The sequence below is a fragment of the Arachis ipaensis genome, chromosome B8, assembly GCF_059453495.1.
Source record: "Arachis ipaensis isolate K30076 ecotype BB chromosome B8, ASM5945349v1, whole genome shotgun sequence".
Classification (NCBI taxonomy): domain Eukaryota; kingdom Viridiplantae; phylum Streptophyta; class Magnoliopsida; order Fabales; family Fabaceae; genus Arachis; species Arachis ipaensis.
This window is the reverse complement of record NC_142443.1, coordinates 37,404,207-37,471,650: the sequence shown is the minus strand read 5'-3', so window position 1 is coordinate 37,471,650 and position 67,444 is coordinate 37,404,207. Positions and strand designations below refer to the sequence as shown.

The 67,444-nt window shown below is 33.2% G+C and overlaps 4 protein-coding genes and 3 pseudogenes across 6 annotated transcripts; 4 read left to right on the top strand and 3 right to left on the bottom strand.

Annotated features, from left to right (window-relative positions):
* Nucleotides 1-9,520: 9,520 nt before the first annotated feature.
* LOC148547722 (uncharacterized) lies at nt 9,521-10,828 on the bottom strand (annotated as a pseudogene).
* A 2,304-nt stretch (nt 10,829-13,132) lies between these two features.
* On the top strand, nt 13,133-14,298 carry LOC107612296 (uncharacterized). Its single transcript, XM_088495533.1, has 3 exons — nt 13,133-13,263; nt 13,447-13,648; nt 13,759-14,298. Exons 1-3 carry the CDS (start codon nt 13,133-13,135, stop codon nt 14,296-14,298), a joined length of 873 nt encoding a protein of 290 aa, XP_088351659.1.
* An 11,624-nt stretch (nt 14,299-25,922) lies between these two features.
* LOC148547721 (serine/threonine-protein phosphatase 7 long form homolog) lies at nt 25,923-29,454 on the top strand. The gene is made up of 5 exons (XM_088496438.1): nt 25,923-26,000; nt 27,103-27,818; nt 27,903-27,993; nt 28,113-29,136; nt 29,297-29,454. Exons 1-5 carry the CDS (start codon nt 25,923-25,925, stop codon nt 29,452-29,454), a joined length of 2,067 nt encoding a protein of 688 aa, XP_088352564.1.
* Nucleotides 29,455-30,413: 959 nt separating this feature from the next.
* On the bottom strand, nt 30,414-33,489 carry LOC148547720 (uncharacterized). Its single transcript, XM_088495532.1, has 5 exons — nt 32,901-33,489; nt 31,341-32,333; nt 31,022-31,239; nt 30,782-30,917; nt 30,414-30,673 (listed from the first exon to the last, which is right to left on the bottom strand). The coding sequence occupies exons 1-5, from the start codon at nt 33,487-33,489 to the stop codon at nt 30,414-30,416; spliced, it is 2,196 nt and encodes a 731-aa protein (XP_088351658.1).
* A 5,292-nt stretch (nt 33,490-38,781) lies between these two features.
* LOC107614509 (putative methyltransferase At1g29790) lies at nt 38,782-41,205 on the top strand (annotated as a pseudogene). The gene is made up of 3 exons (XR_015896200.1): nt 38,782-40,156; nt 40,906-40,986; nt 41,069-41,205. The product of XR_015896200.1 is annotated as a putative methyltransferase At1g29790 (transcript).
* Nucleotides 40,935-42,543, top strand: LOC107610902 (leucine-rich repeat receptor protein kinase HPCA1 pseudogene; annotated as a pseudogene). Its single transcript, XR_015895661.1, has 3 exons — nt 40,935-40,940; nt 41,044-41,304; nt 41,933-42,543. The product of XR_015895661.1 is annotated as a leucine-rich repeat receptor protein kinase HPCA1 pseudogene (transcript).
* Nucleotides 42,544-48,818: 6,275 nt separating this feature from the next.
* LOC107613228 (putative leucine-rich repeat receptor-like serine/threonine-protein kinase At3g14840) lies at nt 48,819-58,455 on the bottom strand. The gene is made up of 24 exons (XM_016315128.3): nt 58,172-58,455; nt 57,911-58,088; nt 57,110-57,181; nt 56,956-57,024; nt 56,112-56,183; nt 55,959-56,030; nt 54,758-54,829; nt 54,576-54,647; nt 54,392-54,463; nt 54,225-54,296; nt 54,021-54,092; nt 53,682-53,753; nt 53,013-53,075; nt 52,798-52,863; nt 52,674-52,709; nt 52,527-52,567; nt 51,893-52,269; nt 51,462-51,657; nt 51,205-51,366; nt 50,885-51,003; nt 50,563-50,773; nt 50,193-50,430; nt 49,925-50,075; nt 48,819-49,438 (listed from the first exon to the last, which is right to left on the bottom strand). The coding sequence occupies exons 1-24, from the start codon at nt 58,260-58,262 to the stop codon at nt 49,049-49,051; spliced, it is 3,036 nt and encodes a 1,011-aa protein (XP_016170614.1). The 5' UTR covers nt 58,263-58,455; the 3' UTR covers nt 48,819-49,048.
* Between the last annotated feature and the right edge of the window lie 8,989 nt (nt 58,456-67,444).

Below are 67,444 nucleotides of genomic sequence, written 5' to 3'. Positions count from 1 at the left end.
AGGATGTGGATTGAGAGTGAGGTGGTTGAGGACTATATTGAGAGTATGGTGCATGGAATGATGGTGGTTGAGTGGCATAGTCATGACAAGAACCACCATATCCATTGGGTTGATATGCACTATAGGAGGGGTTACAATCATAGTAACTTGGATGAGGAGGTTGCCATGATGGTTGCCCATATGGATGTGGCCCCCTTCTCAAGAATTCTTTCCTCCCATAATGTGAGCCATCATTAAAGTTTCCATTACCTACAACATAGTCATGACCATATCCAAAACCACAAGGATGAGAATTCATATAGAAAAGAGAAAATCAAAACAAAGAATATAAAAAAGCAAAGAAAAAGCAAACTCCTAAATACTAGCAAAACCTAGAAATAACCAAAAAGCAAGCTATTCACAATATTAACATATGTACAATAACCAACAATAAGCACACATTGCATTCCCCGACAATGGCGCCAAAAACTTGATAAGGGATAAATGTCGGTCTAGAATTTCTTAAAGGAATTTTGTTGCAGGCATAGTCTAAACCAACAATTAGCCTTCAATCAAAGTTTGAAAGGTTGTCACAATACAAATCAAAATAACCGGGAGTATTAATCTTGGGTCGTTCTCCCTAGGTATTGCAATCGAGTGCTCAATTATTGGCTATGAGGAAGATCGGGGGTGAGATAACAATTGACAAGAAATGTAAATAACAAGAAAGTAAATGGTAATTAACTAACAAAGGAAAGAAAATCAAATGGTAAAAAGATCTTGGCAAGGGTTGATGGTTAAGGATCACTATCCTTGTTACCAACCATAATATGATAATTACAAGGATCACTCTCACTTTGTCATCTCCAAAATTGGAGAAAAGTCAAGTGAGCTTAATTGATCCTAATCCATAAGTCCTAGTCACTCACTAATTAATTAGTAAAGAGTCAATGAAAACAAATTATCAATCACTTGGACATTAGTAACTCAAGGTCACCCAAGTTACCAACCCAAGCCAAGAATGGAAAAATCTAATCCATATCTAAAAGAAACTTTTCATCAAACACCTAGAGTGCAACAAAGTAAACTTCATACAATGCAAGAATTAATAAAAACCATAACTAACCCAAGAAAGAAATTAATAACAACAACGAAAGCAACCATCAAAAGACATGAAAACATAAAATTGCATAAAAAGGGAATTGAGATTAACAAAAGAGTTCATGAACTAAAATTGGTAACATAGAGGAATTAACAATAGAAGTAGATAAACTAGGATACTAGAACAATAAAAAGTGAAGAAAACTAAATTAAAACAAGATTGAAACCTAAGTCTAAAAAGAAATTAAACTAAGAAACCCTAAAATCTAGAGAGAAGAGAGAGCCTCTCTCTCTAGAATTCTCTAACTATCTAAAAAACTAGACTAATGAAATGTGTGTTCCCTCCTCCTTCACTCCCAGCCTATAATCTTTAGACTAGGATCGAAACTGGGATAGAAGGAGCTCTGAAATCGCCCCCAGTGTGTTCCCTTAAGTGAGGCACGTGCCGCTTGTCACGTGCATGCGTCAGCCATGCGTACGCGTGGGTCGACTGCTGCACCTGGTCACAGGTACGCGTCAGTCACGCATACGTGTCGGTACCAGCTTCTCAATTCCTCTATTTCTTGTGTTCCTTCCACTTTTGCATGCTTTCTTTCCATCCTCTAAGTCATTCCTGCCCTATAAACCCTGAAATCACTTAACACACGTATCACGGTATCGAATGGCAATAAGAGAGGATTAAGAATTAGCATTTTTAAGGCTAAAAAAACATGTTTTAAACCATGACACACAATTAGGAAGAAATCTTAAAAACATGCAATTTATATGAATAAGTGTGACAAAAGTTGACAAAATTCACTCAATTCAATCCAAAATAAACCATAAAATTGTGGTTTATCAATACTTTGTTGAGATTAGTGAAATCAACACACATGCTCCATTTACCATTGTATTTTTTTAACCATTACTATGTTGACCAGTCATGTTGTGAACCTGATTTCCTGTTGAAACCGGCCCTGATGAGCTTCTGTGTTTCTTCTAAGGACGCTTGCTTTTTCTCAAGGCCGAGGTTTTGTTTTTTTTAAGATATAGGTCGGGAAGATGGGTTGAGTGCCAAGTTGTGAGAGATGATTGAGGGATCAATCCCGGGAATATCAGCAGGGGTCCATACGAAAAGATCGGCATATTGTTGTAGGAATGATTGAATTGAACTTTTTTCCTTCTAGCTTAGAGTGTACTAACATAAGTAAACTTATTAGGATCATTAGTAAAATATACTTTTTGTAGTTCCACCATTGGTGTTGGTCACTCAAGGAACTCCGCTCTTGGGTCAAGGTCTGCAAGTGCTGGGAGTTCATCAGAATTATGGACATTGTTCACTATGGGTCAGTTTGGAAGTTTCAGACTGATGTTGTAACACTGACGAGCTTCACGATAGTCACTGTGGATAGTTGCAATAAGATCGTCCTGCCAAGGGAACTTAACACAGAGATGAATTGTAGAGATTATAGCGCCGAACTTATTTAAAAAAGGTCGGCCAAGTATTAAATTATAAGGGATAAAGCAATTGACAACTAAGTATTAAATGTCAGAAGTTTTAAATAATGGATGCTCATCGAGTGTGGTTTGGAACCACACAGATCTCAATACTAGGACACGTTCACCTGAGAATCCGACCAGGTCTCCAGTGGAGGGCTGGAGTATGTTATTGCTCAGCTTTATTTTTTGAAATGTAGAATATAACAGAACGTCTGCACTACTTCCTGGGTCTAGCAACACTTTGCGAACCAAAAGATCCCCCAGTTGGATAGAAATGACAACTGGGTCATCTAGATCTGTTGTGTTAGCATTGAAATTAGATGGTTAGAATGTCATTTATGGAAAATGAGGTGTGTGGGCTCCATTCATATTGCCTTCTACTGAGAGCATAGCTCCGTATGTGTGCTTTCTGGCCGAGCTTGTTGCTCCTGCACCTGCAAAACCTCCTGAAATACAGTTAATAATGCCTCGCGGTTGGTTAGGATGATTATGAGTTGCTTTGTCTTTATCTCGGGAAACTTCCCTGTGGATGTGTGGTCGGTAGAGGATGTGGCATGTTTTTGTATGTGTCCACTGATATATTTGTCTAGATGACCTTGCCGAGCTAGTCGCACTAACAGATCTTTAGCAATCATGGACTCATCAATAGTGTGTCCATGCTTTTGATGAAATGTGCAATATTTAGATTTATCCACATTCTTTGTGTCTTGATAATTTTCGGCCTTCCGGAGAGGTTTGATGAGCTTTGAATTTAGGATCTTGACGATCGATTTTTCTATCGGTAAAGAAATTTTATAAAAATAATCGCGTTGGTAGTATAGCTTCTAAACCAACAGAGAATCCTTTTGTACAAAAGTTTGGTTGTCACAAGTAACAAACCCAATAAAATTTATAACCGAAGTATTCAAACCTCGGGTCGTCTTCTCAAGGAATTGTAGGGAGGTATGATTTATTATTGGTTATGTAAAAAGGTATATTTTTGGGTTTTTGAAAAAAGGAGCAAGTAATTTAAATGACAATAAAAATAAATTAATAATAATAAAATCTCTTGGCAAGGTATAAGAAATTAAAGTCATATCCTAGTTATCCTTATCAGGTGTGATGAGAATTGGATTCTGCTCCCTCTGTAATTAACCCTTGCTAAACAAAAGAAAGTCAAGTGGACTAATTAATTTGATCCTCAAGTCCTAGTCAACTCCTATGGAAAGACTAGAGTTATTGGAGTACAAATTAACTAGCAGAGAATTCCAATTTCGATCGACAGCTGAGTTTGATAACTCAAGTGTTATTAATCACTTAACCAAAGCCAAAAGGGAAAAATATCTTAAATTAAATTAAAAGCATTCATAAATAAAATAAAGCAAAATCAAATCTGAAATACATCAAATAACATTAAATAGAATATTCAAATCTTGACATAAAAAGGTTCGTAAGCTAAATTGGAACATTAACAAGTAAAAGTATTAGAATAAATAAAAATAGAAGAGAAATATTAATTAAAGGAAAATATTGAACCTGGTATTGGAGTAATAAAAATAAAAGGAATCTTAATCCTAAAACCTAAGAGAGAGGAGAGAATCTTTCTCTCTAAAAACTACATCTCAACCTAAAAATTGTGAATATTGTATCTATCATTCGTTGCTATTTGATTCCTCCATTCTCTGGCTTATATTCTGTGTTTCTGACTTGGATTTGGGCCAAAAAAAGGGTCTAGAAATCGCTGGGGGCGTTTTCTGCAGATTCCTGTATGTGGCGTCTGTCACGCGTTCGCGTGGGTCACGTGTTCGCGTCATCTGGGAGTTTTCCTTGTCACGCATACGCGTCGGTCACGCGTACGCGTCATTTGTGTTCTGCTCAAGGCGCGCGTCCGCGTCATCCACGCGTTTGCGTCGATAGCTTTTCGTGCTAGGCACGCGTTCGCGTCGTCCATGCATTCGTGTCACTACCTTTTCTTCAAAACTCCATTTTTGTGCTTTCCTTCCATTTTTGTATGTTTCCTTTCTGTCCTCTAAGCCATTCCTGCCTTATGAGACCTGAAAATACTTAACACACAAGTCACGGCATCGAATGGTAATAAAAGGATAATTAAAATTAATATTTTTAAAGCATAGGAAACATGTTTTTCACATATATCACATAATAAGGAAGGAAAAGTAAAACCATGCAATTTACATGAATAAGTGGGTGAAGGATTGAATAAATCACTTAAATTGAGCACAAAATACATCATAAAATATGGGTTTATCAACCTCTCCACACTTAAACAATAGCATGTCCTCATGCTAAATCCAAGAGAAAGGGTAAAGTTAGAATGGTGGAATCTTATGCAATGCAATCTATTCTAAATGCAAGCTACCTACATGAATCATGCAATTTTAATTGATATCCACCTATATATATAAAGCTTACATGTGGTTAATTTGTTTCATATTTTCAAGGAATCATATATGCATAGCCAAACCTAGATCATGTTAAAGCACTTTCACAATTGAGTTGGGTAAAAATATTTCACAAACTTGCAAGACAATTAACAATTAAATCTGAATATATGGAGATGCGCTATTGAACCCTCACTGGATTTTGTGTTTACTCTCTAGTCACTCAGTGTTTATTAGGTTAATCACTCTATTCTTTTTCTATCCTTGCTTTCTAAAGCTTTGTTCTTCATCTAACCAATCAACAAATATTGAATACAGACATACAAAAATCATGAGATCTTTCTCAAGGTTGTAATGGAGTAAGGTAAGGGTAAGGGTATATATAAGGCTAAGTGAGCTAACAAAGTGAATCCTTGATTAGTCTAAAATCTCACCTAACATATAAATTAAGATGCTTTACCTAGCTACCCAAATTTTTCCATTTTATTACATACTCATGTACTAACTTTACCTTGATTTTCACCTTATGTGCATTGATTTCTTCAATAAGCTTATTATTGGGGTAATTTTGTCCCCTTATTTATTTAACTAAAAGGATTTTTTTGATACATAAACAGAACATATATCAATGCACATGGTGTTTTTAATTTAAATTTGTTTCATATGAGCATGCTCCCAAAATTCTTATTACTTTATTGAATTAATCCTTTCCTATCAACCCATGTTTCCATGTTTTCCCACACTTAGTGTGTATCACAATTTCTATCTTAAGCTAACCAAGGATTCAACTTGGAATTTTTAATTTGTTTTTCTGCTTAAGGCTAGTAATGTGGTCATAGAATAAGAGGGGATTTAAAAGGCTCAAGGGGGCTAACAAGGGTGATGTAAAAGGTAAGCTTATTTGGGATAAGTGAGGAAAAATTCAAATGATGGCCTCAATCATCTCTTGGTATGTATCTATATTCTATATTGGATAAATAGATTGAAACAAAGTAAAGATCACCAGAATAAAAAAGAAGGGCGAACACACAAGAATGAAATAATTATGGTTAAATAATATAACCATACAATTAAGCTCAAAAACTCACAGGTTGTGTATTTTTTGGCTCAAAAACCATATATCAGTTATGTATGTCATGCAAGTAGAAATCAAGAGTTCTCATTATTCTCAATGTGAATCTGAGGGTGGCTCTTAAAATCTTAGTGTTCTTCCTTGAAAAATGTTGTGTAAATTAACCAACATTTATTGCTATATATATACAGTGTGTGGATTGTTGTGATTCTGTTATACTAAAGTTTCTAGTTTACTTTTTTTTATTTTCGATTAATCCAAATTATCATATATTAAAAGGGTAAACTAAACTAATTAATCTATATGTTCTATATCACAACTTAATAACTAAAATTGCAACTAGACTAAACTAAATATCTAATATATAGACTAAAGTGCAAAATGCGGAAATACAGTAAAAATACAGCAAAAGAAAAGTGTGCAAGTACTGAAAGATAAAAATAAATCCAAAAATATAGAAAAATAAGCAAAATAGGATAAAAAGAGTCTGAAAAGTGGTTCACCAAAATAAAGTACGCCAGAGATGGCGACCTCCCCACACTTAAATAATAGCATCGTCCTCGATGCTCACTCAAGCTGGGTGTGAGAAGTGTCATCTCCGGAAGGATGGGCAGTGGGTGTCTCTATGGTGGTCTGAGGCTCTGTAGTCTAAGGTAGTGGCTGAGGATCTGCCTGCTGAAGTGGAGGCTCTGACTGTAGAGAAATCTCTGGGTCTGTGGGCTGTATCTGCTGTGGCTCCTCATGCTGTGGCGTAGCCTGCTCCGGTCCTGCCTGCTCAGCCTCTCTCTGTGCAGTCTCCTCGTGATCGTCTGCCTCTGCATCAGATGTCTCAGAAGAGGTGTCAGGCTCGGAGGGAATGTCGCCGCCGGATCGGATCATGAACTTTAAGTGCTCATAGCGTCACTTGCTGCGACGCTCCATACAATCCAGGCGTGCGAAGAGTCGGTGCACGAGATGATAAATGGGCTCGGGAGCAGCTGGAGGTGCTGTGGTGGTAGCTGGGGCAGTCGATGCTGAAGGGCAGCAGAGGATGTGGCTGCCTCACCGAAGGCAGTAAAGAATGGAGGTCTGTAGCCCAAAGCCTGAAACTTCCTGCTGTGAGGGATGATCTTCTTGCAGTCCGCGGCGGTTTGCTTTTCATTTGCCAGCTCCCAGGGCACCTCAGCTCGGCGGCCGAGCTGAGTGATCAAGTATGGAAAAGGAAGGGTGCCTCTGCTATGGACTCTGGCCATGTAATACCGGATAAAGCGGGACAGATATAAGTCCTTTCCCTCCATCACACACCAGATGAGGGTAATCATAGCAGCTGGGAGCTCTGTCTCATGAGTGCTTGGCATCACGTAGTTACTCAGAATTTGATGCCAAAGCCGAGCCTCATCATTCAGATAGATAAGCTTGATTCCCTTAGGCATCACTGTATTCTTTTCCATGACCCATGGGATAGTAGGATCAAGGGCTATTCTCTGCTTGACTGCATCCTAGTCAAATCTCATGAATCTCATATCCTCTTCAGCCTTTTGGTACCCATCCGGCTGATCTGACTTAGGCTGAAGCTGGAGGATATCCTCAATGGCTTCCTCAGTAACTAGAATTTGCTTCCCTCTGAGTTGGACTGCATCCAGGGTCGTTTTGAAATAGTTATAGTAGAATTCTCGGACCCAGGATGAGTTAACTTCAGTCAAGTTCCTTTCCAAGAAGAACCAGCCTCTCTGTTTTATCTGATCTGAGGTGTATTGTTGTAGTTCTTCTGGAAGTTTGAGTGTTCTTTCCAGGTATAGGTTCCTGGAAGTGGCAAAAACTGGATACTTTAGCTCACAGCATCTGTTTGCAAATTTGACTTGATCTGTGGCAGTGAGGAGCTGGTCGGCCTTTTCCTGCGGGGTAAAGTTCTTTTCCCGCTAGGAATCGTCGTGAAGGATATCCAGGATAGAGGTAGAAGATTCTCCTCTTTTCCGTTTGCCTGTAGTTGCCTTGCCTTTTCCCTTACTTTTGGGATCAGACATCCTGAAAAGTAGAAGTAGCAGGATATAATTGAAGAACTAAAGCAGGAAAATAAGTAAGCAAGTAGGTTTTTGTCAATGTAAGCATAAAGGCAAAAGAGCAATAGAAGCAGGAAATGAGTTAAATATATGTACATTTTGGATTGTATTCGAGTTAAAAGTCTGAGAGGAAAAATCACAATCTAAAATATAATAGAAGTGGAATTCAAGTTAATTAGGAAAAACAGTAATCATGCCTTGAGTTAGAAAGTTAAAGTAGTTAGGTAAAAGCCAAAAAGAGAAGTTAGAAAGTTAAACTGGTTAGGAGTTAAAAAGGAAGTTAGAGTGAGTGGCATGAGAATGGTTTCCTAGTTACCAAGAAATTCACAAACTTAAAGAACAATCAACTCATATTCAAGCAAGGATTGCAGTTTATTGATAAAGTAAGTGTAAAAGGAAAGTTAAGTGAACTAATTAATTTGATCCTCAAGTCCTAGTCAACTCCTATGCAAAGACTAGAGTTATTGGAGTACAAATTAACCAGCAGAGAATTCCAATTTCGATCGACAGCTGAGTTTGATAACTCAAGTGTTATTAATCACTTAACCAAAGCCAAAAGGGGAAAATATCTTAAATTAAATTAAAAGCATTCATAAATAAAATAAAGCAAAATCAAATCTGAAATACCTCAAATAACATTAAATAGAATATTCAAATCTTGACATAAAAAGGTTCGTAAGCTAAATTGGAATATTAACAAGTAAAAGCATTGTAATAAATAAAAATAGAAGAGAAATATTAATTAAAGGAAAATATTGAACCTGGTATTGGAGTAATAAAAATAAAAGGAATCCTAATCCTAAAACCTAAGAGAGAGGAGAGAACCTCTCTCTCTAAAAACTACATCTCAACCTAAAAATTGTGAATATTGTATCTATCATTTGTTGTTATTTGATTCCTCTATTCTCTGGTTTATATTCTGTGTTTCTGACTTGGATTTGGGCAAAAAAAAAGGGTCCAAAAATTGCTGGGGCATTTTCTGCAGATTCCTATACGTGGCGTCTGTCACGCGTTCGCGTCATCTAGGAGTTTTCCTTGTCACGCATACGCGTCGGTCACGCGTACGCGTCATTTGCGTTCTGCTCAAGGCGCGCGTCCGTCTCATCCACGCGTTCACGTCGATAGCTTTTTGTGCTAGGCACGCATTCGCATCGTCCATGCGTTCGCGTCGCTGCCTTTTCTTCAAAACTCCATTTTTGTGCTTTCCTTCCATTTTTGTATGTTTCCTTTCTGTCCTCTAAGCCATTCCTGCCTTATGAGACCTGAAAATACTTAACACACAAATCACAGCATCAAATGGTAATAAAGGGTAATTAAAATTAATATTTTTAAAGCATAGGAAACATATTTTTCACATATATCACATAATAAGGAAGGAAAAGTAAAACCATGCAATTTACATGAATAAGTGGGTAAAAGATTGAATAAATCACTTAAATTGAGCATAAAATACATCATAAAATATGGGTTTATCAAATCTCTTTGATGATGTCGTCCTTTTTTGTATTAAACTGAGTATATGAATCATAACGAGGAGTTAGCTTAAAAGTCTTCTTGCTGTCTCGAGTTTTGACGTCGTCTTTGTTAAGGTGAGGTTTTTCTGATTTCCGAGCTTGGCGGAGCTTCTCAATCTCCATCTGGCCCTTGGCTTTCTCACGGAACTCAGCGAGTGTTTTCGACTTAGCAACCATGATTGCTTCTTGAAATTTTCCTGGTCGAAGTCTGCTCTTGATGGCATGTAAATGCACTTTGGAATGAAGATCTGGTATTGTGATGGCGACCTTTGTAAAACGGGAGATATAGTCCTTCAAGATTTCGTTCTGACCTTGTTTGATTGTATTCAGGTAGTTAGAATCATGTAGGTAGATTGAAGAAGCAGCAAAGTGATCTTTAAAAAGTTTTGCGAGTTCCTAAAAACGAGAAATAGAATCTACAGGCAAAGAACAAAACCAATCAAGTACAGGACCGTCTAAAAAGGTAGGAAAACAACGACATAAAATAGGGTCGGATGCACCATTTACTATCATTATAGATCGGAACTTCTTGACATGCTTCTTTAGGTTGCCTAACCCATCATAAGGGGTTAAGGTCGGCAACAGAGTGAACCTTTTAGGCATTTGAAAGTTCATGATATCAGCGGTGAATGGCCCAACAACATTGTCAGATTTGTTCTCTTCGTCAGTGTGCCGAGCTTCCTCGTGTTGCTGAGTTTCGAAAACATGCGTTGGATCAGAATCATGTTCCTCATCTTCAATGCGTTCGTTGCGATCATCATTATTTTCGATCCAAGCATTGGTCAACTCGGCTATTTTGTTTGCCATTCTTTGATTTTCCTCCGCCATACGCTAATTTGGTTGTTGCAGCTCGGTCACCATCCAAAGAAGTTTGGAGAGTGTTGGTGGAGGTTAATCAGCTATGAATGGATAAGGTAATTTTGAGGTCAAGAAAAGGGGTAGTAGAATTTTATTTCTCGGGCCCCACGAGGGACGCCAATTGTTCTTGCGTGGTTGGACTAGGTATGGCTCGTCTACTTTGATAGCCGACTCCGAGCTTTCTCTCTTGAGTTTGAGCTTGTTGTCTGAGTGTCTGAGCTTTTGGTCCAGAGATTGTGCCTTGATGTAGAAAGAACAAAGGGGAAGAGTACCTGCAATTCTGCAAAAGGTACTCCGATACTTAAGTCAGTTCAATGTATTCAGAAAATCATGTCTTGATAAGAACGTCTTACCTTCTTTATATGCGAGGCCAGTTTTGACAGTTGCATTTTCAGAATTTATTTTCATTGAAGAAGATTGGTATCATATCAGAACGTTAGGATATTTGTTTTATGTATGAAGCCGAATTATAATCGTTGGAGCTAATCATAATGCGCGAGGCGGAGTTATAACGCTCTGGGCGAGCTATAACGCCTGAGATCGAGTTATAACGTTTGAGTTTGTAACAGCCATATCAAAATATTTGTGGAGAATGCCAAGAGTTGCACATCCTTTTATAGCTGTTGGAAATTTGTCTTACTGTATCTTGTTTACACTATAAACATTATAATTTAACACGTATCTCGTTTATAGTATAAACGAGATAAGCTTGCACATATCTCGTTTACAGATACACTGTAAATGAGATATACATGTGTCACGCGTGCGTACTGTCTTATCTCGTTCTGTAAATGAGATACGTACAAACTTATCACATTTACATTGTAAATGAGATAAATAATCCTACATATTTTCATAATAATTTTTAAAATCATTTATTTTAGTAAATAAAATATTTATTTAATTTATTTAAATAAAAAATCCAGGAATTCCAAGAAACTAGACATTATGTCACCAATAATTTGCTACCTTGCTTAGTTGCAAGTTACAATGATCGTATCGTAGAAGATTTTGGTAGAGCCAAAAATGCAAATTTAGAAACATTGAAATAAATATCAAGTTTGCACGTTAAAAACATGATATATATATATATATATAGTTAAGAAATTTTTGTATCGAATGTTTTTATCTTTAAAAAAATTGTATTGTATTGAGGTCTTTTAATTTTAAAAAAATAACACATATAAATATTTTTATTATACTTTTAAAAATTTACTTGTTTAAATAAAAATAACAAATTACGTTTATAAAATTAAAGAATTTCTATATAATAATATTTTAAAATAAATACAGTTTTAATTTTTAAGATTTTTTTAATTAATATTTTTAAGACATATAAATACATACATAAATACTTAGAAAAACAAAAGAAAAAAAATACACAAATTATTTAAAAAAATTCTACAGTATAAATAGATGTAAATATCTATCTATAGGTTTGGATATTATGTAGCTGTAATATTTAATTATCATATGGCCTAATTGGTTACTGTATTTTTAAAAAGGCAATGCTACGGTGATGAAAGGAATAATTTTCTTATTTGCTGAAGAAACATGGAGAAACAGCCTGATGAACACGTATTAAATGGTTCCGAAAAGAATGGCAATCCTGACTAGAAGCAGAAGTTGCAGAGTGTGACAGAGAAAAGAGAATTATAATATAAGTATTAGTTTGTTTTAATTATTATGATTAAATATTTCGGGTTTTCTATTTTGAGCCTAGTAATATTTTTTGCAGTTGGATTATTTTTGCAAAATAAATAGATTGGGTTAGTGTTGTAATTCTTCTCCCTCTCTGGGCTTAGTCCCCGTTTAATAATAATAATAATAATAATAATAATAATAATAATAATAATAATAATAATAATAATATGTGAAAAAAAGTGTTGAAAGAGTTAGGATAACCCAGACTCTCTGTCAGTGTTAGGAGGGCGAAGGCTGACGACAGGAGACACTAAAAGGCTTGAGAAATCGAAGGGTACGAAGAGGAAGCAACGGGAGCAGGGCTGATTAGTGTCAGTACCATTTCCCCAGGTAAGCTTTTCCAACAGATCACATGTATTTAGTACATTGAAGATTATGCTTGGTTGTATGTTTATGCAAATGTGTGTTTGAGTTGTGAGGTTGAAGAAAGGTTAAAATTAGAGTCGGAGGGTTTTTGTTTACAAAAGACGATGCGATGAAAAATAAGAAAATTAAATTAATGCCACATTTTCTTTATTTGTAAGTGTTATTAGGGATTTGTTGGTAATGCATATAGTTTTTCATGTGAGAAATTTTCTTGACTTAATGACGAGTGATATTAATTTTTTAGAAATAAAAACAGCTTTTTCTTGCTGCTGCATGTTTGATTGTAAAAATTTTTAGCCTAAGTTGATGAGGGGTACAAGTGTAGCGTGCTTTATGCATATGTTGAAATGAAGTGATATTTAGGGTAATTGCACTCAATTCGTAGAGATGCAAGTATATCATGTATTGGTTTTGGTAAGTATTGCAAAAGTGTGGATAAGTGAGTATAGTGTGATGTTTTTCATCAAATATTATGTTTTACGATTTAGGTATTGTATTCGGAATTAATCAATCACACTGGTTACGAGAATTTTTGTTGTTGTCTTTGTGATTAGTAAATTTTATTATTTATTTTGCTGCAATTGTCATTCCAGGGTACTCCTAGTCGAATTTATTGAATTCATAAATTGATTGAAAATTTGTATGGCTGAAACTGGAGATGAAATGTTGGATGAACAAGCCGGTGACTATGGAGATGTGTTGCAGTTGAGTAAGGAAGACATAATGAGTAAGGCATTCCAAAGCGATGAAGCAGCATATGAATTTTATCGGAGGTATTAACGCGTAGGTCTTCAAGACAAGTTCTGTGCCAGTTTTCAGACAACATCCCAATGCGAAGGTAATAACGCATACGTAAAGAATTTTCTTAAGTAAATGCACAATCTTCTTGATATAGTTCAAAATTTGGAGTTGGTCGTGCGAGATTACCAAAATAACGAATTACTTGCACAATTTAGATCACTTCATGGGTCTCCAGTTATGACAACTTGTTTGGATCCTCTTGAAAAGTATGCTGTAGATCTATATACACGGGAGACCTTTGTCGATACAAAGAAAGAAATAGTGGGTGTCGGTGCAGTTAATTTTTTAGCCAAGATTAGATGTTCAATAATAATGGTGTACACATTGGAGGAATACGACCAACTGGGTAGAGAGATTGTTGTGTTGTATAATAGAGTTTCGAGGAAATTAGAGTGTCGATGTCATTTTTGGAACCAAAAGGGAATTCCTGTCGTCACATATTTTTTGTCATGAAGCATGAGCATTAGATTGTGATTCCTGAGATGTTCATTTTGAAAAGGTGGCACAAGAATGCAAAGTCATTGGATAAATATGCCGACATAACAGAAGTTGGTAGTGAGAGGGATTTCTTGTTGCATCATGGAGAACTTCATGCAGCCGCACAGTGGATGCTATATGTGGGAGCTAGGAGCCCATCGTTGTTCTCACATGTGCTTAACGGAATCCATACACTCTTACCGGAACTCGATAGTGGCCATGAACATGTCCATCAGAAGAAAGAAAAAGATACGGTTGAGATATATGACCCTGATGTGGTGAAGACCAAGGGTGCCCCTCATGTTTTGAGGCAGGTCAGAAAGAAGAGGCGCTGCACCCATTGCAAGAAAACAAGGCACACAAAACGGCACTACAATGCGGATCGTGCTGTTATTTCAAAAGTTGAAGACAACAAAGCTTTTGAAGCAACAAATTTAGGGTCAGAGGGGTCATCGCCAACGAAAAAGGTGAAAACGCCGCTTCTCATTTCTTATTGTGGCAAATACATTCATGTGTTTCAAACATTGTGAGAAGTTATTCTTCATGATGATCGCAGCACCCTGATTACCGCGCAGGTCTAATTCGACAAGGGCAACATGGGTGAACCTAAAGCTAATAAATTGGCTATACAGGCAGAGTTAGAGGAATCGAGTTGCAAGATTAGAATAAAAGATAAAATAGATGCTACAACTGGTGTTGTGAGACTTTGGAATGCGAGAGGAACATAAGAAGTAACACGGATGAGTTACTATGGATTGTTAAGTTTGTCCTGGTAAAAAATATGAGTTTGGCACTCATGTTCTAGTGGCACCGAATAAGAAATTCTTAAACTAAATGTGGTGATACAATTTACTTTACTTTGTGCAGCTGATGAGTCTGATAATTGATATTAATGCACAAATAGGTTCGAGGCTCTCAGCATAACTAGTAGCTTGAGACGGATTTCAATAGAGAATTCAGTTTCAAATATTATAACTGTACTTTATACATTGCCTTATCTGAAGTTTAAGACTCTCCCTACTGAGTATGTGATTGGTTGGGTGGTTTACTACCTAATTTAGTGTCAATGAAACGTTATTTTCTCCAGAATCCGTGAAAAAAAAGAAAACAAATTAACTCATTTATATGAAAAATTATTGAGTCCGGGTATTTTCTATAGGAATACATATAATTGATGAAGAAGTATACCTATTAAACTTGATGTATTTTGTGTTTGATGAAACTATACTTATCATCTTTGGAGACATTGAACAATAATAATTGTAATGAAAACAACAACAACAACAACAACAACAACAACAACAACAATAATAATAATAGTGTTGGGCTAAGTAACCTCTGAACCACGTTCTGCATTATTTTTTTGTTTTCAAACGGCTGTAACATCTCTCGTGACAACCTCGATTTGGTTTGAGGTAGTAGAATCCAACTCATGTAACATAATTGGTGGTCCTTTGAATTTGGATTTGTAACCACGATCATCATTAACACTGTGATATTTTAACTGGCCTTGTTATCTTTGCCTTGTTATTTTTGCAGTCTTAAATTTAAGTGGTTTAATTTTCACAAAGCAAACATAGTGTTTAGGTTGTTAACAAAAATTGTGCAATAAATTTTATTAATGGTAAAAATGACTGGATCAAATAAAAAATCTGGAATATCATGGGTCATTTTTTCCTTGTCTCGGCGTATTATATCTAATATTAAACTTGTTCATTCATTCGGACCTAGGATGTCCCATGGTGAATCATGTATTTGGCATGACCAAGTGTAATGAAGAAAAGATAGTGTAACATTTCATTTAGAACATTAGCATATTGAGGAACATTCACAGTCTGTCATACAACAATATTCTTGTGTGCATACAACAGAAACCACTATCAACAGAGCGAAAACTTTTTCACCGGCAACTATGGACACAAAATTTCTGCAACCCAGGATTCAATTGATGCGTTTAACGCAAGAAAAGTGTTAAACCAACAACTATAGACACAAGACATATCTTCAACCTAGATTGCACGTCATGCATCTCGTACAAAAAATGGAACACCGAATCTATGAACGTAGGAAATTTCAGCATCCCATACTTCAGTTGATGCATTTGAAAGAGTGTTCCAACACAAAAAAATGTTGTTATACGTTGTACATGACGTTTGGGGACTAACTGGTCCTGTAGGGCTACAATTCCTCTTTCTTGGTTTAACTCCTTTCATGTATGAACAAATCATATTCCTATCCCAAAATTTGGCGGCCTTCTATTAAACTTCTTTCGAAATTAGGTTATGGTCACCCATAACCAAATGAATAGCAATTGTCATTCTAGTGGTATCATTGATCTCCTGAAATGGGAACGCACAAGGGTAACACTTATAGCATCCTTGTGATGAAATGAACTTGAACCTAAATCAAGTAGAAGACACAATCTAACCATGAACCATTTGAGTTGCTAACCTGTAGGTTATACAATGCCCACAAATCATATTGGATCATCCACTGTGCAACCCAAACCCCGCAGTCCATGCTGCAAACACGAACCAATTATAATGATTAAAGTAAGAATGGTAATATGGTACAAGTCAACGAAGTAACAACATACGAGTCCTCAGCCTGTTGAGAAATGTGTGGCTCATGGGTTCTGAATTTTGAAATACACTTCGAAACACTAGTCTTAGACTCATACACCGCCATGTCAGACAATAATAAGTCAAGTAACCAAGCTTATATTTTTAAGTGAGATATAATGTTCAGAAACAGGTTCTCAGATACAGTGACATAACTTGATGTTACATGATTTAGGGTGATGTTACCAACATTAAAGGTATCTACTTCTATAGTCATACTCTAAACAAATGAGATCAAAGAAAGAGTATACTTCTATTTGCTCAGTTTTTATCATTATAGTTGAACATAAAAAAAGGGTATATTAAATATTAAACACATCAAAATAATTATCATGTATTTGATAAAGCTTAAAAATTATCATGCTTGCTTGTTGAAAATTTGAATTTTATAATCAGAAAAAAGGTCATTCAAGAATCCCATAGCTAAAAGTAAGTTAGACTAAAGGGTTGGATGAGTAATGCGGTGAGATGAACTCACAACTTCCAAAATTTGGTCTATTCAGGCTTGTCTGTCGCAACTGAACTTCAATGAATCCAGATAAATCAAATTTTGATCCCACATGTCAACAATCATCATATACTAGTGTCGTCCCATGTGGAGAGGAACGTAAATCTACACCAACACGTACACAACCCATTTAGATAAAATTTTGTTATGACATCTTATTCGACTCATAAAGTTTTTAACATGGTCAATGCGCACCTTCAGTAGATTGTCAGCAAAACCCATGTACTTAGCAACGATGTAGTCCAGGGTTGACTTGCAATGACAGCCTCGGCTCAACGCTATTTGTTACAAAAAATTCATTGAGTGGTAAAGAGATTATGATGCATACTAATGAGCATGCAAAAATAGTACACATGTCGCTTAATTCCATTGAACCGCGGAACATACTCACTGCAAACATGGTAGGCAGGCACCACCTTTGTTTCTCAGCTTTATTTGATGATACCATTGCCACCACCAGGTTGATTACCTTGGTTTGGCAGCTTATCCACAAACAATTAAGGCATGACAATAAAAACAAACTTAACCAATGCATGAAATTCACAATCAAGGTACTAATGTCGTCGACAACCTCTTCTCCTGGGCGCAATGTCCAAAGGGCCTCCCGATTTCTGGTGCAATGGTCGTTCTCCACTAAGATTTTGCTGCGAAAATGACATACCTCGAATATAAGAACCGTCTTGGAGAAACTAGTTTCAACGTGCTCGTCATTGAGTGGATAGAACAGGAGAACCAAAGACATAATTGCTCACCTGGGTTGTAGGTCGTTAGCAAAAATGTATGCCTTAACAACGAGTTCGTAACTAACAAATTGCATCCCTGCTGGGGCCAGAATGATATGTCCAAACACTGCTTATCAAAAATTTAGAAAAACAAAATACATCTATGAAGTGTTTCACACATGTTGGAAACTTCATAAAATTTTTTACATAGTAGGAAATAAAAATGTTATTATAAAAGACCAAAAAGTTTTAAAATTCAAGAGAGGAGCCAATGGCTCCAAGATAATACTATTTTCTTTAGAACAAAAAATTAGTTCAAGGTATAACAGTTATTGATCCAACTACAACTCTCTTAAATAGATTCCAACAATTGTGAAAATTCCAAAAACTAGTCCATGCACCTATGTGACATAAATTGGGTTGAAAGAAAACCACATGTGGCCCACATATTATCCAACTGTAATGGTATTTTGGCACAGAAAAGATATCTTCAAAAAAATTGTAGAAAATGTAAAGGTTCCAAAAAATAATGCATGTAATTGTTGGACTTGATATGTTAAGAAAAACAACTACAGTCCGAATATAAACGTATTCCGCCCCAAAAAAGCTTTAGTCATCATTTGTTGGGATGACCCCAAAATTTTTTTTTGCCAAAAACAAATCATTCTTTCCAAAAACATAAGAAATGTGAGAAAGCAAACCCTAAACAAATAACAAAATGGCTGTCGAACCCCGCATGTAGTGCATTGTGTACCTTTGGAGTCTCCTCTAACCTAATCTCGACACTCCTGTGGGTGTAAAATGTCCATGGTGAGCCAGGACTAGTGGACCTTATATTCCTAATGTGGTCGTGCGAAAATTCCCTTTGATCCTTGAAAGAGAGCTTCCGCTGATATCAAATAGAAAAAAATATTCAAAAATATGACACACGGATAGCTTGAAAACCATTTAGGTGGGATGACTCCGCACCTTTAAAGTTACTTACGATGCTCGATGATGAGTATCCACTATTCCCTCATTTAGACAGCCCATCTGTGTTGGCGGTGGCTCCGACCTACAATAAACAACATCTTTGCGGTTGGGGGAGGACACTCTTGTTGCATCGGAGCTTCACTTGGGAACGTTCCTGTGTTATCTACCTCTTTCATTGGCCTTGCTTGTGCACCAGAGGGTTGATAAGCCACCATTCCTCCATCGGCATCCAAGTTTAGTTTCAGGTCAATTGTCAGTTTCTTATCACCAACCATAAGTACATTCAAAGATGTGAGAAGTTCCAGCACCCAACCGTGATGGGCCACAATAGCCGTTAGGGCCTATATTTGGTTTTCTTGTGTCATGAGGACGCCCATAACCATTTCATCTCCAGTTATCTGTTGCTGTACAAGACAGTAGGAAAGTTTGTCACAATAACTCTCTGTGACGAAATAAATCGATGATCTACAAAAAAATGAACTTTTGTTGAAATCCAACAACATAGCCATACCTTTATTTGATCATCCATACTGTTGATTGCATCGTCGACTGTGGTCACCCGCTCCAATGATTCCTCTTTTGTTGCTCTCATACGACGCTTTATTGTACTGTCCATGCTATCATCTTTCGGTAACTCCATGGTGTACAGTACAATTAACGTAATAGACGATGAGGATACAATTGTTGATGAAACAAGTGTGCTTGACAAGACTCCCTTTTATATTGCATTGCCAAAATATCACACACATGTAGAGTCTCACATGAGTGTATTCATTTTTTTTTGGACTTCGGCTTATGTCGCATCTAACAATACATAGTAATACACACTTCATTTGGTTTCATTGAGTTAGGATTTTTTTTGTGTTCTAGCTTAATGGACCAAAGTGAATAGTAACAAAAGATACCCACAAATTATAAACAAAATACAGTTTCCATTTCCAAATTTGCTAAACTATAAAAGGCCAAATCCAAATTTAACAACATTCATGATATTTAATTTGCAATGGCAAATACATGAAACAATTACAGAATTCTTAACCGTCAAATTTTTTGGCAAATTTAATTTGTAGGCCAATACACAACAAGGGTAAATGAGATCTTTCCTGAGTTTAACGTCAGATGTAACAAGGGGTTTGTTATGTAATTTTTAAACCACACATCAAATTTTTTCCATCATATCTTCACACTTCTTCAAATCCGATTGACAAGACAGGACACATAGCTCCTCCCTTCTTATCAAATAGGTAAATGAAACCCTATAGCACTGGCAGCAGACTTTACCTTACTTTATGCTTGGAAAATCAATTTAAATAAATAACACAACAATAATCGCCCTATGTGACTAGGAGTTTGGTTGCTATTACTTCTCAGATCATCAGTTCTATTGAATATTTTAATTATAACTAATTACACCCTATCGTACTAGTTATAGGCTAGATTTGACTGTCTACCTTATCAATAATTTAAATATATTAGACATAAGCATTGACACCCTATGTCTCTATGTTTGTAGCCAAGGTTGTCAAACTCGCGAGTCTAAGTAAACTCATGGAACTTGCCTAGACTCGACTCGCGAGTTAACTCATAGACTCGTACGAGTTCACCTGTTATTTATATATATACACATAATGTATATTTACTCAATTCTAACCCTTCAAAATTAATAATGTCAATCTTAGAACACATAATAAATTAAAATAATAGCATACATTATAACAAATACTTTAAAATACACATTCAAATCCTTTATAATTATTCTTATACAAATACACATAGAACACACAAAATTAAAAATTCTAAATCTGTAACACTAAATCTTTAATTGAACATTAAACAATATCAAATAATCAAATTAACTCTAATCAAAATAATTAATTACTAATTAGATATGATTGGATGAACCATCTCGCCATCTAACATAAACAATAAGCAATAGGCTAAAATTAGAAGCAATAAAATTTAAAAAGCATAAAACAAAAAAAACTAAATCAAGAAGCAAAGGCTGAAAGAAAGGGCAAAAGGCATACAAAAAATAGAGGATACAGAAGAAAAGAAGGGGCAAAGTCCCAACAACAGCAGATTGAAGACAAGGGTGCAGCAGGCAGCAGTGGTGAGGGTGCAGCAACAGCACGAAACGACGGCGACAAATAGTCATGGATTTCACGACGGTGCAAACCAGAGTAGAGATAGGATTGTAGGAGAAGTAGTCGAACTCGTGAACGGTGATAGCACGATGGAGTTGTGGATAGTGAAGATGTAAAGAATACAAAGCAGAGGACAACATAGGTAAAATTCACAAAGATAATGGCGCAAATCAGAGCAGAGGTAGCACACGCAAGCGAACAACAGTAGCTCGACGGGAAACAGCGACTGCGGAAGAACATGGAGAAAGTGAGACTTGAGAGAAACAACGCAGATGAGTGAGTTGGGAGTGAGTTTTCTTTCATTCTTTGGGAGTGTTATCGTAACCCTAATAAAATAAAAGTGTTTTTTTGGTTTCAAAATGATGCATTTTTGAGCAAAAATGAAGAAAAACACAAACTCGCTAACTCGGTCCTAGACTCACGAGTTTGTCTGAGTTTGACCGAGTCTAGCTGAGTCTATCCGAGTTTACTCAGGATAGAGTCTATGCCCGAGCCAACTCGATTCCATATCTAAACTTGTAAACTCGTACGAGTTTACGAGTTAACTCGAGAGTTTGACAACAATGTTTGTAGCAACATGCTTAACTTTACTTTCCCTATGAATAGTCAACTTAAATAAATTAAATTTGAATATAATTAATTTAAACACACGACATGCCTAAAATAAATCATTAACATTAACATATTCATAATCACTTCATCAAGTATCATTCCATGTTAGTCGAAAGCAAAGTAAACCCCACAGCAAAATCACCCTTGACCACGTAACATGAGTCAGCTTCAATGTTAACAGCAGGAAAACATTAACATAAACAAGAGTAATTACTAAATATGACCATAGTAAATCACCAAACTAACCCTAAACCGTCAACAGCGAAACCGAAAACTAAAGTCATCCCACAATTCAAGTCTCAAATAACTTGTTAAACATGTCAAGATTGGATCTAAGCTTTTGATTCTCCTATTCAAGATTTTGAATTTGCTGGTTAGCTGGTGTTGACAATTGTCGTTCCAGTTCTTCAACCCGATCTCTCAAACCTGCGACGGTCCTGTAGTTGTAGTCGTGGATGTCCTTTCCGATGAACGTTAACACCTTCCCCAACATTTTGAACGAGGCGTCTTGCCTCGCGTTCCCCTCGTCCGATGAGAACCCACCCTCGACGATCCAGTTAATATCGTGTTGTTGGCATTGTAGTGTCACCCAATAGCCATGAAGCAACTCTCCACTATCTGAAAAAAAAAAACTCTCACATGCTAAAGATAGGATAATCAATCTTCAGCTGACAACACACACGGATTAGGTACACCTCCATGTCTTTAACCAACACATTGATTCAGAATTGTTTTTGGAGCAAGATCCAGACCTAGACCACCATGACCATGATAAATACCCAAAATCTTTTATAATCATTAGCTATGGAAATCAATAAAATATAAAACACACAAATCATAACCATACCAACACTTGCCATTTACCTAGTGGTGTTTAAAAACAACGAACGGTTGTCTTCTGTGATGACTCTCCCACTGTTGGGCCTACTTGCATGGCGTTGAACTGTGTGGATAGAGAGAATGGTTGCTGCAATAGTGCCGTCTAAAGATTAACTGTAATCGAAAGCTTCGAAAGTAGAGGCGGCAGCAATGTTGGATCTATCACTCCAAACCAGGCTTTAGGCATGTTTTATGATGCGAAAACACTTGAACTTGGCATCTTTGAACCCATGAACTTGTTTTTTACAGTACTCCCATGACGTATAGATGCCAGGAACTTGTCTCCTCCGGACAGCATAAAACCGGTACTTTCCAATGTCCATGCCTACTGCTTTTCACAAAAGTTGGTAGGGATAACTCACTGTCTCAGAGGGCTTCTCTTTCTCTATCTGAAAGCCAAACACCCGATATAGAGCCACCTCAACTAAACCATACAGTCAAGCTCTCCTACTCAACAAATAAATTAAAAAAAAGTATTACCACAATCTATTTTATAATAACTGAACTTATTTTCTTTTATTATTATATATTATTAAAATATTAAGTTTCTTCGTATTAGTATCAACAATAACAATGACATGAGATTAACAATTGAATACATGATTTATTATTATTATTATTGACGTAAAAAATGAGCTCTTCAATAATAGTATGATATTTTGTTTATTAATTAAGTCCCTATAAGTAATATTTAATTCATTACTACCATGAATACCTTAATTTAAATAAAATATGTTACCGTCAAACATAATAATATAATATTTAAAATTAGACATGATAACTATTATTAAGTATTTTTCTTTATTATTAAGTATTAACACCAACTAAATAATATAAAACATAGAAATAAAATCATCACTCCAGACAAAAGATCTACGTTAAAAATTTAATTCTACTGTAACAAAAAAATAAAAAAATTATACAACTAGAATTTTATTCACACAGAAATCTATTTTCATTCCACTCATCTCTTTCTAGTCTCTACAAACAGTCAACATTGCAGGATTATGATGGATGCTGACACGGTGTGGACGTGGACACTGAATATTACTACGTGATTCAGTCGCCAAACTGTCTTCTCTTCACCCACAGTAACAACTCTGTAAATATTTCTTATTTTTTATTAATGGCATATTCTTTTTTTTTTTAGTTTAAGCTCCTATTTTTTCTATTTTGGTGGCATACTCTTATATAATAATAATATTTTTTTTATTTATGAACCAAAGCATGGATCATACCGGCCCAAAAGGCCCACCGAACCATTTAGTATTTTTCACAGTTGTGGAAATTGAACTGGAATGGCCGATTCGACCGTAAAATCGATGAACCGGACTTCCATCCGGTACGGTCTAAGCTGTGAACTGTTTAACGTTAAGACTCAGTCGAAGACGATTAAAATTGTCTAAAACCGATTCAACCAAACCGTTTAAGAGAAAATAGAAAATATCGACAAAGATGAGCCTCAAACTTTGGTCTTCTTCATGCCTGCTTGCTCTCCATGCCACTAAACTATGTTACTCCTTACTATTCTAACTATTAACTATTAGTTACATAATAAAAAAATACAATAATTTTTTTACATTTTATTTTTATTTTATATTCACTTTTATTTAAATTAATTATATTTTTTGTTATTCATAATTATTAATATAAATGAGATTAAATATGTATGAATAAATATCATATATTGTTATTAATTATAATATAGTTATGTTCTAATGATTATATTTTTTATTAATAATATCATTTTTAGATGTATACATATAGTACATAACGATATAATAAATATAAACTAATTTCGTAGTTATTAAAATAAAATAAAGTTACTTTAACATGAAAATAAAATTAAAAAAGCTTTATCATGGAAAAATAGTAGAATTTTGTATACTTGTTTAATAATAACGAAACTAAAACTTGTTAATTATAATTTGTTGAAATTTGATTCTTTTCTGAATGCTATAACGATTTAACTGGATTTGATAAAAAAGAACATAGGATATATAATTGTACTTTTATTATTATTTATGGTTAATAGGGTTTAAGATTTAGGGGAGCACATTAGCAGGTATGAAAAATAAGGTCAAAATAACAAATTTATACACTTCAAATTAAAACTTAAAAAAAAATTTCCAAATGCTTTTTAGTCTAAAATAAGAAAAATAAAGTAAAAATAATAAAAGTGACAAAATTATATTGTTTATTGCTTTTTTATTTTTAATTGCAAAATTTAAAAATAAATATAAAAATATTTATAAAAACTCTATCTAACCACTTCATAAATAGATATCTCATTTCTTCTTTTAAATTTTCAATTATCTCAAGAAGACAACTTATACTAAATCATATATTAGAATTGAAGATTAAATAAACGTAATTAACTCACATGACGTCTGACACAATACTGGCACAATTGCTTCGCATAAGAAATTGTCTCCTCTATCCAGAACGCCACCAACACACGTCAATATCAAGCTTCCGCCACCTCACTTCCTCACATGCGGCCGTGTCGTTTAACCCTCAAAGTAGAGGAGACAGAAAAGTATACATTTCAGGGTTAGAGATAAAGAGAATGTCATTACACATTTTGTAAAGAAGAAAAATGTCATCTTCTCTAAAAATATTTGACCTAACTCTACAAATATCCTAAACCTTTCAAACCATACATCTCTCAAACTCTAAAACCTAAATTTATTTGGCTTAACCCTGCAAACAATCTACATCCGAAAGCATAAATCAAAATCTTAAATTCTAAATCCTTCACCCTAAACCGCAAAACCCTAGACCATCCAAACATAAAATTTCTAAATCCTAAACCCTACAAATACTCTAAATAATTAATTATAAACCATAAATCCAAAGTCTCACACCCTAAATGCTAAACCCTCCAAACCTTAAACCTTTCCAACTCGTAACAGCCCCAAACAATTTTAATCATAGGGGCAAAAATACATTAAAATAAATTTTGTTTAACATCGCTATATCTATAATTTGAAATTACAATGATGAATAGCTAGAATGTTTTTTTTTTCATATATTTACAATAATTATGTATTAAGAGTTAAAATAAAAAAAATCAATAAAAATTTAATTAGAAAGTTTATTTCTTTTCGTCAATCTCAACTAACTTTTTTAAAATAAATTTTGTTTACAAGTTAAATCTTAAACCTTCTAAAAATAGAATTTTTACAATTAAAAAACAACATTGGTTAGTGTGGATAGTTAAAAGTTGGTTCTTTAACTATATTTTTCTGCTAATTAATAGACATATCATATTTCGCTTTTTAATTTACATATTGTTCCCTAGCTGGTGTATGAGTATGATATGGGGGTGGGAGGTGTGTAACCAAGTTGTGGTGTCAGGGCTGAAGCAACTCGGACCCTCCGAGTTCAAGCCACAAAACGCACGGTCCGAGTAGCGTGCATTTGGCTCAGGTTGGTGAGGAACTCGGACCCTCCGAGTTGGCTGAGCTTCACGGACCGTCCGATTTCCAGTGGACCAATCGCACGGTCCGAGTTGGTCTAACAATGGACACGCGTCGCTTCCCCGCTGATCCATAAACGGTGCCCCTAATAAACACACAAAGAAAAGCACCCTCTCTCACCATCCGAATACACACTTCACTCACTAACCTTTCACTCTCAGAGTCACCTTCTTCTTCCTTTCTCTGGGTTTTGCATGGTGGAGGAGCAACAACAATGCCAAAAAAATACAAAGTTAAAGATGTTGATCGATCTGAGCTTCATATTAGTCATTATTTCAATGATCCTGATTATGTAAGTATTTTTTTAAATTTTTTTAAATTTTTTAATTTTTTTATATTTATAATTATTAAAATATAAAATTTCAATATTATGATTATTGTTAGACATACAGTTGAAGAATATAAATAGAATGATTATGACTAATTTATGAATATTGGTTAGATTATTTTAAAATATTTTTAACAGATTATTAATTATATTTATCATGATTAGAAAATTTTTTATGATTATATTGTTGTTAGACATGCAGTTGAAGAACTTAAATGGAATGATTATGACTAATTTTTGAATGTTTGTTAGATTTGTTTAAAATTATTTTACAGATTATTAATTATATATATCATGATTAGGAAATTTGTTATGATTATGTTGTTGTTAGACGTGCAGTTGAAGAATATAAATAGAATAGTTATGACTAATTTTTGAATATTTGTTAGATTTTTTTTAAAATTTTTTTACAGATTATTAATTATATATATCATGATTAGGAAATTTTTTATGATTATGTTGTTGTTATGTTTTGTGTTTTCGACTGTAATAAGTAGTAGATAATGTAAATTTTTTTAAATTTTTTTATTTTTAGTATAATTATTATTTGTAAGCCAATGTTATTTAAATGTGTTTTTAAAAAATTAACTATAACTGTTATCGATTTTGGTTAAATGTTATTGTTATTGTGATAAAGTGTTAATGCTGAGTTGATTAGTAAGGTTATTTTAATTAAGCCATGTTAGATATTTTTTTATGAGAATATTTAAATATTTTTAATTCTAGTAATTATTATTAGCAAGTTAATTATTACCATTGTTAGAATATGAATGATGGCATATACTGATTGTTAATATTTTTTATTACAGAGGAAAATATTTTTAACAAAAGAGTAATTAACGTTCGATATTATTGTAGATGTTGTAATATTGTTGAGAATTATGATTAGAAATATATGTATTTGTAATGAGTTTCATTTGCAGTTATGAATAATTTTGAGGATTAATTAAATAAATTTAGAAGTTACAAGAATTAGTTATATAAGGATTCAGTAAAATGATTGATGATGGTATGTTAGTAATTCTTAATAATTTGACTAGTAATTTGTTATGTTTTTTTTTTGTAGAAATCAAGAATGTTGACATGTAACGATCCAGTTCCTCCGGATCGGTACAACGAAAGGGTGGAGGATCATTTGCGAATTACCGGGTTCTATCATGTGTCTCAGATTGGGATAGTGCAGTGTCAGAAAGCATTGGTAAATGCTCTAATTGAACGTTGGCACCCAGAGACACATACGTTTCACCTTTCCATTGGTGAATGTGTTGTGACACTTGAAGATGTAGCTCTGATTCTTGGTCTTCCCACAGATGGTCTTCCAGTCATAGGGATGACAATGAGCAGTTTTGAAGCGTTGGAGGCGGAGTGTTTGATTCAATTTGGAGTTGCACCGCGTAAGTCGGATTGTAGAGGTAGTTGCATAAAACTTACCTGGCTGCGGAATCTAAAAGAAAATTTAGAGTTGATTGAGGATATCAGTATACAGAGGTATGTGAGGTGCCATATTATGTTGCTGATCGGGACGATCTTGTTTGGGGTTAAGTCTGGGGCAGGAGTGCATTGGAAATTTCTACCCTTGCTACGTGATTTTGTTAGTATTGGTCAGTATAGTTGGGGAGCGGCATGCCTAGCACATCTCTACAGGGCATTATGCCAGGCATCCCGTTTTAACTGCAAGGAAATAGATGGTCCACTAACACTTCTACTCTGTTGGGCTTGGATCAGGCTGCCATATCTATCGCCGCTACCTAGGGAACCTCGAAGTTTTTCGCTAGCAAACAGGTAATAATTTGTTACAATGTACCCGTATCTTGATATTTAAGATTCAGTTAATGCTAGTTGAGGTAATTGAATATATCATATTAGGTGGCGGAACTGGGAGCGTGGTGACCGACGATATAGATATCTGAAGTTAGCTCACTTTAGGAAGGCATTTGACGAACTTCAGGAAGGGCAGGTGTGTTTTAATTAAAGTAGTATTAGTTTTCGGTTTAGGGTCTGAGACATAATTATACAGCATTGTTATTGTAATTGGCATTGTGGACTGTGATCATGAGGTTCCTTTATTTTTTCCAGTTTGTTTGGGTTGCTTATGCTGTGGATCGCGTGGATCCGAACATCATTCCTCCTGAAATCTACATGCAGTCGGTTATTTGGAGCGCTACAGTTCCGTTGGTATCATTTGAATGTATCGAGTGGCATGCTACCGATAGGTTTAGGCGACAGTTTGGTTTTGTTCAGGGACTACCTAGTCAGGAGCGGAATCTAGACAAGGCGCACGGAGAAATCCTGACTGGTCCCAAGAATCTTAATTGGGCCACGGAACTGAGTCATTCAAATTGGGTGATGCAATGGTCAAACAGGTATAACTACGTTCTATCTGAGCTTCCCATGCCTTCACATCATCTACTAAATAGTTACATGCATTGGTACCGATCAAAATATGGGGACCACTTGAACTTGTCAAATCTTGTGGGTCAAGATAATGATGAAGGTGATCAGGATATCGATGAAGGTGATCAGGATTTGGATGAGGATAATCAGGATACCGATGAGGGTAGTCAGGATATGGATGATGACAATGAAGGACAAGAGCCACATTCGCCGCATATATTACCTCCAAACCCGATTCCAGAAGAACAACCTCAGTCCTCAAGCCAGTATGTACCTCAGACACAGTTCCCCCCATCAGTTCCAATAAGTCAACAATATTGGGGAACCTCACTGTTTGAAACAGGAGAAGGAGGTTCTTTTAGCCAGTTGCTTGGGTTGATGTCTGCAGATCCTGGACTATCACAATATGGACATCAGCCTAAGTTCATGGCAGGTAGGTATTCATTGGATGCGAGGTATCTGGGCCATACCTCATCAGTTGCTTCTGGGGGGTTTGTGTCGGTTAACTCTAGTAAGAGTGACGGTGGACGCGGAGCTTTTTTTAGTCAGAACCCTAACCGTGTTTCCATGGGACTCATTGAGGAAAATGCTAACACACTCGAGAAAGAGACCGATGCGTATCTAGTAGATGACTCGGATGACGAGGAGGATCATGAGGATGATGAAATAGAGGAGTTCGATGAGGATGAGGAATCTCGTAATGATAGTATTATGTTTTGTATTTTACTTTACATGTTCGATTACTTATTTATTTTTTGTTCATAATTGGCATCTTTGTTTGACTTTTAGTAAATGATATGTGGTATATGTCTTGCTTTGATTACCTGATGTACTACATTTAATTGTTTTTTATAAATTGTATACAGGTCAGGCACGCACTCCGGATGAAACCTCCAAAGGTTACAATCTGAGGATTGATCCACCACGTCGTAGCGCTAGTCGCTACACTCCTTCTGTCTTCAAAAAGGCGGCCAAGAAATGCAAGAATTTTGTCAATGATGTGAAGTGGGCCATGAGAAAGTAGTTGTGGTGTAAATTATTTATTTAAGTATTAATCACCTGGACTGTGTTTAGACTAATTTGTATCTATTGGACATTTTGAATTACTGAGATGGACTATGGTAAGATTTATATTGTATGTTTAGAGTATTTATGCATTAAGGACCCTATTCAGGTATTATTGATCTTGACTACGTATTAAGGTTTCATAAAAAGCTGAGTATATTGCTATAGATATCATGTCAATATAACTCAGTTGGACAATTGAGATCATATTATAACAAGCTACAGGTATCGTATATGTACTGATGTGAAAATTGGATCGGACCGGCCGGTTCAATCAGGATACCTGTGAAACGGACTGGCCGGTTCAATCAGGATAGCTGTGAACCGAACCAGCCGGTTCAATTAGAAAAGCTGTGGATCCGGACCGGCCGGTTCAATTAGAAAACTTGTGAATCCGGACCGGCCGGTTCAATTAGAAAACCTGTGAATCGGACTGGCTGCTTCAATGAGAAAACCTGTGAACCGAACAAGCCAGTTCAATCAAGAAAACTATGAACCGGACCGGCCAGTTCAATTAGGAAAACTGTGAACCGGACCGGCCAGTGCAACCAGAAAGCCTGTGAAGCGGACCGGTCGGTTCAATCAGAAAAACTGATTGAACCGGACCGGCCGGTTCAACCAGAAAACCTGATTATCGGACCAATCGATTCAACCAGGAAAGCTGTGATGCGGATCTGCCGGTTCAACAAGTACGCAAATTATAATATATTTTTGTGATACGTATCAGTTTTATTTTTTAACACATACATCTGGTACACATTAAAATAAAAACAAATTAAAAATGTTATAAAATAAAAACTGTTTTAAAATAAAAACAAATTAAAAACGTTATACAATGTTACACATATCAGGTCAAGTTATCTCAAATGGACAACCCATGCCATACTAGTGCCGGTCTACACCTACCACAATGTGAACCTACTGAGCATCTCTGTCGGCATTTGTACCAGCTGACTGACGGCATCTACTACGACTGTGTCCCTCAGCTCCACATAGCGTACATCGCCTAGGACGACGTAACATTCGCGTGTCCATCTCATTCAAGAAGCGCGTCATCCTGGGGCGCCCTTTCGAGACACGTCTCAGATACGGATTCGGTACGAAGCGAGGACTGTTGTACGCAGGCCATGTCGTCGGGTTAACTAGTGGCCTAAATCTTGCTCGGTACACCCGCCGAACTTAGTCCATCTTATACACATCATGCACATACAGTTTCCAATCCAGTCGCTGGTTGGCGCAACATGCGAACACATGTCTGTAGGGGATCCGGTCCACCTGGAACTCACCACAGTCACATCGAAGGCCACGTAGATCGACTGCAAACTCCAGTCCACTTGGCATCTCACGCACCTCGAAGACCTCATTCTGCCGGTCAAAGCAACTGACCTGAATGTTTTCTGATGCAAGTTGGTTTGCATGCAACTTCGAGGTCACGACTTCGGAGAACACATGGCCAGCATTAATCCGCGCTTCTACCTCCGCTCTTTTTTTTTGGTGAAAAGCTCGTTCAGCCTGTAGAATGTTGCCTTGACAAGAGCAGTAATGGGAAGATTGCGTGCACCCTTCAACACTGAATTGATGCATTTCACTAGATTCGTTGTCATGTGACCCCATCGGTATCCACTATCAAACGCCAATGCGTACTGTTCATGAGGAATTCGGTTTAACCAGTTTGTATACGCTTCCCCCCGTTCCCATAATCGCTGGTAACGCACTTCATACTCCCACACCGTCCTCGAATATCCTAGAGGATAGCAACAAAAAAAAAAGAATAATTATAGATGTCGAAACAAATATTGAAGGTTATTTCTGTTAATAAGTTACTTAAATTTAGTAAATGGTTACCTATGTTGACGACCAATTTTTGGAGGTACGGTGCCTTGAATTTTTGCAGAAAATTCGACTCTATATGCCTGATGCAGAACATATGAAAAGCTCTAGGAGGTGACCAAGCTCCGTTACTCCGTTCCACAGCTGCATTGATGGATTCGTGTCGGTCGGATATTAGTCCCACACCATCCCGAGTGACAACATGTTGACGCAAGTTACTAAGAAAAAAGTGCCATGCATCAGAAGTCTCTCCCTCGACAATAGCAAACGCAATTGGGACGATATTGTTGTTGCCATCCTGTGAAACTGCGACTAGTAGACAACCCTTATACTTTCCGTACAAGTAAGTCCCGTCCACCTGGACAACTGGCTTACAATGTCTGAATGCCCTGATGCAGGGGTAATAACTCCAAAATACTCTATGCAGTACCCGAATATCACCGACCAAGTCATCACCTTGATATGCAGGCATAGTCTCAAAATGGACAACAGCTGATGGCTCTGTATGACACATGGCCTCAAACCATATAGGCAACGCTTCGTACGATGCCTCCCAACCTCCAAATATTTTTTCTACTGCCCTTTGCTTAGCCAACCATGCTTTCCGATAACTAACGGTGTAGTTGAACTTCGATTGCACTTCTGCTATAACCGATTTTACCTTTAAGGAGGGGTCAGCCTCAACCAATGGCTTTATTGCTTCTGCAATTGTGATGGAGTCCAGCTTCGAATGATCCTGTGAAATGGTGGCTCTGGTACAAGTGTGACTACCATTATACCTCCTTATAACCCAACAATACTTCCTGCTGATCAGACTAACCCTGATAAGCCAATCACACCCTGACCCATACTGTGTACACTTGGCATAAAATGTCAAAGGCTCAGACTCATACACTCGGTAGTCTACGCTTTGTCGTATGGTATACTCTTTTATCGCCTTAATAACAGCTTCCCGGGAACTAAACTCCATTCCAACAGCAAATTCACCATCTGCGACAGTAGGAACTTCTGCCAGGACAACCAGCATGGGAAAAAATTCAATAAATACATATATATTTCAAAACCGAGATAAATCAATATTCACTGCATCAAGTATGATATAAATCCAACCCTAACATCATGTTACTGTGTAACTTTTTTCACAAATACGGACATGAACGTCAGATGTAAAAAACCGGCCCAGACCGACCGGTTCGACCGTCAACCCCGATGAACCAAATACTAACCGGTCCGGTTCTCTAAGTGATATCTACAAACACACGTTAAGTTTCATTTTCATAATGTAGAGAATTTTATTATTATTTAAATAATAATAAAATATTAACTTCTATGTTCTATATTGGTTTAAAATAACGTTATATTTTTCAAATGTTAGTAAACACATATTTTGACTTTTATTTTTTTAACTTCTTACTATTTTTTAATTTTTTTTTTACATAGGATCGGGTCAACCGGTTCAATATCTAACACATACATGACATCAACGCATGCTAAAATAATGGTTAATAAATAATAATTCATTCATAAATAATTCAATAACTAAATAAAAAAAACTATTATTTTTTAATAACGTACCTGCAGTCATATATTTCGGAAACTCCGGAACATGCATGGCTTCCAAGTCTAGAACTCGCATGAATGAAGGCTCCCCAAATGGCATATCGTTTGCGAGTGCATCTGCCACCTCTGTCACATCTGGATCCATAGTTCTGTCACCATGATCTTCATCTCCATCTGCACCAACACATTCGTAGTTGCTTTCGAACTCTTCTTCACTGTCACTATTATAATCTTCCCGTAGAATGTTTCGGTCAGCCTCAGATTGTTCAAACTCAACATACAACTCGATGAACGAGATCTGGGCCCGGTTTTCAATATACATTGAAAACATCTCCTGCATGCTCGCTTCGTCCGTCACATATCTTGTTTGAAATTGGACGAACCCACCAAATACCGGTATGGGATATCTGTATAGAACACAGGATATTTTTTTTGCTCTCTCAGAATCAATCTTCTCACAGATCACACCTTTGAGTTCTTCAAAGGAAATGATAAAAGGAATAACAACATCTAGTGAATTTTCACAAATAAATTTTACTCCTTCAGACGTTTGTAATAAAATCTGACCAAAATAATACACCTTTAGTAGTACTTTGTCACTCATTTCTCCTAATCACCAAAAAAAAGAACATAACCTTAACTACTAACTTCTGTGATTTAGAACAAGTATGAAAGAGACCCAGAAATACGAAACAGAGGAAGCGGCGCTGAAGAAGGGGAAGAAGACGGGTAACCTAACACTAACTCGCTGCACACTTTTATATAGACTCTATACTCAACTCGGACCATTCGACTAGGTTAACTTCATTCAAAAATATATTAAACAACCAAATCGGACCATGCGTTTTCATAAACCGGTTCATGAAGAAGATTGCCATCCCTAGCCAAAACGGACGGTCCGACTCCAGTCTTCTTCAACTACATGCAACTCGGACCGTTCGAGTTGCTCTTCCAACTCAAGCATATCGGAGGGTCCGATTTATATGCACCAAAACTTTTTTCCTCCCCACCCCAAATCAGACCATGCGTTTTCGGGGAGAGAAATTCACTAACGAAGAACTCGGACGGTCCGAGTTCTTCTCCCAAAAGCTGCCAAAAATCTGCCCCACATACATGTCTAGCCCCCTTGATTCCATATCGATGAAAAGCGCACATATAGGCTCCATTTCCATAAAATTGAGCCTATCACAAGGTTGTCAAACTCGCGAGTCTAAGTAAACTCGTGGAACTTGCCTAGACTCGACTCGCGAGTTAACTCATAGACTCGTACGAGTTCACCTGTTATTTATATATATACACATAATGTATATTTACTCAATTCTAACCCTTCAAAATTAATAATGTCAATCTTAGAACACATAATAAATTAAAATAATAGCATACATTATAACAAATACTTTAAAATACACATTCAAATCCTTTATAATTATTCTTATACAAATACACATAGAACACACAAAATTAAAAATTCTAAATCTGTAACACTAAATCTTTAATTGAACATTAAACAATATCAAATAATCAAATTAACTCTAATCAAAATAATTAATTACTAATTAGATATGATTGGATGAACCATCTCGCCATCTAACATAAACAATAAGCAATAGGCTAAAATTAGAAGCAATAAAATTTAAAAAGCATAAAACAAAAAAAACTAAATCAAGAAGCAAAGGCTGAAAGAAAGGGCAAAAGGCATACAAAAAATAGAGGATACAGAAGAAAAGAAGGGGCAAAGTCCCAACAACAGCATATTGAAGACAAGGGTGCAGCAGGCAGCAGTGGTGAGGGTGCAGCAACAGCACGAAACGACGGCGACAAATAGTCATGGATTTCACGACGGTGCAAACCAGAGTAGAGATAGGATTGTAGGAGAAGTAGTCGAACTCGTGAACGGTGATAGCACGATGGAGTTGTGGATAGTGAAGATGTAAAGAATACAAAGCAGAGGACAACATAGGTAAAATTCACAAAGATAATGGCGCAAATCAGAGCAGAGGTAGCACACGCAAGCGAACAACAGTAGCTCGACGGGAAACAGCGACTGCGGAAGAACATGGAGAAAGTGAGACTTGAGAGAAACGACGCAGATGAGTGAGTTGGGAGTGAGTTTTCTTTCATTCTTTGGGAGTGTTATCGTAACCCTAATAAAATAAAAGTGTTTTTTTGGTTTCAAAATGATGCATTTTTGAGCAAAAATGAAGAAAAACACAAACTCGCTAACTCGGTCCTAGACTCACGAGTTTGTCTGAGTTTGACCGAGTCTAGCTGAGTCTATCCGAGTTTACTCAGGATAGAGTCTATGCCCGAGCCAACTCGATTCCATATCTAAACTTGTAAACTCGTACGAGTTTACGAGTTAACTCGAGAGTTTGACAACAATGGCCTATCATATTTTGTTTATCTCAACCAATTTTTGAAAAAAATCCTAGTAATTTCACTTATGTTTAGAAAATTAAATTTCAATTTCGAGATTAACTAGTTGGCTAGTTTTAAAAAAAGATAAAAATACACGTATTGTTGTTTCTATGTAAAGCTATAACTTAAAAATCGTTAAAAAATTTGATAAGTTTGATTAAATCATGATTTAACAGTTCTTAACTGTTAATTTCACATGATTAAAACTACTCTAAACTCCTCCCTTTTAATAAATATGTTATCACTACTTAGAATTTTGTCCAGAATCACTATAAATTCTATAATTTGGGAGGTTCAATAAGTGTTTATGATTATAGAGTTTAGAGTATTATGTTTCGATTTAGTCTAAATATTGTGTTATCCATATGATATGATGCTAATAACTTTATGGAGTAGAAAAAAATATGATATGGACTAAAATAATAATAATAATAATAATAATAATAATAATAATAATAATAATAACACAAAAACACTAGCAGCAAGTGCGTGCTAGGATATGAGGCCAGTGAGTTGGGTTGGGTAGGACAGGTAATAATCAATTTTGCTTTTATTTTTTAATTAATCTAACTTTATTTAAATAATTTATATTTATAGAAAATTTAATTTAAAATTTAAATGGATGTAATTTAAATTAACAATTTTATTAAATTTTGATAAACTAAGTTTTTAAATTAAAAAATAAGTATATTTTTATTATTTTTAAATTATAAAATTTTAAATAAAAATAAATTATTAACTTAATTTATATCTGCCTATATTAAAAATTTTAAATTACTTGAATAAAACTAGATTAATTCAACAAAATAAAAACATACCAATAGAATTCAAATAGTATGAAAATATATCTAATTGGAGTTGGGCTTTCCTGAGAGATATAGTGATGTTCCTTTATCTATATATTTCTGTTGTCATTGTTCTTTTCATATGTTCTATTGATTGTTTTGAGATGGTGTGCCTTAGTTTTTATTCTTTAATGGTATCTATATCTAATTGGAAAATTTCATTTTACATGTTTTTGTTTTTGTGTTGATTTAACTGATTCTTGCATGGAGTATGCAGCAAATTACCATTATTAGTTCTATAGTTAAATATTTTTATTATTCACAAGAAAAAAAAGGGGTTTGTTGGGGTGGAGGAATGTTTGAAACAAAATATTTTTTTCCCAGTAATATGAAGACATACAAGAGATTTATTATATTACAAAATGAAAGTTATATTCTTTTGTGCTTCCCAAATTGTATAGTAGTGATTATTTGAGGAAGTTTTCGTGCCAGTTTTGTGGAGATATTCTCTAATTCAATATTTGTAAACTTCTATTATACAACTACAGTAAATTTTTAGTTTTACACTTTTACTTCTTACTCAACTAAAGTAGTTTGTTGCAGTAATTATTTGAACATACTATGTTTTCACTGTGATTTTAATTATATCCTCTGGTGATAAGGAAATGAGGTTGTTGATGTTGCAGATTATTCGGACGTTAGAATAGGAGGCGCATTGCAATTATAAGATGAAAATTGTGTAGCTTATGCATGGAGGAGGATGAAAAGTTGACAATAATGAATAAAACAATAGAAAAGAAGTTGACGATCACAAAGCAAAAGGGAAAAATTTCTCACACTGTCTCAACACTTTTCCAGTTCTGAATAAAATTGGGTATTGATCCAGAGAATTGATTGTCACCTAGTCGACTGCATTACAAGATGGTTAGCAAGAAACAAAACTTAAAACTAGATACTAGATACTAGAATAACATATAGCCTAGGGAAACAAAATAGGCAGAAGAAAAAAATAAGGAAGCTCACATGTTCTTCAGTGTAGTGAGGTTAGCAAATGATGCAGGCAACTCTTCAGTAAAATTATTAGAAGTAAGAAGTCAAAAACCAATCAGTCAAAGAACAAACCATATATTTAAAACTTTAGAAGTAGAAACCAATCAGTAAAATAATAATAAAATGGTAACACATTGATTTTCTGAAATAATAATAGTAACAATTATAAAGGGCTTACAATGTTTCAATAAACTTTAATTTGCTCCCAACAATTTCCACTGGAACAGAAATGCTATGTTGGAAAACCAGAAACTTACAAACGTTTGAGAGTGGTTATATTTCCTAGTTCCTTTGGGATTGAACCTGTTACACGATTTCCATAAAGAGAACTGGCGAAAGGGAACATTAAAATTTAATATTAGAATCATGTTTCATAAGAAAAGCAAAAGACAATTAACAACTTCAAACTAAAACAACATGCACATGAAAATGATGAAATGAAGAAATTATTAGATTTACACCCTCTTAGTGTCCTACAAAATTGTACTAACTCATTTCTATATTTGACAAAGTTTAGATCATAAGCTAACTAATAGTAGACATTATCATGAAACATGAACCATGATTGAAATGTCAAGCACTGAATGAAATTAGTATAATCGAATCTGAGGGGCTAAGAGAGTGAAACATTTCACACTAAAAATAGCTATAATCATATGTTCTACACAGACCATGCTACGATGCATGGGATTGAACTTGGTAGATCATGCATCAAGGTAATCCAATGGTATAAATCTGCATCCTGCACCCTAACGCAAAATCACTCACACTATTCAATAGCTTAGTGCACAATGCACCAACTTCAACTTGGTGCATCTAAGACATTTTCATCTTCCTCATATAACGAAGAAAAATATGAGAGACCAAATTAAAGGAGAAAAAGAGAGAGAGAGAGAGAGAGAGAGAGAGAGAAATTACATGTTGACAAGATTCAAGGAACTCCATTGCTTTGGAATTGTGCCGTTAAGGTAGTTGAAGGTGAGATCACTATAACAACCAGTGAAAACTAAGTAAGTGAGAACCAAGATAGTGATAGAATTTGAAAGAGAAACAGAAAATGTGAGTGTGGAACTAACATTTCTTGTAGGTAAGGCAACCTTGCAAGCTGCGGCGGAAGAGTGCCAGAAGAATTTTGTGATTTTAGAACTCTGTATAGGCCATATATTTTTTCATCAATTGCCATACTCGCATGTCCCATCACACTTGTTAACATATTTATTTTTGAAAAGGATATTTTTTTATTGATTTTATACATTGAGAATGTAAAATAACAAACCATAATAGTAAACTTCAAGAAACGGACAATTTATTTTGCATAATTCTGTTTGATAATAATTATCATATGTATGTTACTTCACAAATATTTTGCTAAATAAACTAATAAACATGTGCCAAATATTATTGATGCATTTGGAAAGAAACCATTTTATAGTATATCTATTAAAATACAATTAAATCAATTTTCGTTAATGTACAATAATTTATTGGTCAGCAATAAATCATTAAATAAAATTTTAATCAGCCGTAGATAAGTCTTTGATCTATCGGAATTAGAGTACTGTGAAAAACCAATATATATTTGTGAAGCATCATTAGTTCCATGTTGATAATTTTATTTTTGTCTTTGCAATTCTTCCCCATCGTTTCTAAGCCTTTTGAGGGATGAAAGAAATGGGAATTGAAGCTGAAGAGCAAGCAGAGTATTCAAAAAAGCTTCAAGGTTATGATCATCAACATGGACATAGTCATAGTCACACCCTAAAACATAAGTTGAATCCCCTTGTGCTAGTAATAGTCACAAACCTTGTCAACATATACATTGTTACTGGCCCATTTAGCTCTTTGTATCATCATCCTCCTCATCATAATAATAACTTTAACTCAATCTTGCAAGAACTCAACGCCACAAAATCTCAACTTGCTGCTAGCCATTCACTTTTGTCTGAGCTTCACCGTAGGCTCGATTCAACTAACCTTCTTGTCCAAGCATTGTTCATTGATCTTACAACGCGCCAACAAGATAAGCAATATTCTAGAAACAATAATGGCGAAAGGTCTTCGAATGAAGAGCTTAATCTTGCACTTGCCTCTTACAAGCTCCCTTTCGAATACTCGCAATGGATAGGATCAGAGGAGATTCACTCTCCAATTGGTGCGGTGTGTTTGAGGTTCCAAGATGAGTTGAACCAATACATGTCATATGACATAGGAGGTGAATGCCTTGCAGATGAGGTGTTTGCACAAATGCTTGTGTCAAAAGGGTGTGAGCCACTCCCTAAAAGAAGGTGCCATCCCAAGTCTCCAAAAGATTTTGTTGAGCCAAATCAAGATTTGCAAGATAGCCTTTGGGAAATTCCACCAGATAGCAACATTGTTTGGGATCCTTATACTTGTAAGAGCCACAAGTGCCTCATTGAGAGGAAGAACAATAAAGGGTACTGTAAAGATTGCTTTGATCTGCAAGGAAGGGAAAAAGGTAGGTGGATCTTTGATGATGGTGGACTTGATGATAGACCAAGTTCTTGGGACGAAAAGATCCGACAGCACGATCCATATTGGACTTGACATTGATGGTGGAACAGGGACATTTGCTGCAAGGATGAAAGAAAGGAATGTGACAATCATCACAAGCACACTGGATTTGGACAGTCCATTCAGCCACTTCATTGCATCACATCAAGGGGATTGATTCCAATTCATCTCAGCATATCTCAGAGGCTTCCATTCTTTGAGAACACACTTGATATTGTTCATTCCATGGAATTCATAGGGAATTGGTTGCCAGAGACTATGCTTGAGTTTTTGCTATATGATGTGTATAGGGTGTTGAGGCCAGGGGGGATTTTCTGGCTTGAACATTTCTTCTGCTTTGGATCACAGGTTAATGGAACTTATTTGCCAATGTTTGATTTGGGTTCAACAGACTTAGATGGCACGCTGGTAGAAAGCTTGATCTTGATGGGATTCAGAAGAATGAATGGTACATTTCAGCATTGTTGGTAAAACCAGTGATTTGAGGTATGCATGAGAATATAATGCTTAAGATAAATTAGTGAACAAAGATTTGTGCGACAATTATCTTGTGAATTAGTGAAAATTTATGTTCATATCTTTTCTGTAGGCCAAAGACTCTTAATATACACAGTACCTTCTTTTTGGTAAACACAAAAAGTTTATGATTTTTGGCAATAGTCAAATTACTATAACTATAGTAAATATACAACTATTATATTGAAAATTTAAATTATATATTATCTATAAAAAAAATTAATTAGTAATCTTCTTGTGTAGTTAAACCTATTTTTTAATTATAGTTAATACTATTGTACACAGTTTGAAACACAGATCTTTAGGTCCAACAACTAGTACTTTTTTTTTTTTTTTTGAAAAGAGTAATTTTATACTAATTCAATGAGGAAATTAGCAAATTGCTATAGTATAAACATTCAATTATTATTCAGTGGCTTGTAAACAAAGTAAACCTTTATTAAAATTTGCATCCAAGCATGAAATTCTCGTGTTTAGCTGATTGAGATTTTCTTTATTCAATTTTTTTTCTCTTTTTTTTCCATAGGAAAAAATATTTAATTACAATGAAAAAGTTAAAAACTTAAAATATCTAAGGAAGATAATTCTATTACTGATAACTTAGTTAACTTGGCTAAGGAAGTTAATACCAGATTTTTATTATAAAGCAATATTAAAAAGTTATCATGAATATTTCAAATTTTATTCAATTGTGAATTTAAATTGTTATATATGAGTAGTTGGATTCTGCTTTGAAGAAGGGGAACAGATGCTGGTTTATGAGTTTGTTCCAAATGGAACCTTGAAGGATACTATCACAGGTTCTTTTACACATCAAGCTTGAACTTACTTCAGAAATTAGTTTTGTAATTTTATAGCATGCATATGATGTGATCTATGCAGGGAAATCAGGTATCAGATTTGGGTGGCATAGAAGGATAAAAGTAGCCCTTGGAGCTGCAAGGGGTTTCGCTTATCTTCACGAACACGCCGATCCTCCAATCATACACACGGACATCAAATCAAACAACATTTTGCTGGATGAGAAGCTTGATGCAAAAGTTGCTGAGTTTGGCCTATCCAAACCAATATTAGATTATGGGAAAGATCATGTCACCACTCAAGTTAAAGGAACAATGGTTAGTATTTGATGATTGATTTTTTTTTTTGAAAGACAAACAAGTTCAACACACTCGGTGGAGCATACAACAATAAAAAAACGAAGCAACTCCTATGTCATCTCCGATATAGCCATCAACAACATGAATTATTTTCACACCATTCTTTCGAACTACAAAACGATCTAGCAATGCATTCCACCACGACCGTTGTCTTATTCTGGAAAATGAATTCATTTTTACAAAGCCAGATATTCCATATAACTGAGAAGAACCCCACTAACCATGTGTTACGCTCGTCTTTTCTCACAGGCATCGTCCTCCAGCTCTCAAAATGTTCTCTTATGGACCCCGAGCAATCCACGCATACCAAACCTGCCAAGCAAACTCACAAATAACAAATAAGTGTTGGACAGATTCAACTTCCTTGTTGCACATCACACACATATTATCATTTTGAGCAATTATGCCGAAGTTACTCAAGCGATCCTTTGTATTAACTCGACCTACTAGCACAAATCAATTAAACAACTCAACTCTAGGGGTACCAATCGTTTCCAGATACCATTTGATGATTGATTGTATAGTGCTATAGTTTCTCAAACTTGTATCACAAGGTAATATAATTTTCATTCTAATTTTAATACAGGGATACTTGGATCCGGAATACTACATAAGTCAGCAGTTGACTGAGAAGAGTGATGTGTATAGGTTTGGAGTACTGATGCTAGAGCTGATAACCAGAAGAAAGCCGATAGAACGAGGGAAATACATTGTGAAAGTGGTCAGGAATTCAATTGACAAGACTAAGGACATGTATGGCCTGCATGAACTCATCGACCGAGCCATCAGAGATGGCTTGGCCCTGAATGGTTTCGACAAGTTTGTTGATCTTGCAATGATGTGCCTTGAAGAATCAGGAGCTGAGAGGCCTCCAATGAGTGATGTAGTGAAAGAGATTGAAATCATATTGCACTCAATTGGTTTGGACCCTGCTGCTGAATCTGAACCATCAACTTCATCAAGTTTTCAACATAATGAGGTAAGCTTAGAGAGTTTCCATCAACCTTATAGCAGTGGATCCTTGTATTCAAGCTCGGAATATATACAAAAAAAAAACAATGAGCATGAGCCTAGATAAGTCTTCTAAGATCCAGGGTAAGAGAAAAGTAGAAAAATCTTTGGATAATGAGTTTGTAAATGTTAGCTAAAAGGTGAAACATCATCAACATTTTAAGTCTCTTTTTCATTTTCTTCCTGTATATATATTTCTATAATTATGAATTATATTGGTGTTGTTAAGAACATACACAAGTACAAACTGTTATTATGCTAGGATTTTTTATTAAATAAATAAAATAAATATAATATATACAAATATGAGAATATTCATATGTTTATATATGTAAATATGATTGCTATTGATAATGAGTGGATAACTAAAAGATAGGTGGTGTTTGTAGTTCAGTTTGAATTAATTTAAAAGATTAGAAGCGTTTCAGGTGAGTCAGTGTCCTTTATTGGCAGACCAGTATACTATTGGCAGACTAGTATATTATTGAAATTTAATATAAAATAGTCTAAGAGCTTAGATTAAAGGATCGAGTATCGCTGTGAATTTAGAAGTAACTGGGTCCACAATGAGTTTGTGACCGGATTAGAAGGTATTGAGTGTGAATATTGTGGAGATGTCGTTAATGTCAATGATGCCTAAAGAAATGGTACATTTCCTTTAGCTGATTTGAAAGACATTGAGGCAATAAAAGAGCCAAGACGATGTTTTAGTTTCCTTATTTGTCTGGGCCTTTAAATTAAGTCTATTGAAATTTGTTGAATTTTTTTATAAATAAATAATTTAAATATTTTATTTATGAATATAAATAATTAATAATATATTTATTATTTTTTATTTTTTTATATATCTTGTTTACACGGTAAACAAATTAAAATTACTTATATTTCATTTACACTTAGATATATAAAAACTAAAAAAAAATACATAACGAGATATATGTATAATTAAAAAAATTACGATTAAAATAATATATATTGTATGATTTAGATTGATTTATAAAATAAAAAATGATACAATTTATTAATATTTAGATAAAATTAGATAAATTTACAAGTAAAATTTAATTTGATAAAAATATTTATATAAAAAAGTACAATTTAAATTAAACAAAATAAAATTTAAAAATAAATTGGTACCGTTGCGTAAGCTGATTTTGGAGTTCATCAATTATCGAACTCTTGACTTTTCGGATCTAAAGCTCTAATACCAGGTCATGATACCACTCATCCCAGAAGTTTACGCTAATGAAAAAAGGTAACACTAATAGTTATATCTCTAATACTCCATAAACTTCCATTGTACGTATCGTACAAATATTCCATTGGTTCCACATACTTTCCCTTTTAGAAAATATAAATTCAAGTAGTTTCTCGAGAGAAGTCAATAATGACTACTTTCCCACTCACAAATAGTTTTTATTCCATGTTATAACATATTTTTATATTTAAATAATTAATTTTTTTTAACAAAATTAAATAAGTGATTAATCTCTCCCACAAATCTACAAACCTATTATTTTTTCTAACATTTTCAATTTAAATTTAAAAATTAGTATTCATAAGAGTGCATAAAAAATTTTGATAAAAAATTTTAAATTTTTATATATACAAACCTTTTATTTTAGTTAAAAAAATTTAATTTTTTATGTACTCTTTTAAATGTTAATATTTTAAATTTGTATGTATTCTTTTAAAAGGAGTGTTAATTTTTTTATGTATTAATTTTTTATCTAACATTTCTAAATTTTTAAATTTTTGTATGTATTCTCTGGAGTATTAATTTTTAAATTTAAATTATTATATTTTAAATTTTATTTGTTACATGGTCATTTATCATATTGAGAATGTAAAAAAATAAAAGATTTATAAGTTTGTAAGAGTGATTAACTATTTAAGACCATCTAATTTTACAACAGATAGAAAATACTTAAAAATAGAGCAAAAAGAGTAGTTATTAATGACTTAAACTAAGTCAGTATCAATTTACAACTAATTTTTTAATTAAATTTATATTATATTTAAATTTTACTTGTAAATTTATTTAATTTGATTTAAATAATAATAAATTGTATCAATTTTTATTTTATAAATCGATCTAAATTATACTATAAATATTATTTTAATAATAATTTTTTTTATAATAATACATATATCTCACCATCGGAGTCGAGTGTTGTAAAATAACTAAGTAAATAAATAAGAAAGAGGTAACAAATACAAAATATAATTAGATAACTCTAGTAGTAATATTCACCACAATTTCTATCTCAATATAAAAGAGATGATTCATATATATATATATATATATATATATATATATATATATATATATATATATATATATATATATATGTAGTAACGTATGAAAGAAAGAAAGAGGAAAAGTTTTGTATATAGACAATATAAATAGAGAGAAAGAATTGTTATTGATGTTATTGTCTGAGGTTTAAGCCTCTATTTATACATGAGTGAAGCTTTGAATTTTCAAACTTCATTAATGCTCAATTTAACTTGGGAGTTTCACTCTTTCATAGGAAAATCAATCGCCCATGTATTGAATGGTCATCCACATCATCATATTTATCACAACACTCTCCCTTGGATGATGGCGTTGGGGTTTTTACCAGTAAAGAGATTCATAGAAACAGTTGCGTTGTAGATATAGTCTCTAAACCGACAAAAATCCCTTCGCACAAACGTTTTGGTTGTCACAAGTAACAAACCCCTTTAGAAATTGTTAACCGAGTATTCAAACCTCGGGTCGTCTTCTCAAGGAACTGCGAGGAAGTATGTTCTTATTATTGGCTATAAAGGTTGTAATCGGGGTTTAGAAGATGAGAAGCAAGTAATTTAAATGACAAGTAAAGTAAATGGCAATTAAAATAAATAAATACTGTAAAGCAGACTTTTGGCAAGGTAAGAGAAATTAGAGGTCCAACTTAGTTATCTCTCTCAACTATAATGAAAGTTGAATCTAAATTCCACTTGATCAACCTTTACTAAAGCAAAGGAAAGTCAAGGGACTAATTAAATTGACCTTTGAATCCTGTTTATTTTCTAAGAAAGGGTTGGGATTACTTAAGTTCAGCTCAATTAGCAAGATAACGATTATCAGTTATGTTGAGTCTAATGACTGTTGAGTTACTGAATTCTTAACCAGGACCAAAAAGGGAAAGAGTAAAATTGCTGGAATAATAAAAATGTCATTAGATGGGAAGCAATGGTAATTTAAATCAAAGAGAACAATCATAAACTGAAAATACCTCAATTATCATTAATTCAAATAACAGTCTGTAACATGGAAGAATTCATAGATTCAATTATAAAGGTAAATAGCCAATTCAGATACTGAAATAAATAAAGTGAAAGGGAAGTTTAAAACAAAGAAATATAAAACCTGGATTGAGAGTCACTCTTAAAACAAGAAGAAATCCTAAATCCTAAGAGAGAGAGAGAGAGAAGATCTCCCTCTCAACTAAATCTAAATCATTGAAAATAAAATATGCGAGCTCTCTTGAATGGGTGCATTCCCACACTTTATAACCTCTGGTCTATGCAGTCTGTACTTGGATCTGGGCCAAAAAGGGTTTCAGAAATTGCTGGGGGCGTATTCTGTAATTTCTGATACGTGGCCTCTGTCATGCGTCCGCGTGGGTCACGCGGTCGCGTCATTCGGAGCTTTTCCTTGCCACGCGGTCGCGTCAGTCATGCGACCGCGTCATATGCGTTCTGCTTAAGGCGCGCGGTCGCATCAATCATGCGGCCGCGTCGCTGCTGATTCGTGCTTGGCACGCGATCGCGTCATCCATGCAATCGCGTGGATACCAGTTTCCTTAAAGCTCCGTTTTGCTTTCTCCTTCCATTTTAGTATGTTTCCTTTTCCATCCTTTTAGCCATTCTGCCTTAGAAAATCTGAAACTACTCAACACACTAATCACGGCATCGAATGGAAATAAATGTAATTAAATTAATTAATTTTAAAGCTTAGGAAACATGTTTTTCATTTACATCACATAATAAGGAAGAGAAAGTAAAACCATGCAATTAATGTGAATAAGTAGGTGAAGGATTGTATAAATCACTCAAATTAGGCACAAAAGAACTCATGAAATATGGGTTTATCAGATGACCATTTAGGATTATGCCTCATTAAAACCTTACTAAAGAAAACCCAATGGAAAAAACTTTAGTGAAGGAAAAAGAGTACAATATCCTTTGTGATGGGGACTGCCTCATTAAAAACCTTGTCAAGAAAAATCCAATGGGAAAAAACCTGACCAAGGAAAAAAGAGTACAGTCTCCCTCTCTTATCGACATCATTTAATATCTTAAAATCAACGCATCTCAATCTGATGTACCAATTTTTCAAAGGAGGGTTTTGGGAGTGACTTTGTAAATAAATCTGCCAGATTGTCACTTGAGCAGATTTGTTGGATATCAATTGTCTCTTGATTTTAAAGATCACGAGTGAAGAAGAATTTGGGAGAAATATACTTTGTTCTATCACCTTTGATGTATCCGCCTTTAAGTTGAGTAATGCATGCTGTATTATCTTCAAACAGGACAGTTAGAGCTATCTTATGATCAATCAGTCCACATGATGACAGAATATATTGGATCAAACTCGTGAGCTAAAAACATTCGCGACTAGCTTCATGAATCACTAGTATTTCGGCATGATTAGAGGATGTTGCAACAATCGTCTGTTTCGTGGACCTCCATGATATAGCTGTACCACCATATGTGAACAGGTATCCTGTTTGAGATCTCCCTTTGTGTGGATCAGACAAGTATCTGGCATCTGCATAGCCAACTAGTTGTGACTTGGATCCATAGGGATAAAACAATCCCATATCAACCGTTCCATGAAGATATCGAAAGATTTGCTTGATTCCACTCTAATGTCTTCTGATTGGAGAGGAACTATACCTTGCTAGTAAATTCACCGCGAATGATATGTCAGGTTGCGTATTATTAGCAAGATACATTAGCGCTCCAATGGCACTAATATATGGTACTTCAAGACCAAGGATATCTTCATTCTCTTCTTTAAGATGGAATTGATCCTTCTCCACATCCAAAGATCTTACGATCATTGGTATACTCAAGGGATGTGACTTATCCATATAAAATCTTTTCTGTGTATGTCACTTGATGAATAAAGATCTTATTTTTTTGTATACTCGATCTGCAGGTCGAGACAAAATTTAGTCTTTCCAAAATATTTCATCTCAAACTCTTCTTTTAGAGTTTTTATAATTGTTGGAATCTCTTCAGGAGTTCCAAGTTCCAATGATATTTAAATCATCAACGTATATAGCAATTATAATGAACCCAGATGCAGATTTCTTTATGAAAACGCATGGACAGATATCATCATTCTTGAATCCATTTTTGGCCAGATACTCAGTAAGACGATTATACCACATTCGTCCAGATTGCTTCAGACCATATAAAGATCTTTGCAATTTGACTGAGTATAACCTTTGCGAATATTCATTGGATGATTTAGATATCTTTAATCCTTCAGGAACTTTCATATAGATATCATGATCTAATGAGCTGTACAAATAAGTTGTTACTACATCCATTAAATGCATATGTAGTTTATGATATGTAGATAAACTGACCAAATAACGCAATGTTATCGCATCCACTACAGGGGAATACGTTTCTTCATAATCTATACCGGGCTTTTGTGAAAAACCCTGTGCCACAAGTCGGGCTTTGTAGTGCACAACTTCATTTTTCTCATTTCGTTTTCTCACAAATACCCACCGGTATCCAATAGGTTTTACATCTTTTGGTGTACGGACTACAAGTCCAAAGACTTCACGTTTTGCAAGTGAGTCTAACTCAGCCTTCATGGCTTCTTTCCATTTTGGTCAATCATTCCTTTGTCGACATTTTTCGACTGATCTTGACTCAAGATCCTTACTTTTATGCATGATATTTAATGCCACATTATATGCAAATATTTCATCGACAATTGTCTTATTTCGATCCCATTTCTCTCCTGTAAAGACATAATTTATCGAGATCTCGTCATTTTCACAATTTTCAGGTACCTGAACATCTTCTGGCGTTATATCAGAATTTTGGATAACTGCAGGTGTCTCTACTATGTCTTTTTCAACAGGAATAATATTTACCTCTTTTCTCTTTCGAAGATTTTTGTCTTTGGAACCGACAGACCTGTCACGCTTCTGGCGTGAATTTGCTTCAGTGGCTACTTGTCCTACTGGGATATCAATTCGAATTGGAGCATTTTCTGCTGGTATATAAGATTTAGTTATCCTCTTTGTATCGGAAAATGCATCAGGCAATTCATTTACTATTCTTTGCAAATGTATAATCTTTTGAACTTCTAGTTCACATTGCCTTGATCGAGGATCTAAATGCATCAACGATGATGCATTCCAGTTAAGTTCCTTTTCAGGAAGCTTATTCTCTTCCCCTAATGTTGAAAATTTTGATTCATCAAAATGACAATCTACAAACCGGGCTTTAAATACATCTCCAGTTTGTATTTACCTCTCTTGATCCTTGGAGTCTACAAAACCTTGTGCAAAGTTGTTGTCCTACTCAGTGTTATAAACTATAAAATACAACATCACATAGAGAAAATGCAAGATATTTCCACATTGGTTGGATTACAATATGAAATAATATACATGGAGATATCTGTTGATCATCTACCACTTTTTTCCCAATAAGAAGAATCCATGTTGATTGAATTGTCTTCTGAATTAGCTACAAATACAGCAGTTTCATTAGTTGATGTGCTCACATCTTCAGTGTCTGGAATCTTATCTTTCCCCTTCTGTTGGTAATACTCTCGGATCATCTCTAACTTTTTCTCGCCAAATACCTGCGTCGTGTCCGGCACCACTTCTTGTACAGCGGTTTTGCCTTTGAGCATGCTTACCACTGACGACATGGTTGGCCGGTTCAATGGAGAGGTATTTGTGCAGAGAAGAGCCACGTTGATGATGAGCATTGCTTCATCTTTTTTGTAGTGTGAACCCAACCTCTCATCAACTAGGTCCATTAGATCACCTTTCTCTTTCAAGAGAAGAGCCTGCGAAAACAAATTATAGATTGTAGTTAATTCCTGTCATCAATATGCAAACAAAATAAATTAAAACCAAAATTGATTGAATCTAAGGGACTAAGCTATCTCTATAAAATTGTTATGAAAATAAAGTAGGGAATCGGTATAGTTGAGCAAGAAGCAATTAGACACTGAAGATTATAGTAAAGTCAAGAAATTCTTGCATGCTTCTAATGCGTGTTCTAGAAACATTTACAACCACTCATTTTAATTCATAACAGTAAAAAGGTTGATCAAAATTAAACAATAAGCGGTTGTGACGTTTGAATTCTAGAGTAAGAATTAATGAGTTCTAGGAGCACGAACGAATTTCTCACAAAAGTCGCAATACCTGAAAAATTGAATGAAAGTTTTAAAGAAACTTCAATATAACAATCATAATCTTCATATATATTCGAAAAGGACAATCAATCAGATTGAAATAAATGCAGCAGATACAAGAGGATAAGTTACCCAGTCAAAAAGAGAGAAGCATTCTTCCCTTTGCCAGCCCATGTTGTTGCTTTTGCCACTAACTATTTCCAAGGCAACAATTCCGAAACTATACACATCTGCTTTGTCTGTCAAATAACCACGCATTGCATATTCGGGTGCCATATATCCACTACAACATAGAACATTCATACATTCAGTAACAATGTAGATACATTTTTCAAAATTCATAAGTCACAAAGATCTCAAAGAAGTTTCTTAAAATGCTTTAAGAAAAGAAAGAACTCACTAAGTGCCAGCCACTCTAGTGCTTATGTGTGTTTGACCCTCTTCATCAAGCTTGGCTAAACCGAAATCCGATATCTTTGGGTTTAGATCTTTATCCAGCAACACATTAGTAGCCTTGATGTCCCTATGAACTATTTTTAATCTTGACTCTCCATGGAGGTAAGCCAAGCCTTTAGCAACGCCTATACAAATCTTGCGCCTTGTTGACCAGTCCAATTTCAGTTGAGTTTTCTCTTTGCCTTCATTGCAATAGTAACAGAAAAATTAGATAACATAGCCAAATGATCATGCATATATATTTTGTATACAACATTTTAGATTATTAATGAAAGAGATACCAAACTCAAATATACAGAGAAAAGAAACATTACCCCACAAAGCACTGGCAAGGCTATTGTTTTCCATATATTCATATATCAACAACATTTGATCTCCTTCCATACAACAGCCATAGAGCTTAACTAGACATGGGTGTTGCAAAGCAGAAATCATGCCAATCTCATTTGTGAACTCGCGATTCCCCTGCTTCGATCTAGAAGAAAGCTGTTTAACTGCTATTGCTGTGCCATCTGGAAGAATACCCTGCATTTTCAGATGGTTGTAACTATTTTTTTTAGTGCACTAGAAACTAGAAAAGAAAAATGATACTGTTTCAAATTCTAATAAAATAATTTAACCGATTGTCCACAATACCTTATATACTGGACCAAACCCTCCTTCTCCAATCTTACAAGCAATATCAAAGTTGTTTGTTGCTGCTTTGATTTGCCTTAAGGTAAATATGCCGGTTTTTAAATCCAAACCCTGTAGGTCTGTTAGTTGAAGCCAAACAAGAGGAGAATGAAAAATGAATTAAGATATCTGTTTTCGGAAATTTACATATTACATATTATAAGAACATTGGCATAAATGAAAAAGATAATCCATGTTTGTATTTAAGAGTTGACAAGATAATTAATCAGCATTTATGCAAGCAAATTCATATCAAGCTGTAGTAGCATCTTAGTTCTTACCTCTATGTAATGAACTGTTTTGTCCTAAACATCCTCTCCACCAAGCTATACCAAATACCATAATAATGACAAGTGCTCCAGCGAATACAATTCCAAGGATAGCCCCCACAGGTATACCACTTCCTTTATTGTTACTTTCTTTTTCCAATGGTGGTGTAAAGTCTGTGAGATTATGATAAAATACATAAGATTGAATGATGAAAGTCAAGGCAGACAAAAATAAAAGAGGAAAGAAACTAAAGAAAAGTAGAAGTAACCTGGATTGACAGATATGGCTGATATAAGAGGACCATATACTGATCCAAATGGAATAGCAGTTGTCCCTTTCCCGGCCCATTGTAAGCGGATCTCCAAGGTGCCACTAGTCACATTAGCTGTAAAATTTTTTATGATTGCCTTACCGACTCCTCCTGCTTCTTTTGCAATATCAAAATCCTTTAGCACCAACTTCCTCTGCAATACTTCAATCCAAATACACATAGTTCATGTTGTGTACAACTCTATATTTTTTAGTCTAGAAATTGATTTCGAATGATGGTGAGTGAATCTAACAAATCAAATCAAAGAACTGAGACAACTGACTACTTTGTACCATTCTATTAAAGATTAGATTTAGTTAAAAAAGTGTATACCAGAAGGTATTGCTCATACATGTCATTGAAAAAGTTGAAATGATGACACCACGAACCTGAATATATATGTCAAATACACGCCTTCCGAGGCTACTATATGTTTGATCATCGGTAAACATTATCTCAGCAAAATGGAGATTTACTGTGTAGCTTCCATTTCCCATGCAATACCCATAATATGTCAGAGAAAGTGCCGAAACACGTGCATTCATGTACAGCTCGGCATTGTTCATAGCAAGCTTAGACGTGTTAGACCATGTATAATAGTCCACAACCCCACTATCAAAGAAGTGACCAGTGTTGCTAACTGCCCAGTTTGATCCACTACGAAGAGATTTTGCTTGTCCAGCTTCTTGTGAATCTTCATCATATGTAATGTTTCCATTATAAGTTATGATCTTCCCACCACAATTTATATGGAGAGAGTATGAAGCTGGAAATGAAATATGCAAAAAGTCAATAAAAGGAAGCAAGCACAATAAACAGGTTCTAGAGAATATTGTGGCAGTAAAAAATATCCATTTACAATTTAACATGTTAAGAAACAATTACTTTTTCACTTAGCACTTTCTAATCATTTGAGTAACTATAAATACATCCCAACTATCAATCATATTATTACATGTGAGAAGACTTCTACAACTCTATATTGTAAACAATGAGGTGAGGGTCGATAACAAATCAACTTACGTTTAGGACAGCTGGTGATCCCCAAACATGGATAAGTTCCCCTATGAAAATATAGATTGGCATAAAAAGTGAGCATAATAGCATCAGTTCAAGCTATATGCATATGAGTATCAAAAAAATAATTTAGCATGAGTAGTATAAACTTACGAGTTATTTCCCTTCAAAGCTGATGCAAATAGGTTTCTGAGGCACATTAAGAAATGGTCAAGTCTCGGATAAATTCCTAGAATTGACAAACACATGAAAGGTATTAAGATGAAATGGTTCTTACACAGTTCCTTGTTGACATGTCAACTGATCTGGCTTTTCGATGCTGAAGTTGTTATATGAAAGATCCCTGCATATATATGAACTAATTAGAATCAAAGATGGACTAAAACCACTGCACGGAGCACTTGGTAGCACAGAAGAATCCTAAGAATAATGTACTAAGCGAAACATTTACTTTAATGCAAGAAATCATAAAAGTAATGCAGAATTGCTCACGTGTAGTCCGGGTTAGCAATCCAATTCGGCAGTGGTCCAGTGAAAAAGTTTCCAGTTAAGTACCTAGGTAAAAACATTATCAAGAAGTCAATTTGTACAAATTGATGAATAACCACAAGGTTGAAACTAGTAAATAAAATCCTATTTCCTCAATAATTTGGATCTTCCCCTAGGATCCTTTAATTAATTTATCTAGGTTCGCACTATCGATACTTATTTTGGAGTATGTGCATTGTGCTTTTACACAAGTCAATGCATATATGTATAAAATGCTTGCTATCTTGTTGCAAACAAGTTAACATTGTTTTGATCTACTTCAACTAGGTTGAGCAGGAATCTCTATGAATCCAATCAGCTTTAGGTTTTGTTTGAGTGCCAGTTCAGTGTTAAAGCTAGAATTTTGATACTTGGATTATACAAGTAATGAAAATAAAATGGTATTTATTGACTGATGCAAATTTTTGGCAACCACTGTAAATATCAATTTTATATATTCATTTGATTATTACAATTGTTGATGGTTTTTACAGTAATAATTGTAGGTGAACTATAAAACTCTAATGAATCTTAGCTGCTAGAGGAAATTGAATAACACAAGAAAACTAGAAAATTTCTGGTGTCCTCATTTTCAGTGTAAGAAAAGATAACAAACTAATACAGATTTCTTACAGCATATTCATGTCTGTTAGGACACCAAGGGAGTTTGGGATACTTCCACTTAATTTGTTAAAACTGAGGTCTCTGAAAATGAAATGATGTCCAGAACAAGTATTATTTAAGAGAGTAAAGAAATAAAAAAGTCAACATGAAAATGTTTAATTCCTACAATGTAATCAAAAGACTGATGAGAGGAAACGTATCGATGCACTCTATCCAATAAACAAGCACAATATGCAAAAAAAATAAATGTCTCTAATTTCTGAAAAAAGTACATTCAGTGCATCAAACTTCTGAGTTAGAAGCATATTGCCAACAAAAAGTAATTGAAAAGAATAAAGCATCACTTACAATGATCTTAAAGTAGTTACATTTCCAAGATAGTCAGGAACCGATCCTATAAGATTGCAACTTCTCAGTACTCTGGAAACAATTCAACAATTGAGGATCAAAAAGGCATTGCTATCAACTTTTTCCCATTGCTAAGAGCATTTCTTAGTGAGGCATTATTAACTCACAAAATAAAAAGAAAAAAGATGCAAGCATTAAACTCACAGTGTTCCCAAATTTGTCAAGTTACTGAGTGGTGGAAAATAAGAATCTGGTCCTTTCAAGTCGCTGATTCTCCTGCAAAGCATGTTTTAAGCATGTTGAAAACACAACACCTAAGCAGTTCTGAATTTTCAAGCATTGGTGGCTACAATTCAAAACACCAAGCTTACAAGTCAGTAAGGTTTTTCAGAAGTGAAATTCCGGAAGGAATTGGTCCACTCATACCACTCCCATGGATCACCCTAACATAATTATAAGAACCATTCCTTTGGTAAACCAATTGATAATGTGTAATTAGAAAAAAAAGTAACAACGTAAGGTTCAAATTTCACAGGAGAAATCAAAGATTCACACAGCCTCTGAAGACTTGTCCAGCTCTGAATAAAATTGGGTATTGCTCCGGAAAATTGATTATCGCCGAGTCGACTGAAGAATAAGAGAGTGATCAACAAAGATACATTACTAATGAAATTAAACTACAGTATAAGCCTATAAGGGGATGTAAAAGGAATGAATAGAGAGATATAGACACTTACACGTGATTCAATTTACTGAGCCTAGCAAATGTTGCGGGTAAATTCCCAGTAAAAAAGTTGGAGGTAACATGCCTATAAAAATAAAATAAAACAAAAACAAATTAGAATACAAGGCGCTCTTATAACAGGGTGCCATATATTGAGCAAAGTCTAGAATGGATAAATGTCAACACTTATGGATTTTATAAAATAAGATTTAAATCGTAAAATCGTCGGACCTATTAAAAATTTTGTAAAATAATTGACTCATTTAAAATTGTAATATAGAAAAGATTTTAAGAATTAAATCGAGATTCTAACTACTATGCCTATAACAATTAATGAACTTGGCAATCAATTTTGCATCAATGATTATCCAAACTTTGGTAAAGTACCAAAATGAAAAGCATGCCATGTAAATTTTGAAATACACATAATTACGATTTTTGAATCATGCATTGATGGATAAGTTTTTTATTGTTTGGTCAAAGCTAGCATATCTACTGCTGACCATAATGACTAATGCCCTTGCCATGAGAAATCTCCAAAAAGAAATGATGGCTATGAAATGTATCCCATTTTCATGAGTAGGAATTGTAACCCCAGATGGTTAAGGGATGAGGTGAACTTCCACCAAAGCATCTGTTAAGGGTTTCCTTACTAACTCCAGAATATCAAGAGGTACAGTAGCAGATAATTAGCAATTAGAGTAATAGGAGGTGAGAGATAGTAGATAGGATAGAGAAAGGTTGAGGTATCAAGATGATACTCTCAAGGAAATATTATTTAGAAAAGAAGGAAGAAAGAACAAGTAATGACAGAAGATTCACTTGGCATTCGAGAGGCCAAACTCTCCACTAAATAACCACTCCACTTATTCCCTACCTAAAAGCTTTTCAGCTTCCTTATTTATAATATCCATATCCTAACTACTTCCCTAAACATGTGGAGTAACAATATTTTGAAATTTCAATCAGTCACGTGTTTTCCCCTCCTTCTATAAGTAAATTTAAAAGGAGTTAAATTCTGATTTGATCTCTCCTGGTTTGTTACAGCATCCAATGCGGTTATGTAGTTTCATCACATTAATCCATTCAATAACCATTGTTTCATGATCTGAAAACTGAAAACCTGCCTATTTTATTCAGGCTATCATTTCTCAACAACAAAAATTACTAAACCTCAGCAATTATAAGACGACTAGTGTTTACAAAGGGCTTACAATCTTTCAAGCTGCAAAAGATTCCCAAGCTCAGGAGGAAGCTCACCAGAGAGTTGATTGAACTCCAAGGACCTATACAATTTTCAAATTAATTCAGCAATTTTCATGAAACTTCTATTGGAGAAACTCTAGTATGAACAATAAATAACTTACAAACTTTTCAGGGTAGTTATGTTTCCTAACTCCTTTGGAATTGAGCCCGATATTCGATTTCCATAAAGGGAACTGCCACAATTTAAGAAATATGTGATGATTGCAGTTTTTATAAGTCCAGAATTCAGCAATGCATTGACATTATGTTTAACATTTGCGTTACAGAAATCTATACTTATTCAAACTTAAACTATCATGCCTTAATTTCTGTATATGGTATACAAAATCCATTTTTCAAAGTAGGATTGAAGATTGCACTTGAAAGATTAAATCTCAAGGAAGATACTCCTTCATTGTTTGTCAAAATTTGGTATGCCCACATATTAATACATTTTAGAATAATATCCCAAATCAATTCCTAAGAAATTTTTAGTCGTACACTTTAGTTTTAAACAAATTTTAATCATCAAATTAGTCTCCAAACTTTTATTCATTAGAAAAATCAGTCCCAAAATAAAAGGTTAGGAACTAATTTGATGATTAAAATTTGTTGAGGATTAAAGTGCCCAACTAAAAATTCTTCGGGACTTATTCGGGCTATTACTCTATATCTTAATACTTGTATATAAATATATTGATTAACGAATGTACAAGAGTGAGAGAGAGAAAACAAAAAAGAACTGAAAGGGTAGAAAACATGACAGATTTTTGGGAATCATAAGCTTTTGGTATTATTAGAATTCCACTTCAAAGGTACATCAATCACTTTGGAATGCAATATTACCAGTGATATGATTAAACTACACATATTGACCAGATAATTGAATCCAGCATTACTAGTGATTCATTACATTCCCTATAATCATATGTTTTCCTTAAAAGAAGAGAGAAAGGGAGAGTTTACAGGTTGACAAGATTCAAGGAACTCCATTGTTTTGGGATTGTGCCGTTAAGGTAGTTGAGAGTGAGATCACTGTAACAGAGAGAAAACCAAGTAAGTGAGAGCGAAGATAGTGGTGAAAGAAAAAGAAAAAGAAAATGTGAGTGTGGTTACTTACATTTCTTGCAGGTAAGGCAACTTTGCAAACCCCGGAGGAATAGTGCCAGATAGATTTTGTGATTTAAGAACTCTGTGTAGGATAAATCTCATTCATCAACACAATAATTGTCACACTCAGACCATATTTGCTAACGTATTCCTTAAAACCAAAACATATAAAACAAAAAATTGACTCCTTTTTTTTCTCATTCTTATTAATATTTTCGTAATACTTCTTATACGCTGAGAGCCTAAAATAATTAATCACTCACACTACCAAAATTCAAGAAAATTGACAATTTATTATACACAATTTTTGGATAGTTATCATCATGTTGGTGGTTACTTCCTATGAGTATTAGCATTTTTCTTTAGGGCTGCATAAGAATGTTTAAGATTTAGGACTTTACTCAGTCGTAGAATTTAATGTTATTTATTAAATTTAATTTGTGTAAAACAGTTTTAAAAGTGAATCAAATTACGGCAAGTTAACAAAAAGTAGTAATTGACAATGTGAATGGTCATCTAGAAATATAGATAAATTGGGTGATTATATAAAATTTTAAAGCATCAAAATTAAACTCTTGTTTATTTTAATCTCTTAGAAAAATTTAACTTTTATAAAAGTATTGTAATTTAATTTTGAAAATTTTCAAAAATTTAATTTCAACACACAAAATATGAAAGCTTTTGAGCTAGTTATAGAAATCACTTATATTTAGTTCATAGTTCACCCCATGCTTAAAGCGTGAAAATTAAACTCAAAATATATCATCTAAGTAATCATAGAATATGAAATTAGTAAAAGTATGACACTCACATGCTAACAACATGGCAGAGATTGTTATTAGAGAAAGAACAATCACAAGTGACAGCATTTAGTGTCGAGTAAGATTTGGAAGCAGGGGAAGACCAGTTTCGTTCTCCACTACATGGATCTACGCTGAAGTCCCAATCTTTCTTCCCAAGTGTGTTTCCTATCTCCTTCAGAACTTGTACTGATTCACAATTTCAATTTTTCATCACAAATCACACTCATCATGATTAACTTATTATGAAAGAACAAATATGTAAATGTTACCTTCCTGTTGTTGTAGAGTGGCTGCAGAAACAAATGAGGATGTAATGAGAAAGGAGAGAAAGAAGAAGAAGAAGAGAGTCACGAGTTTCATGGTGTGGGGAAATTTTGTTGATGATACTTGAAAATGGAGATTAAATTAATAAAATAATTAAATTAAGAAGAATGCAAAGAGGGTCAGGGTTCAACAATTGCAGAAGGTAGCACATTGGAATACCAAGACATGCTGATGTTAGTTATTGAAGAAGCCGACATTATTTAATTAATTGTGTATCCTGGGTTACGGAAGGCAGACAGACAGACATATGGCTGTATATAATTGTGGCGGCTCAACTGGCATGTTCAATCGTTTTTTTATTATTTTTAAAAAGATTAATTTTTATATTTTTATTTTTAAAATTATAAATTTAATAAAATAATTTAAAAATAAATATAAAAGTTTTATAAGTTATTTAATTTTTAAAATATATAAAATTTATAAAATTCATTAAGTTATATAAAACTTATAAGTTATAATAAAATCAAAATAAAAATTTATAAATTTTATTTATATATTAATTATTTATAAATGTTATTAAACTTTTTTTAATAATATTTAATTTGAAATAGAGATAAAAATTTATATTTAAAATTTTTTTTGTGCATAATTTTAATTGATAAAAATATTTTATTTTTAATTTTATATTTAATTTTTTAAATTATTTTTTAAATTAATAATTTATAGTTATATTATATCCTCCTTCTATATTATGCATTATTTTTATATAATATATATATATATATTGTCACCGTTTTAATCATCATAATTAATTATCATCAAATATAATTATCATAACTTTTAACTTTGTCTATCAGATCGATAATTATTTATTTTGATAACTTTTATGAATTGTTAAAATTTTGTTAAAAGATATTTTTTTATATCTTCTGAATAGATGTATAAAAATTATAGTCTTTTCGTAATTTACGTGTTAAGTCATTTTATTATTCAATTATGAAGAAATTTGAGACATAAAATATAATCAAAATTCAATATCAATAATCTTAAAAAAATCAAAACATATTATTTTTAACTAATATAATAAAAAATAGTACATCATTATAAATTTTTTTACTAATAATAATTATAAATTTAAGTTATAGCTTAATATAGTATTTTAGGATAGATGACTCTCATTATTTTTTATATTTGACTGCTACTATATAAGTTTTATATTTGCTTTATTTTGTACATTAATTAAATTATACTTTATTATTTTTTTTTTTGCATGTTTTGAAATAATATACCGTAAAAATGACATTAGTTTCATAATTTAATGTGAATCTTATTATTCTAAAGTAAAACATTACATAAAGAGAGATAAAAAAATTTTGAATTCATAGTTTTGGTCTACTTTTTAATCCTCACTTAATATTAAATAAAATTTAGATCAAAATATTTTTAATTTCTTCTATAATAAATATTGTTAAATTATCTAATACATCAAAAGTCACATCTTTTTATTTATATTAAAAGTTAAAAATTAAATTAAATGATATTAATTTTTTTAACAAAATTAAAATAAAGCATAAAAATAAACATAAAGACCATAAAAGGGCAGAGGAGCTCCACAAAAGGGTAATATTAAGTTTTATGTTGTTATGTATGAGAATATTACCATTTATTATATTATATATTAACTTTGCACCACTGACCAAAAAATAAAATTCTATAATTTTTTGTTGCGTATTTTACTTTTTTTTTTTTTGCTGTCTAAATTAGTCTCTAAGTTATCACCCTATTTTTATTATGAATTTAATTTTGATGTAATGATAGGGTAAAATATTTTACACTGTTATAATCACATCCGTTCTTTTGGATAACTATTTATGCAGTCAATGTGAAAGGTTGTTATTTTTGTTGATGCAGCGTTACGTGATTGAATACATACGTAAAACTATTTACATTAACAATGCATCAAAATGCTAATGGGTAATAGCTCAAATGGCATAGACTCCCCATACTCAATTAAGAGGTTGCGGGTTCGAGTCTCTTATCTTTCTAAATTTTTAGCCAATAAATAATAGTTCAAATGGCATAGTCTCTCCATACTCAATTAAGAGGTTGCGGGTTCGAGTCTCCTATCTTTGGTAAAAAAAAAAAAAACAATGCATCAAAATTAAATCCTTCTATTGTTTATGCAATATTTTTTCTCGTAGTTATCCATTAATAAATGTTAAATTAACAATTATGTTTATTTTATTTTAATATATTTATTTCAGTTACACTCAATAAATTGTCTAAATTTAAATATATTCTCTTAAATCACTTTTTGATCATATGGTTAGAATCGTTTAAACAGAAAATTTTTTAGATTTTAAAATTTTTAAAATAAAAAAATATAATAAAATAAATTAGAAAATCTAATAAAATAACATGATTTAAAAATAAAAGATATATAAGAAAAACAATAAATTAAAACTTACATGCCCATCAAATAGAAGAAAAAAGAAAAAAAAATTATGAAAGTTGCATTCAAACAGTAAAAAATATAGAACACGGAATATAGATATTTATTGGGTTGTTAGTTTATTTGAAAAAATCAACTAACAAATATTTTTATATTGTCACATCTTTAATGTTATATATCGATCTAATAATTAATAAAAAATAATATTATTTAATGTAAAATAGATTAAAAAGGAAAAAACATTAACAAAAGTAGTGTTTAATTTTGATGCACTAAATGGTATAAAATATTTTATACAATCGTGCAATTATATCCGTTATTTTAAATGATTATTCACGCAATCAATGTATATAAAAAGAAGGCATTATATCATTAGATGCATGGAACTTTTTTATTCTATCATTAATAGATACATACTTTCTAACGTCCTTTATATGCCAATTAAATAACCAATGCCATATATCAAATAAATAATATTTTAGAAGACAAAATTCATAAATTTTTTATAATATAATTTATTTATTTTAGTTTAATTTAAAAATAAACAGTCATATATGTTCTCAAATTTTAAATACAATACTCTATATAATTAATAATTTATAAAATAAAAAATAAATATTATCCCATGCAAAACAATTTTAAAAAATGAGTTAACAAAATATTTATAAACTTTTTCAATTCATCATTTATAGATACAAATATATAAAAAAAATTAAATAAATGACACATCGGATAAAAAGATATAATAATTTTTTTAAAATTAAATTCGTGAGAAAGAGAAAAATAGAGAACTATCTATATACATGAAAGATTGAAGACAAATTTAAAAGATAGATGAATGACTAAAAGTATAGATTGGTTAAAAAACTGAAGGGAAATAAAAATATAGGTAGAAATGATGCGTGAAATTAGTAAGTGCAACACAGCTGAATAAAATTTGTAATTGGAGTGGATGGAAGTAAAGGGGAAATAGAAAAGTGCATTGAGCAATGAGAGAAGAAGCAGTAAGAATTAAAGAAATTATAAAAAAAATGAAAAAGATAAATTTTTTATGATTAAAAAAATTAATAGAATAATTAGAGTGAAACTTTACTATTATTTTAAAATATAATATTCACATAAAAAAATATTCATAACAACATTATACAAATTAAGATTAATGTAAAACTAAACAAATATAATTTAAATGAATATTTCAAAACATAAAATCTGTAAAAAAAATACTTATCACTGATTAAACACTTTCTTGTTTCTTAATTATTTTTTTCTTTTTTTTTAAATATAATCCTGAAAATTAACATTTGACATACTCATCATCAAATTTAAAAAATCACAAAAATTCATGCAAATAATTGTTTTATATAGAAAAACGTATCCATAATGGAGAAGAGAAGTAAGGAGGATTGGAAAAAAGGTGAAAAAAATTGAAAAGATAGATTATTGGAGTAAAAAATCGAAGAATCGGTTATGGGTGAATTTTTTGAACTCTATGGTTGAAATATGTAATTGCAAAAATAGTTTTAAAGTATATTAATAGGATTAAAATAAAAAAGAGAAAATTTAACACAAAATTCTATGTATTGACATTATATTATTATTATTATTATTATCATTTTATTATTATCATTATCATCTATAATAATATATAAAAGAGATATAGGGAGTTTGGAGTTTAATTTTTAATAATACATTTTAACCCTATCAATAAAGAGTAATTGATATAATTACATTTTAAAAAAGATTAAAAATATAATTATTAGTTAACTTTCTTCGTTCATATTGCAATTATTTTTTCATTCGGTGGAGAGACTTACATGCAGTTGTCTTCAACTGAAGTTAATACCTAAAAATCGTTAGATAATTTAACATGTTTGATTAAATTAGAATCTAACCATTTTTAACAATCAACTTCATATAAAAATAATTGTACGTAAATTTCTATCTTATTATATTCTTTTTTTATTTTTATGTATCTTTCTCCTACTTATTAAATCAATTATATATTAAAATATTTTTATTTATGTTTTTTTCCAAAAACTTATGATTGAGCATGCCAAAAGAATTACAAGTTATCATTAAAAACTCTATTTTTATAAAAAAATATGAGAAAAATAGTTATAAATTTTTAATAATTTGTGGGTGATGCTAGATAATATGAAAGAAGTTTATTTATATTGGATAAAGTTACAGACAAAAAAAAAGAAGAGAAGATCGAATATATATTTTTTATAATCATATAATTTATATGGATAATAAAAAATAAAGTGATTTATAGAGAAAAAAATATATTTTAATGAATTTTTGAATAAAAATAAATTCTTTTATTATTTATGAAATTTAAAAAAGGTGAGGATAAAAAAAGAAAAAATTAATAACTGTTTAATATTATTACATATTTTCTGTAAATACTGTATTTTGACTTTTAATTTCATCTCATTTTTAATAACAAATACAAATAGAAAATTTATTATATATATATATATATATATTTTTTTTTTTTTTCAAAAAATTTATATTGTGAAAAGAAAATTAAATTTTTTATTTATAATATTATTTTATTGATATAGCTTGTATCATCTAACCACATAGTTATTTAAAATTTTGGTGTACGTAAAGATCCTTCATTAGTTATTTGATACACAAGAAGGGATATATTTAATTTCCAAGCAAATTCTTGTAAACAGCTTTTGTGCGTCAAAGTTTATGAAAATGGACAATGAAAGTTTGTATTTTGAATATATTTTTGTGAAAGTTTGTATTAAAATGAAAGTTTGTATGCATGAATTTTTTATTTGTATTTATTATTTAAAAAAGACCAAACTAACAGTTAAAACACAGTACTCATAACAATACGAAGTGGTTATTAAATTAAGACTAATTTTGTTTATCTTTATATTTTTTTAAAATTTTAAAAATAATAAAATAATTTATTTTTAGGTAAATATTTACTATTATATATCCTTTTTTTCTAAAAATCACTTCATTTTTTATTATTTATATAAATTATAAAATTACAAAAAATATGTACTCTATCTTTTTGTCTCAGTTATTGTGACTTAATTTAGTATAAAAAAATATTTTTTATACTACCTAGTATAAAAAATTTATAACCACTTCTCTCATAATTTCCATGAAAATGGAGTTTTTGATAATAATTTGCAATTCTTTTGGCATGCTCAATAATCATAAGTCGATTCACTTGCAATTTTGTTGGAGACAAAAAAAAATAAATAGAAGTGTTTCAATATATAATTGATTTATGAATTTAATTTTCATGCACTATTAATGTAAAGTAATTTTACACGTGTATCCAATTACGTAATGTCATATCAATAAAAATAACTACTTTTTATATTGACCGCGTGAATGATCATAAAAAATAGATGTAATTGTATAAATGTGTAAAATATTTTAAACTGAACAAAAATTATGCGTAAAATAAAAATGTAACCGCACTATAAATAAAGAAAAGTTAGCTTATAATAATTATATTTTTTACCTTTTTTAAATACTTCATTTAATTACTCTTTATTGATAGGGTTAAAATAAAAAATAGAAATTGGACATCAAACTCCTATATATATATATATATAAGTTAATCTTTTATTTATTGAATAGTATACGAAATAATAATTTAAAATAAAAAAATTTAAATATTTTTAGAATATTATTGACCATTTCTAAATACTTATATCAATTACTCTTTATTGAGAGGGTTAAAATAAAAAATAGAAATTAGACATCAAGCTCATATATATATATACTATCAAGTTAATCTTTTATTTATTGAATAGTATTCGAAATAATAATTTAAAATAAAAAATATCGAAATAATAATTTAAAATAAAAAAATTTAAATATTTTTAGAATATTATTGTTTTAGTAATTTTAGCTATTGATTTTTATTATAAAAATATATAATATATTAATTAAAGTCAACGATTAAAATTATTAGAATTTTAATATTTTAAAAAAATTAAAATTTTTCTATAAAAATTAAGAATTTAATTTTGATGTACTGTTAGTGTAAAGTAATTTTACACGTGCCAACAAATTAGAGCTCGAATGTCATAGTCTTTCCATCCTCACCTAGAGGTTAGAGATCTTGTGTTCGAGTCTCACTCCTAACTTTGAAAAAAAAAGTCTTGCACGTGCATTTAATTACGTAATGTCACATTAGTAAAAATAACAATTTTTTATAATAACCATGTGAATGTTTATCTAAAAGAATGAATGTGATTGCACAACTGTGTAAAACACTTTACACGACCAATGCATCAAAATTAAACACTTTTCATATGTGTACGGTATGTGGTAGGGTTGTAAGTTTTGTATAGAACTCTCTAGATAGGCTATATAATGTTAGTGCTAATAATTGAAGTAATATTCAATTTGATATTTGAAATTCACAACACTTGTTAAAATAGATTTTGACGCCTAACTTTGTAAATTGTGAATTTTCATTTGCCTCTAATTCAACAAGTTAAGCCCCACTTTGGTACCTGAGATTGGTGAGTTACACCGATTTAGTCCTCAAGATCTCAATTGCACTAAATTAGTCCTCCAAATTAAAAAAATGCACCACGTTAGTCCTTTTTCTATTTTCCATCACCGGAGTACTGACGCCGTCAGTGACGTGGCCAATTCTTGCCATGCTGGACACAATAAAACAGCGGCGTCATTTCTAATTTGGCGCTAAACACCCCTTTGAACGACACCGTTTGTATGTGATAGAAAACAAAACGTTAGCATCCCTCTTTTGTCTCCAATCTTTGACTTCAACTTCTTCATGATGAGTGACGTAGAAAAAAAACCTTTTCTCTTCCTGAGTAATGTAAAATAGGAACTAGTAGCTGCAATAAAATTTCTGGAAAGCATTGGAACACGATGTACACTGTACAGTTGTCTAAAGAGTTCGTTTGCCACTATAAGGATCTTCTGTTTTGTCACCGAGATTAGTGAGGAGAGTAAAATTTTATTTTTTTTAATTTTAAGGAATACTTTGATGTTTGTTGATCATGGTTGATTGTTTTGTATATTGTTAATTCACAAGTTTTGAAGTAGATTTTGTGCTAGGATTTTATTTTGATGTTTTGTTGAACTGTGTTTAGGAGTTTCTTTTTATGCTCTGTTCCAATGGTGGAACAATTAATATCTTCTCATGATTGATAATTGTGTTTTATTTTGATATTTGCTGCGCCATCTATGATTGTAGTTGATGAAAATTTTCTTAAAGTGATTATTTGTGTAACTGGTGATGAAAATAAATTCTTTTGAACCATGCAGATGGATGTGCAATTAGATATTATGTTCCACCATGGGAGAAAATTTCAAAAGATGAGAAAGGGATAACTATTTATTTTTCTGATAAGAAGGCATGTGTTAGTGACATTGATGTAGATACTTTAGATGTATTTTGGGTGAGAAATTATTATAAAGAACTAGGATATGATAAGATAGAAGAATGTTGGTGGCATGTTCCTAGGAGGAGTTTAGACAGTAGTTTAAGAGCTCTGGATTCTGATAATGAATTGAGAGAGATGTGTTTCATGGTTGAGAAGAATGATGAACTGGTTGATGTTTACTTTGAGCATGCAGTATTATCACCAAAAATTATTGAGGGGAATGAGATTGTTGTTTATGTTGATGATGACCATGATGAGATTAGAGTGGTTGGTGATGAATTTGACAATGAACCCCTACCAAACAAGATCCCAAACCAAGCTAATAAACCCACTGCCTCTGCTGATGAGACTCCATTCTCCAACAACTATAAACAAACAAATTCTGGTGCTAATAAGTTCACTGTCTTTGCTGATAATACCTCACTGAAGAGAGAACTTTTGCGTGGTCTAGAAATTTGCAGATAAATCCTCGTTGCAGGTATAGCTTTTAAACCAACAAAAGTCCTTTCTTACAAACGTTTTGGTTGTCACAAGTAACAAACCCCTAAATAAATTGATAACCGAAGTATTAAACCTCGGGTCGTCTTCTCAAGGAACTGCAGAGAGGTATGTTCTTATTATTGGTTATGAGTTTTGTAAATTGGGGTTTTGAAGGTAAGGAACAAGTAATTTAAATGACAAATAAAATAAATAAATAACTGTAAAATAAACTCTTGGCAAGGTATGAGAATTTAGAAGTCCTATCCTAGTTGTCCTTATCAATGGTGATGAGAATTGAGTTTTAATTCCACTTAGTTAGCCTTTACTAAAGCAAAGGAAGGTCAAGTGGACCAATTAGTTTGATCCTCAAGTCCTAGTCAATTCCTAAGAAAGGACTAGAGTTATTGGAGTTTAATTCAATTGGTAAAAATAACAATTATCAGTCACGATGAGTTGACAACTCAAGAGTTACCAATTAATCAACCAAAGCCAAAAGGGAGAAAATATAAATTATTAATATAAATAAAGAAGAGTAGTCATAATTCTGAAATATCTCAAATTATATTAAAAAGAAAAACAAATCTAAACATGAATGGTTCATAAGCCAATTTGGCAACAAAAGTAATTAAAGGAAAGCATTAAAGTATCTGAAAATAAAAGAGAAATATAAAGTAAAGGAATGTTGAACCTGATAAAGAGTTGGAATACTAAATTGAGATAACAAGAAATCCTAATCCTAAAACCTAAGAGAGAGGAGAGAACCTCTCCCTCTAAAAACTACATCTAAACTCTGGAAAGTGAATAATTGGAGATCTTCTTGAATGGATGCATTTTCCCACTTCATAACCTCTAATCTGTGCCTTCTGGACTTGGATCTGGGCCAAAAAGGGCTTCAGAAATTGTTGTGAGCGTTTTCTGTAATTTCTGGTGCGTGGCGTCTG

Excerpts from the sequence above, each read along its gene's own strand:
- LOC148547721 (XM_088496438.1), top strand. The coding sequence starts at position 25,923 with ATGCCAAAAAAATACAAAGTTAAAGATGTTGATCGATCTGAGCTTCAT. Across the intron at positions 27,819-27,902 it reads AGTTTTTCGCTAGCAAACAG|GTGGCGGAACTGGGAGCGTG; the intron begins GTAATAATTTGT and ends ATATCATATTAG. Across the intron at positions 27,994-28,112 it reads ACGAACTTCAGGAAGGGCAG|TTTGTTTGGGTTGCTTATGC; the intron begins GTGTGTTTTAAT and ends TATTTTTTCCAG.
- LOC148547720 (XM_088495532.1), bottom strand. The coding sequence starts at position 33,489 with ATGAGTGACAAAGTACTACTAAAGGTGTATTATTTTGGTCAGATTTTA. Across the intron at positions 30,918-31,021 it reads CCATTACTGCTCTTGTCAAG|TTGCATGCAAACCAACTTGC; the intron begins GCAACATTCTAC and ends GTGACCTCGAAG. Across the intron at positions 30,674-30,781 it reads TGGCCTTCGATGTGACTGTG|TTCGGCGGGTGTACCGAGCA; the intron begins GTGAGTTCCAGG and ends AGATGGACTAAG.
- LOC107612296 (XM_088495533.1), top strand. The coding sequence starts at position 13,133 with ATGGCTGAAACTGGAGATGAAATGTTGGATGAACAAGCCGGTGACTAT. Across the intron at positions 13,264-13,446 it reads GCATATGAATTTTATCGGAG|ATCACTTCATGGGTCTCCAG; the intron begins GTATTAACGCGT and ends TGCACAATTTAG. Across the intron at positions 13,649-13,758 it reads ACCAACTGGGTAGAGAGATT|ATTGTGATTCCTGAGATGTT; the intron begins GTTGTGTTGTAT and ends CATGAGCATTAG.
- LOC107613228 (XM_016315128.3), bottom strand. The coding sequence starts at position 58,262 with ATGAAACTCGTGACTCTCTTCTTCTTCTTCTTTCTCTCCTTTCTCATT. Across the intron at positions 58,089-58,171 it reads CACTCTACAACAACAGGAAG|TACAAGTTCTGAAGGAGATA; the intron begins GTAACATTTACA and ends ATTGTGAATCAG. Across the intron at positions 51,004-51,204 it reads AAACAGTTCATTACATAGAG|ACCTACAGGGTTTGGATTTA; the intron begins GTAAGAACTAAG and ends TTCAACTAACAG.